General features: G+C 34.8%; 4 protein-coding genes, 1 long non-coding RNA gene and 2 other non-coding genes across 8 annotated transcripts; all 7 read left to right on the top strand.

Annotated features, from left to right (window-relative positions):
• Positions 1-24,104: 24,104 nt before the first annotated feature.
• On the top strand, positions 24,105-28,382 carry LOC145087210 (subtilisin-like serine-protease S). The gene is made up of 11 exons (XM_079025120.1): positions 24,105-24,314; positions 24,387-24,481; positions 24,564-24,661; positions 24,756-24,914; positions 25,016-25,127; positions 25,853-26,438; positions 26,521-26,615; positions 26,757-26,999; positions 27,108-27,222; positions 27,312-27,498; positions 27,576-28,382. The coding sequence occupies exons 1-11, from the start codon at positions 24,219-24,221 to the stop codon at positions 28,157-28,159; spliced, it is 2,370 nt and encodes a 789-aa protein (XP_078881246.1). The 5' UTR covers positions 24,105-24,218; the 3' UTR covers positions 28,160-28,382.
• Positions 28,383-29,050: 668 nt separating this feature from the next.
• On the top strand, positions 29,051-31,124 carry LOC145087209 (uncharacterized). Its single transcript, XR_013700747.1, has 2 exons — positions 29,051-29,176; positions 29,904-31,124. It is a non-coding gene; the product is annotated as an uncharacterized LOC145087209 (long non-coding RNA).
• LOC145090983 (small nucleolar RNA snoR109) lies at positions 29,282-29,369 on the top strand. Its single transcript, XR_013701901.1, has one exon. It is a non-coding gene; the product is annotated as a small nucleolar RNA snoR109 (small nucleolar RNA).
• Positions 31,125-45,710: 14,586 nt separating the features above from the next.
• Positions 45,711-45,798, top strand: LOC145090984 (small nucleolar RNA snoR109). Its single transcript, XR_013701902.1, has one exon. It is a non-coding gene; the product is annotated as a small nucleolar RNA snoR109 (small nucleolar RNA).
• A 1,615-nt stretch (positions 45,799-47,413) lies between these two features.
• On the top strand, positions 47,414-49,203 carry PTAC13 (plastid transcriptionally active 13). Its single transcript, XM_079025119.1, has 4 exons — positions 47,414-47,914; positions 48,065-48,246; positions 48,357-48,639; positions 48,748-49,203. Exons 1-4 carry the CDS (start codon positions 47,510-47,512, stop codon positions 48,826-48,828), a joined length of 951 nt encoding a protein of 316 aa, XP_078881245.1. The 5' UTR covers positions 47,414-47,509; the 3' UTR covers positions 48,829-49,203.
• Positions 49,204-54,281: 5,078 nt separating this feature from the next.
• LOC145087207 (2-oxoglutarate-dependent dioxygenase DAO-like) lies at positions 54,282-62,531 on the top strand. Of its 2 annotated transcripts, none has more exons than XM_079025117.1 (3): positions 54,282-54,726; positions 61,612-61,933; positions 62,039-62,531. In XM_079025117.1, the coding sequence occupies exons 1-3, from the start codon at positions 54,386-54,388 to the stop codon at positions 62,243-62,245; spliced, it is 870 nt and encodes a 289-aa protein (XP_078881243.1). In that variant the 5' UTR covers positions 54,282-54,385; the 3' UTR covers positions 62,246-62,531. The 2 variants fall into 2 exon arrangements, with proteins under 2 accessions (XP_078881243.1, XP_078881244.1); XM_079025118.1 differs by having other exon boundaries at positions 54,285-54,726; positions 61,738-61,933.
• Positions 62,532-64,888: 2,357 nt separating this feature from the next.
• On the top strand, positions 64,889-66,356 carry LOC145087206 (2-oxoglutarate-dependent dioxygenase DAO-like). The gene is made up of 3 exons (XM_079025115.1): positions 64,889-65,325; positions 65,552-65,873; positions 65,969-66,356. Exons 1-3 carry the CDS (start codon positions 64,979-64,981, stop codon positions 66,221-66,223), a joined length of 924 nt encoding a protein of 307 aa, XP_078881241.1. The 5' UTR covers positions 64,889-64,978; the 3' UTR covers positions 66,224-66,356.
• The last annotated feature ends 5,733 nt before the right edge of the window (positions 66,357-72,089 follow it).

Here is a 72,089-nt window from a genome sequence, read left to right as displayed (position 1 = left end):
TATACCCTCGCACCTTCAAGTCATCACTTCCTCCGAGGACTAAGAACCATTCCTTCGTCCTCCGAAGGTACTTAAGGATATTCTTCACCGCGATCCAATGGGCTTTGCCAGGATTCCCTTGATATCTGCTAACCATGCTCAAAGCGAAGGCTACATCAGGGCGAGTACAAGTCATAGCGTACATGATTGAGCCAACTGCGGAAGCATATGGTACTCGGCTCATTTCTGCTATCTCAGCTTCGGTACTCGAACTTTGAGTCTTACTCAACTTGGCATTACTTTGTATCGGTAGTTCTCCCTTCTTTGAGTTTTCCATACTAAAACGTTTTAGTACCTTCTCTAAGTAAGTATTCTGACTAAGTCCAATTAGTCTCTTACTTCTTTCTCTTACTATCCTTATTCCCAAAATGTAAGAAGCCTCTCCGAGGTCCTTCATAACGAAGCAATTCCCGAGCCAGGACTTTACCTCCTGCAGAGTCGGGATGTCGTTTCCTATGAGTAATATGTCATCGACATATAGAACGAGGAAGCTTACTATACTCCCACTGGCTTTGACATATACACAAGATTCGTCTTCGCTTCGTACAAATCCAAACTCTTTGACTTTCTCATCGAAACAAAGATTCCATCTGCGAGATGCTTGCTTAAGTCCATAAATGGACTTCTCAAGCTTACACACTCTATCCGGATGCTTCGGATCCACAAACCCCTCTGGCTGAGCCATGTAAACATCCTCAGCCAACTTTCCGTTAAGGAAAGCGGTCTTGACATCCATTTGCCAAATCTCATAATCATGAAATGCGGAAATTGCTAACATCACTCTAATAGATTTAATCTTCGCAACTGGTGAGAAGGTCTCATCATAGTCAACTCCGGGAGTTTGAGTAAAGCCCTTCGCGACCAATCGCGCTTTATATGTGTGTACGTTCCCATCCACGTCGGTCTTCTTCTTGAAGATCCATTTGCACCCAACGGTCTTACGTCCGGGCACGTAATCAACCAAATTCCAAACTTGGTTATCATACATGGATTGGATCTCGCTATCCATTGCCTCTTTCCATTTTACAGACTCCGGGCCTGCCATGGCTTCCTTATAGCTATTAGGTTCATCAAGATTTACTAGTGTACCATCACTAATATACGTGTCCCCTTCGGTAGTAATATGAAAGCCATAAAACTGGGGATGAACTCTAATTCTATCGGAACGTCTAAGAGGTAAGGATTCGTCAATTGGTTCAACCGGAGTTTCCTCCTCGGGTTGAGTGCCAGCAGTAGAGGTTCCTTCATCTATCGATTCTTGAATCTCTTCAAGTTCGATTTGCCTCCCACTGTCTCCTTGGCTTATGAGTTCTCGCTCTCGGAAAACTCCTCTCCTCGCAACGAAGACAACATTGTCCTTCGGTCTATAGAAGAGATATCCAAAGGATGTCTGCGGGTAGCCGATGAAAATACATCGCTCACTTCGAGGTTCAAGCTTGTCGTGAGTATCTCGTCTTACGAAAGCCTCGCAACCCCAAACCTTGATATGTGCCAACGAGGGAGCTTTCCCTGTCCACATCTCGTGAGGTGTTTTGGCAACCTTCTTAGTAGGGACTCGGTTAAGGATATGGGCGGCAGTCTCTAAGGCATACCCCCAAAAAGAGATAGGTAGTGAAGCACGACTCATCATTGAGCGAACCATATCCAATAAGGTTCGATTACGCCTTTCTGCCACACCATTCAACTGCGGTGTCCTAGGAGGCGTCAATTGCGAAACTATTCCACACTCCTTGAGATAATCGTGGAATTCAAGACTTAGGTACTCTCCTCCTCGATCAGATCGAAGCATCTTGATTTTCCTGCCCAATTGATTCTCCACTTCATTCTTGAACTCTTTGAACTTTTTCAAAGGTGTCTGACTTTTGCTTGATTAAGTAGATATACCCATATCTACTATAGTCATCGGTAAAAGTCACATAGAAGCGGTTTCCATCCTTCGTGGTTGATCTAAACGGTCCACATACATCGGTATGTATTAGGTCCAATAGACCCTCGCCCCTTTCACAAGTACTCGTGAAGGGCGACTTAGTCATCTTTCCAAGCAAACAAGACTCGCATGTGTCATCTTCCCTAAGGTCGAATGACTCCAACACTCCATCCTTTTGGAGTTGGGCTATGCGTTTCTTGTTGACATGTCCAAGACGACAATGCCACAAGGATGCTTTATCCATACTAGTGGAAGAATCAATATTCAAAACATCATTTCCTAAGTTATCAACAATCATAACGGTTTCATATATTCCATTACATGGTATAGCTTCAAAGTAAAAGACACCATTTAGATAAGCCAAAATAGAACCATTCTCATTATTAAAAGAAAATCTAAATCCTTGTCTATATAAACCATGAAATGAAATGATGTTTCTTGCCATTTCTGGCGAATAGCAACAATTGTTCAAATCTAAAACTAAACTATTCCTAAGCACTAAGGAATACACTCCAATCTTGGTCACAGGCGACGATCTTCTGTTCCCCATGATTAGATTGATCCTTCCTTGCTCCACATCCTTACTTCTTCTTAGTCCCTGCACATTAGAAAAAATGTGATAACCACAACCGGTATCAAGAACCCAAGAAATAGCATGATTAGAATCGTTAGATTTGATTGTATATATACCTGCGAAAGATGGCTTGATCTTTCCTTCTTTGATTGCTTGCAGGTAATCCGGGCAGCTTCTCTTCCAATGTCCTATCTTGTGGCAGTGGTGGCACTCTGCCTCCTTCGGGTTAGAGCAGGGCTTGGCGGGATCAACTTTGGTCCCACTAGAAGAGGCACCATCTCGGGCTTTCACCTTGCGATAGTTCTTCGATGAAGCTTTCCTCTTCTTTCCCTTCCCTTGTCCAATAGCCAAGACAGGAGCAGCGGGCGGATTGGGAGTAGGTGCAACAGACTTGTCTTTGAAGTTGCTCTCAGCAACCCTCAAGAGACCTTGGAGCTTGCTTAGGGTGACCTCTTCTTTGTTCATGTGGTAGGTCATCCTAAATTGATTGTACATCGGAGGCAAAGAGTGAAGCACCATGTCGATCGCCAAATCCTCACCGAAGTCAACATTTAACTTGCGAAGGCGGTCGACATACCTTTGCATCTTTTGCAAGTGCACGGTAAGAGATTCTCCATGACCCATCTTCGCGGAAATCATGTTAGTGAAAATCCCGTACCTCTCTTGTCTCGCGTTTTGGTGGTACCTCTCCAATAAGTCTTGGTGCATCTCGTACGGGTACATGTCCTCGTAGGACTTTTGGAATTCGGAGTTCATGGTGGCGATCATGATGCAATGTACCTTCGTTGCATCTCGCTCATGAGTTTCAAAGGCGGTGATTTCGGCTGGAGTAGCGATTTCGGTGTTGATTTTCTCGAGCTTCTCATCAAGGACATACTCTTTGTCCTCATAGCGAGCAATGGTGCGAATGTATCTTATCCATTCGCTAAAGTTCGTTCCATCGAAGGTGACCTTTTGGCAAAGGCTCATCAATGTGAAAGAACTAGCAGCAGCGTTGTTTGCGTTCGACATCTACAATTAGAAAAGGACAAAGATAGATTAGAATAAGAATCCCTAATTATCACCCAATAAGAAAATTAGGGCTAGGATCCAACAATAACATTTACATACTAGAAAAGGGATGCCGTAATCTAACATGCAAATAAATTGAAGGTAAGTGAATGACGATTCACTAATTCTCCATCACAAAACTTAAACTATTAGTCCTAAGTGTTTTTGAGAATTCCTAGGTTCGGATGAGATTCATTGAAACTATTCAATGGCATGTTTAAATCTCGATATGCCCCTCTTGTTTGTGACTGGGATGCCGAGGATCACAAAGCGGGTGTGAATTACCATGCAAATTCACATGGCGCCTTCATTGTAACAATCACCTATTCGATGTGCCGGTAAACCACACACGCTCCATCGAACTATGATAAACAACGAATCACCCTTTGCCACCTTCGCTTAGAACCAATTAGTGTGCCGGTAAACCACACACGCTCCACTAACATCTTAGCAAGGTGCAAAGTGTAATTTCATGGGATTGCATCAATTCACTTTTCCTAAAGTAACTAGGATTGGGAAATTTTAAAATATGTGTAGTTACTTTGTATTTCTTATTATACTTTTAATGAGAGGATGAGGTTGCCCTATCCTACCCGTTCGGCTAACGACCCTCCACCAATCAAGCAAGCGGTGGGTGCGAGTGTACACCCATTAAGCGCCATTTTATAGGCCGCAACCTTATACCCACCTTATAGATCGGCTTCGTGAATGAGGCCTACTAACGGTAAGACTAGCATTTAGTTATACATATATACATTATTCTAGTAATATCATATTAGTATAGGGTTGTATTTTAAAACTTTTAAAATCTAGGGCTTGAAATTTAAGTTGTCTAAATTAAAGCTTTTAATCACAAAAGTAAATTTCAAAACATGAGGGTAGGTTTTAAACATTTAAAACATGGAGGATCAAATAACAAATAATTCCAATTAACAATTAATATCCTAATTATCTATATTTGATTTATTCAAGATTTCCTTTTAAGATAATTACCAAAATAATCAAAATAATTAATTAATTATCATATAAGGAAATTAAATATTTAATTAGTTGATAATTACCTTTAACTAGATCAAGATAATAGTTATATTTATCAGAAAAACGAATTAATATTGATCTAATTAGTTTATGGTAAGTTAAGATAAGATAAACACAAAGAAATCCCGAATCTGGCCATTCCTGACGCCTGGACTCGCCGAGTGCACAAAGGGACTCGCCGAGTCAGGCCTACTCGCCGAGTCCACTTTGAGACTCGCCGAGTCCATGACTCAGAAACCAAAAATCGAATTTTGCAGGTTTGTTTCAGTTAATCAAGCAACAATTTACAGAAAACCAAGCTAGGCTCTGATACCACTGATGGGTTTTAGCCATAAGAACTTTCCTATGTGCGCATGCAAAACCCTAATGCTTGGATCTAGGCTTTCTAATAAACATGCTTTGAATCCAAGACTTCTAATTACTAATTAGGTTAAATAACAACATTGAAACAGATCTAGAATCATACCTTTGATTTCCTTGTTGATCTTGAGGTCTTGGAGCTTCTAGAGTCACAAATGTCACTCCTCTAATGGCTTACAAACACCAAAGCAAGGAGGATGATTTGGGAGAGAGGAGAGGGGAGGAATTTCGACCAGAGGTTCCTTACTTTAGGTCAAGTGTCGAATTCCATCAGCCATAGGGTCTATTTATACTTGTAGACTCCTTAAGGGTTACAACCTAAACCCTAATTGGATAATCTTCTCTTAAGGCTATCCAAATCCATTCCTAGATAAGCATATGGACGATTTTAGCTTTCCTAAAGCTCTTAGAATCCGTCCAAACCATATCCTAATGGATTTACAGTCTAAAGCTTAACTATCAAACAATTGACAGTTTATACCCCTTTATTTAAATTAATCTCTTTAAGTCACCAAATTAATTCTAATTAATTCTATGACTTATATTAATCAAATAACAAATATATTATTCATTATATTATTCTCATAATATATTAATAATATTTACTCTCTCTTATTAAATCATCCTATCAAGTTGCTATGGTGAAGGCAACCCAAAAGGACCATGCACAACCGGATATAGTTACAGCCTTAGACACTATTCCAACACAAACTACATAAACCAGGAAAACATAAAGAATGGTATTAGAATGAAATGTTATCCCAGTGAAATTTGACCTAGACCAGTGCTGAGGTGGTATCATCTTAAGCCACTCATAACAATCATTGTTCAGTTTCTTTAGCTCTTCCATGCCTTTGTTAAACTGGTGTACATGTGTTTTCGTTGCACATGTCCATAAGAGGTCTTCGAAAGGTTTATCTAACACCCCAAATTTTTCAAAACCTTTTTCATGCTATGGTTTTAAAAACATTCAGGTATTAACCCACATTTAACAAAAACCGATCCCACAAAACCTCTATAAATTAAAATATGGTGTGTTACCATTAAGCATCAATAAATCCATAGCAAGAAAATAAGAATTACATCAATACAAAATAATAAGGAACTTATCAAGTTCCACTCCATTGTAACGACGTAAATTTTCAAACAATTTTTCTCATTTTTAAAACAAAAAATATCTCATTTCATAATTCCCAAAATCACATATGTCTCAAATGTCAACAAAAGAAAACACAATCCCAGAATCATAAAAACAATCTATCGCCAGTGTGTACAATCATGTCGGCGCCTTGCCGCGATCCTCGGAACTACCTGAAACACATAACACATAACACGGTAAGCATAAAGCTTAGTGAGTTCCCCAAAATACCACATACAACACATTTTCCACTCGAGGCTAAAACTCTATAGGACCCTCCGGTCGATGTGTCTCAGTGGGACCCTCTAGTCCCACAACTCAGGTGGACCCTCTGGTCCCTCAACTCAACAAATCAATATAATACACAGTAAGCATATCACAGAACAAATAACAGGATACCTCAATACATAGCACATACACATAAGACCCACTGGTCACACATAAATTACCACTCAAAGTAAGTATAGTGAGAAGACTCACCTCATAAGCAAGCAATGAAAACCTCGCACTCAGAAATCTCAAACTCTACCCACCAGTCTAGCCTCCGCCCATCACATAATAATTATCCCTAATTAATATTGGTCCTCAAGAAGCTAGACTCACCCTTCTACACTCACAAAAGGGTAAAAGACCATTTTATCCCTCCATAGGCTCAATAGTTCACAACTTGACCAAACCCTAAAAATCAACGAAAGTCAAAGGCAGGGAGTACGTTGTGTGTACTCGATCTCTACGCTGCGCGTACTCGGATGCCATGCCGGCATCGGGGATGCGCAACCCGTACGCCGTGTGTACTGGATTTACGCCCAGCGTACTCTCTAGTTTCCTCATTCTCACTCATTTGGTCTTAAACAGTTAAGACCTTGACTCATCTCATAGATCCACACTCTCTAATAGATCCTAACCCATAAAGTCAATGACTGAAAAGGTCACCAACCTCAAAATATACACTCTTATGCCTCAAGGAAGCTCATAACTCATGCATGGAGTGATTTCAACATCCAATATTGGATTTTTATGACATTACACTACTCATATGCTCAAAAGGGGTTGGTCCTAGTCTCTAGAGTTCAAGATCCCATCAAGTCTCCACCTTTCTGGGACAAAACCCTAAAATACTCAAATAAGATGCTCATAACAAAATAGAGGCAAAGTCTAAAGCTTTATACCTCAACAAGAAGCTCCCTACTCATATTTGCTCGGATCTAGAAGCTTGGACTCCAACTCCTTCTTTTTCAAGGCCTCCTCTTCTCTTCAAAACCACACAAAAACTCTCAACGCTTAAACACACACATACACACACAAGCTCTAGAACGAGGTTAGGGCTCTCTTAGAGTTTTCTCTCTGGGAGTGGTGGCTAGGAATGAGGCCATCATATCCATTATATAGGGGACTCACCCTAAATTAGGCTTTGCACTCTGGGCCTAGTACGCCCAGCGTACTAGGTGGTCTCTGCGCCACATGCACGATGACGAGTACGCTAAGCGTACACCTCAGGCACGCCTCGCGTACTCGTTTTTCACTCTTTTTATAATAAGGGCCAAAATAGACAATAACTCAAAAGATCAAGGTTCACAAGATATACCTGGACTCGGGATGTTACATCCATTCTCTATAACTTGACTTTTAACTTCCATATGTCATCCTCTCTCCTTAATGGTAAACTGAGATACATGACATTAAAAAGAGATACGTAAGACAATAATGTCTCGTGAGCTACGTGGGTTTGTGACCCAAAACATTTAACACATTTTTACTAAAAACATTTCATCTTTGTGTACATAGTTTTAGACCACAAAACATTTTCAAGAATTTTCAAGGAAAAATCATTTCATACATGTCATGTCATAATCATCATTTCTTATCTTATCATTTCATTAGCTTCTTTTCCATTTCCATTTTTCCATTAAGGGTAATTTCGGTATTAAACCGTTACCATTTTTATACTTAGGGCCTAGCAATATCCCCAAGTCTATATCAAGGTGGGAAGAACAAAATCAGTCCACCAAGGCATCATTTCCGTTAGGACATCTATCTTGCGAAGGGGAGGCACCACCCCGATAGATTCCTTTATATCCCGTTACGGGAACATCATGGCTCGAGAAATATATTCTTTTTATTACTTTCCATTTCTTCCATTCTAATCATTACTTTACATTTTTTTCTATTTTTTTCATTACTTTCCATTTCTTTTCGTTCTATTCATTACGTTGCGTTTCTTTCCATTCTTTCCGTTCTTTTCATTACTTTCCATGATTTACATATTTCATACATTAGTATCAAAATACTCGTTTAAAAAGCAAAGCATCTATATTTCAAAACATTTAAAACACGTTAACAAAACATTTGTTTTTCTAAGACTTTCTTTCCTTTAAAAACATTCTTGCCTTCAAGGCGTTCTTTCAAAATAATTATTTCCAAAAACATTTAACACTTTGTTTTCAAAATTATTCATATATCAAATATTGCATTTCGTTATCATAAAATCATTTTGCCATGTACCCCAAAGTGGGAAAAATGCCAACACATACTCACCTCAATCACACGTAGATTAGCTAATGCTCTTCTAGTTCCTTTCCCTAGATCAATCCTCTTCAAACACTACCTACACCATATATGGACATAACTCACTAAAATGAACAAAATACCCCTCATAGCTTCCATTACTAAATTTTATTGTTTCAAATTATTCCTCATGCAAAAATAAGAATGTTGGCGAAAACCATGCGTAAATCCGAGTCTGTATACAAAAGTTATGAAGAAAACAAGAAAACCTCTATCATGGATTTACGCGGGTCGTGTCAATTAAAGCATGCATTTACACGGACCGTGTTCTCATGTCTACACACACAAAACTCGATTTTTCTCAAAATAACATTATACTTTGCATAGTTGTTGAAGACCCTTTTCCAAATCACTTTGTACCATTTGTTTAGTTCCTCACACATGGTTAGGAGGTGTTTTATCATTCAAAAACACTTCACTTAATCCATAAGTGCTCATTGAACTCCTTTTTAAAAACACACAGGTTCTCAAATTCGATAGGAAGGGTTAAGTAGCCAATTGTTCGGTTGAACATTCAAAACTCATAAGGATTTTTTCCCTAATTTATTGAACACTCATATTAAAGTTGTCATGCATATAAAACCACCATTAATCTCAATGAAAATGCCCAATCTAAACATGGAATCCTAAATTCCATTCCATGTTCCAAAATTGCCCTTGGGTCATAACAATAATTGGAGCTATATATTTTCTAACATTCCTTCATGTTTATATTTTAATTCCATATCTAAAGTATCAATTCATATCCATGAATTTCATTCACCTCTTAGATGTCAATTAACATGTAGTTATCCCTAGATTTCCTAAAATGCCCTTATGGCTAATTATTCCATAAATTCAACTATAGATCACTCAAGCCTTCATCTTCTTGGATTCAAATCAAATTATTAGTATCAACTCATGTTTATGAGTATCATATACTCATCAAATGCTCACATTCCAATAATCTCATTGTTTTCATCTCAATTTCTCACATAACATCTAAAACCCATGTTTATACTTGATCCTACCATCATTGATGAATTTGAGCATTCTAATTGGATTTGTTACTATCAAATATCATCCAGGACATAGAATCTAATCCCATTTCATTATCAATTGCCATATTCTAAATTTGGGTTTTCTAGGGTTCATGAGGGTTTTGACCCAAATCCTCAAATTCATCAATGGAATGATTAGATTGAGGTTGGGATCATCAAAACAACTCAAAAGAGGTTCAAAAACCAAATCCTAATCAAGGAATCATACTAATTTAAACATTGAGGGTTAGACCTACTTCACAAATTTGAATTCTAAGCTAAAGGATGAGAAGATTTTTACCTTTCAAGCCTTGATTCATTCTCTCATTTGTTTGGTTGTTTCATTCTTCACTTGGATCGAACCCTAGATAAGAAGGAGAAGAAAATCTCCATTTGAAGCTCTCTAGCATGCTTAATACGTAATTGGAAGAGAAAGAAGGGAGTGTTCATCTTATTTCCCACTTGTTCACATTTGGCCCCTCAAGTTTACTTGTTTTGGCCAATACCCACCAAACTTCATTATTTATGATTTTAACTTAAATTTGGCATGCTAAGCTCTTCCCCATCCATTATATAACTTTTTTAGTCCTTTCCAATAACTAAGTCAACCCTTTTGGTCTACTCACATTGCTAATTTGACACTTTTGCCCCTTTAACTTCTAAAATGTTATTATTTTCCTTTCTAAACTTCCAAACTTCATATTAACTAATAATATGATTATCACTTGATTATTTAACTATATAAATCATTTTTCATTTCTTTACTTTATTAATTTACGAACCCGGTCTTAAATTTTAGGATGTTACAATTATCTACCCCTTAAAAGGATTTCGTCCCTAGAATCTCATCATGAACCTTCTCATTGGAATTTCATCCCATCACTTTTCAATTTCTTTGATGGTCGTATCTCCTTGATCATTTGATCACAATTTTAATTTGTTTTAATAATTAATAATACATCATTAAGGTTTATTAACCCTCTTGGACACTTTTACCATTTTGTCCCTTTTTAAACTTTTGACAACATCATGCAATAAGGTTATCAACCTTACATCAACATTTGTCTATTTCCTTATTTAGGTATTCCATATTGCCAAGGCATACCCTTTCATACCCAAGAACACCACTATTATTTCTTTATTTTCTATACTTATCATTCTCAACACATTACACTTAATTATGCCCTTAAGCATAAAACCATCCTTTAAACTCTCATGCAATTATGATATATCACTTTAGCTCCTACTAATACCTCTACCTTTCTTCCCAAAGTCCTTACTTTAAAGTCATAAGAATGACACTTTACACTCAACCTGTAACACCCAAAGTTTTGAAGGCCAAGAAAGGAAAGAAAAACCCTAATTTTAAGGGGAGACTCGGCAAGTCCAATGAGGAACTCGGCGAGTCCGAGCGGGATCCAGGTCGAGGTGTAAGTGACCAACTCGGCGAGTCTGTTCTGTGCGTGGAAAACCCTAAATCCGGGACTTTGGGCGCTATTTAAGCTCCTTATTCTCTCCATTAGGGTTCCTTAGAGCCTCCCTCATTCAAAAAGCAAACCCTAAGCCTCCATTGTGCTCATTCAAGCTTTTAGCCATTTTGAGTGATTTAAAGGAAGAAGAAGAAGTGGGAATCATTGAAGCATCAAGGAGTGGCCTTGGATCCAAAGATTGGGGAACCCTTCTGAGATATTGAAGATATTAAGTCGTTTCTCTCCTTTAGATCTTCTTTGGTTATGAGTTTTGGGGCTTTTAAGCCATGTTTAAGATCAATCTCGAGCTTGAAGTCCAGATCTGTGGTTGCGACCTCAGATCCATGCTTGTTTTGGTTTAGAATCCCATAAAGCATCAGCCCTTGAGTCGATTATGGAGCTTTCTTGCCTTAAACCCTAGTTTATGGTGTATTTTGCCTAGATCTCCTTCTCTACACGTAAAGTTTGCAACTTTACGTGAGGAATAGGCTTGGGAAGGGTGGATATACAGATTTGAGTCCCTGCATGACTCAAAAATCCTCTGCATGTATGAAGGACCGGATGGACTCGGCGAGTCCTTTGAGTGGACTCGGCGAGTAGCTGGAAGATGAGGAGGAACTCGACGAGTGGGATGAACAGCTCGTCGAGTCGGATGAAGTTGGGCATGAACTCGGCGAGTTGGAAGAAGATTGCCTTGTACTCGGCGAGTCTGTTCTCGGACTCAGCGAGTCAGTTCATGAAACCCCAAACCCTTCGAGTTTAGACTCGAATCAGTGAGTCGATTAGAGACTCGGTGAGTTGGACAGGTCAGGACACAGAAATCGGTAGACTCGGCGAGTCATGGACTGACTCGGCGAGTAGAGTCGCGAGTGGAAGGACTCTGAACTTATGAACTCGGCGAGTCAGTAGGGTGACTCGACGGGTAGGGTTGACCTGGAAGGTTGACTTTGACCAGGACTTTGAATTTGACCAGAGTTGACTTGGTTGTCTTTCGGGGGTCAATTAGACTCAGTGTTACATTGTTATTGGTAGCTCGGGGAGCCGGTGGAGCAAGAGTTCAAAGAGTTGCCGGGCAGCGGCTAGTGGGATCATCAGCAAGTTCAGCCAGTGTAGGTGAGTTTCCCTTTGTATGAATGGGTCTACGACCACAATGTCGGCCCATGTAGTTATGAGTAGAAGACCCGGGGGTTAGCCCTAGGCACAGTATGCTAGTATGATATTCGGGACGAGGTCCAATGATAGAGGGCGAGTGCCAAAGGAATGGTTTATGTGATAGTTAATACTTGTTGTCTGTGTGATACTTGTATGTGCCTGGTAGGGAGATGAGTGTGGGCGAGGTCCCGTATCTCACCAATAGCAGAGTGTGGATGGTGTTCCACATCTCAGTAGCAGCAGATCAGGGGCGAGGCCCAAGTTAGGGAAGGAGTGAGGGTGGGCTGGGCCCATACCTCACTATCAGCAGGAGTATGGACGGGGTTCCATGACTCATCAGTAGCAGGACAAGGGCGGGGCCCAGAGATAGGCGAGGCCTTAGGACAAGATCCGTTAGTATGTGTTTAAATTATGTGTTGTGATGTGATATGTTTACGTGCTATTATATGTTAGTGGGCGAGGCCCTGTGACAGGTGAGGCCTAAGTGAAACAGATCTGTATCCGAGCGGGGCTCGAAGCCAGGCGGGGCCTGGAACGGCGGGGCCGTTGTAGCGGGCGAGGCCCGAGGTAGGGGGAGAGGCCCAGGTTAGCGGGCGTGGCCCAGTATGTGCAGTATGTGGTTATGCATGGTATGTGGTAGGGTGGGGAACTCACTAAGCTTCGTGCTTACGGTTTTCAGTTTTGGTTTCAGGTACTTCTGGTAGCGGAGGGAAGAGCTCGGGGTGATCGCATGGCACACACCATAGTTTAGACAGCCTGGGAATGTTTACTCTGATAACGAACATGTATTTTGGAAACTAATACTTTGTTTATGTTTTTGAAATGATTAATTTGCTTAAAGTAATGTCTTATTAAAAGAAATTTTTAGTCTTGAATTTTGGGACGTTACACAACCATGAATGCAAGTCAATTTATACAGTCCATAAAAATAATTCAATCATGTATATTATTCATTGTGTACTACCTTTATACCAACATGTACTATACTATCCAAGTCTATATATATTTCCCATAAAATGTCCCTATCCTTCTTCATTCACTTTAACTTACATTTCAAACAAATATCTCATCATAAGTTAGCACATTTATTAGGTCCACAAGTCTAATCATATCATGCAAGAAGTTCTAAATCACTTGGTGTTGCTTCAACTCAACTCTCAAAAATTTTCTTGGTTCCAAATTGTCTCGTCGCTTGTAACTTGGTTCTTCCCAGCTATCTACCCCTTAAAAGAAATGAGAGCATTTATTTTAAGGTTAAAACACAAGATGATCCTCATCATGTTGCAAGATATTCTGTATATTTCTTCATGGAAACTAGTTGCCTCACATATACTCCTTATGGACCTCGGATCCCACTTCTACCTTTCCCATTGATTGCATATAGCTTTCATCATGGTTTCATCATTCGTGTATCCTTCAACATTGTTGCTCAAGTACTCAACTCTTCCATTCAATACTTTTTCTGTTTAACTTCTCAAGTATCATCATGCTTTACTTTTTTTCTATTTCTTGTCCCTTTTTATGAATATACAATGCCAACTTTTATATCAATTGATTTTCGCGTCCTTTGGTTATAGTTCGAGTGGCCCATAGTGCTCTAAGGCAAAGTCCCATCTTGTATATTTACTCATAATAAAAGCTCCCATTATCAAAAGTCTATCTACTCCTTGCCTGGTTGTTGATCCCAATTAATAGCAATACTCAAACCTAGTACTAAACCTTACTTAAGTGTGCTTGGTCCGCATCATTAGGTTGCAACACTTGGTAGCTCTAAATATTTTATCCTTGGTTTGTTTGTGTCACTTATAGTTTCAAGCATCACACATTGTTCTTACTCAACTTCCAGTGGGTTATGATCTCTTGAACATCGCATCATCACACTTTTGTATCCTTCTTACCATCTACCCCTTAAAAGAAATGAGTGAATTTATTTTAAGGTCCAAATTACCCTATGATTCTTATGCGACAGTAGTTCTTCTTTCTGACTCATTCATGGAAATTTCAAAAATGTCCTTTGCTCATTATTTTCTTCTTTATAGCCCTTTTCAACAAAATTCAAGTGTTTATTCTTGTCTGCACATTGTTAGTACTATAAAATTCTTGATGTTCTATTTTCCTTCTTATATATTCCATCATGTGAAATCGCCTTCCTACTTTATCGATCATATAACACCTTCCAGATACTTCTCCTTCATCGTCAAGCTATCACACCTTAGAGCCTTATTTCTTCTGACGCCCTCATCCCATTCTCCACGTAATCTTGACTTTCTATTACTAATCTCAGAACTTGTAAGTAGAGCTTACAAAGTTCCTCCTATTATGTTGTTCATCATGGTAGTCTAGTACCATAGGGTAAGGTACTCTCATCGTCTTAACATTGTTACTTCTTAGTTTCCGTTATTTGCATAATTCTAGACAGTCTTCATATTGTTTGTCTTCCTTCAGGCTCGAGAAATACCTTCATATATTTCAAACTATCCTTTTTTGTTTCCTTGTGGCAACTTCACTTACCAATCTAGTGCATTAGTTTAATGCACCATTGATCACCTTTACTAGTGTCTAATTTCACAAGGACACCACCTCCATGACCACCATCACACTCGACATCTAATATTGTTGTCATCTAGTCGCCAACTCCTTAGGATCCCAAAAGATCATATTGAGTCAATATTATCATGCTCATTCCCAAAGCTCTCTCGGTCGCGCTTCCGTGTACCATCTCACTTTCATCATCATATCACCCTTTCGCTAACTTAGCCATTGGCTCGCCTTCCCGTGTCAACAATCACATCAAATAATTATCTTTCATCAAGGATGGAATTTATGATTCCATTCCATTCCTTTCTCAATCAACTTACTTGTAACTTGAATTTATCACTCTTAAGTTGTAACATAAGCTCGTCCCTAATTACCATCTCCAACTAATTTTCTTAATCATAAATTTGGAGTTCCAGTTTTTTCTCCCATTTTAGACTTTTTCTAAAAGTCAACTATGTCCCTTTTGAGTTAAATGTTTGTTAACAATTTAAATAGCTCAATTCAATTCATTCCTTGGCGTTTCTTACTCATTAAAATGATACTAAAAGGGCATAAAGTCAATTTTAGCCATATATCCAATGTATCCCAAACAATTTCTCATTTTCACAGTAGCTGTTTGACTTTGACAGAAACGTTAAAGCTGTCAAAATTTTCCATTATACATTAACAAGCATTAAATTCCTCCATGACTCTTATTTAATACAAGGCACGCGTTCATTAAGACCCTAACTCACCCGAATCATTACCATATTTCACAAAACCCTTTCATGTTTCCACCAAGTTCATGTATGTATCATGTGTGTATAATAGTACAGGACCTATATTATTATACCCACATCATACATAACCAACCTTGACTTCCACTAAAAGGTTCTGATCCATTGGTTTAGATTTTCCATACACTACTTTTACTTCTATTATTCACTATAACAACACTCATTGTAGCATTCTTTGACTTCATCTACTCATATTAAAAATGTCACAAGCATCTAACTATGGCAATTCTCATCATCATTCATTCTATGACTTTACTCTCTACACCCAACGTACTTGGTGAGTATGCATACTTGGTGAGTACGCTCCGCATACTCGACCAAACTCCAATTCTTATGATCTTCAATTAGCCATAGCTCCTTCATCTTAAGTCCATTTTCAATGAACTTTATATCCACGAAAATGTGACGAGAAGCCCTACACTTCTATGCACTCACCTTCGCCTAAGAACTTCCCGAACAAAAACTTAAAATTCATAAAGGACCGAGTTATCAAATTACAATTAAACCCTTGGGCTCCGAAACACAAACATTCAGATTACTTAATTTATAACTCCCCATCCAAAAAGGGCCAACACCCTCCTTCCCCAAGGCCCTAAGCCTTATGATAATTGGGCCACGACACCGAATAATGAAACGATTCGAAACTAAGTGTTACATGGGCTTTTGATTAATTTAATCAAAATCATGGCTTGTCTTAAAGGTATGGGAGACAAACTAGATTTAGGGACATAAGTGCTTAACTAGTTAAGGACTTGTGTGTAATAGATGTGCTTTTAAGAAAGGCTTTCATCCCTTTTTTTCTCTAGCTAGAAAAAACGTAACATGCATTGCAGTATGCATTCTCTCTCAGTTTTGGTCATTTCTTAAAGATATTACTTGCTTTCATACTCCCTTGAAGTTCATACTTTGGTTGTAATTTCTCCATCTTCTTCTTTGGTGCTTGTTTTCTTTCCAAACTTTGCAAGAAGATTCTTGGTGGGTTATAAACTTGTTGTATGTTATTCAAATTATCAAGTCTTCCGTTGCTAAATCTCTTGTTTTTTAAACTAATTTTTGAATAAAAAACCAATAGTGAATGTTTTGCTGGAAATACTTTTTAAAGTTTTTGAAACTCTTGTTTTTGGTAGCATTTATGTAAACTCTTATATTATTCCCAATATTTTAAATATTAAATGTTTATAAAAAGTGTGGGTTGTTACATTATTTATGTGATTGACCTCTCATATAAGCTCTGGAGTGGGTGATGTGGTTCGCTTAAATGGTGCAGTGTACCATATTTTTCACAATTACTCGTGCTTATTCAAGCCCTTCCTTTATATTTCATGTTCTATTACAATACTTAGTTATAATTCCATTTGAACATCCAACATAACATTACCACCCAATTAGAATATAACAATATCATGCATCAAGTCACCATGAGACATAATCTTTATTTAATCATAACTTATTAATGTAACGGATTTCCTCGCATTAGTTCTATAGTACATAAAAGGTGTTTCTTCTCCAATTAAGTATATCGATAAAAGAGAATATAAAAGTATATAGTTATACATATATGTTGGTTTTCACAACCTTTGTCGTTGTGATTTTGGATATATGGTTGCATGTTTTTTAAGCTCAAGCTATATAAGGTAGAAATATGTAAAACTTGCCACATCCATATATTTAAGGATAAATTAAGAGTGTACTTTATGATTATCTGTATGATGTTTCAAAGAAGAATTAGAGGTTGGAAGGTTAATTACAAAGTGAAGAATATTCATAAGGTTTTTTTCATAGTCGTAGAAGTTAGGAAGTACATAGAATAGTGAAAATCTTGAGCATCTAATTCAATTGATATTGATAAATAATCATCCAAACATGAAAGTTGTTGGTGATTTTGTATCACTAATATTATTTAAGTGTAATGTCGTTAATTTGTTAATCAATGTCACCTTCATAAAGATTAAACAGGTTAGGTGTAACGACCCAATTTTTACAAAGAACATTTTCAATTTTGAATAATTAAACACATTTTCCAATATCAAGAGATCCAGGAATAACTGTTTTCAAAACATAAGTCAAATACAAATTTTATTCCAAACATCAGAGTGTCCCATAAAATGCCCGAGAGAGTGCACGCCGCGCCATTAAGCCTTGCCCTTGCCTTTGGGCTCAGATGTACCTGAAACAAATCCACAGACTGTAAGCTAATGCTTAGTGAGTTCCCCAGAGCATACTCACAAACAACCCACATACAACATATCATACTAGCTAAAACAGCTATACATATCACATAAGTCATGCATACAACAGATAAGGATGTCGTGGGCTCGTCCCCAGGGTCTTACTCCAGGATGCCATGGGATCCCCACATGGTCTTACACCTAAGTGCCATGAGCTCTCCCATGGTCTTTGATAGGAAAGCCATAGGCTCTCCTCATGGTCTTACAATCCAAGTGTCATGGGCTCTCCCATGGTCTTCCATACAAACATACCACACATACTGCTAACATACTTCCTAGCTCATACCAACTATCATGCCAAATAATATAATTTCATCTAGGACACTAAATATCAAGAAATGGGCCGACCTTGGTGCCTTAGACCCATTAGTATGGTGAGGAGACTCACCTCAGACTGAAGAATCCGAAACTGCTCTCCTAACTGTCTGTAACCTCCCGTGATAAATAATAATATTAAACCATGTTAGGACATCACATAATCAAAGGGGAAAACCCAAACCCCAAATCCTTCCATGAAAAAAAATATCCTTTCTTTGCTAATGGGCCCAAAGTCTATGTCTAAAAATCATTAATGGGCCTCTTGGCCCAATAAGACCCAATCATAACACCAATGGCCCAAACAGATAAAATGACCTATTATTCTCAAAATGTAACCAAGTCCAAAAACCAAATGAGGCCCAATAGTCCAAAAGCCCAAAACAGATCCAAGCCCATCTGTGATGTGTACGCTTAGCGTACCACCCTGGTACGTGCAGCGTACGAGGGCTCGGGGACTTATGCACAACGTACACTGGTTTACGCCCAACGTACTAACAAATTAAGCACTTTTTCCATTAAGTGCTTAATACTTGATTCTTTTACGTCCAAAAGTCAGATCTAAGCCTATTAAGACGACCTAAGGCATAAAGTTGGCAACTTTATGCCTTTGCATGTCCCATATGCTCCCAACACCCGCATTAAGACCTTTTTAAAGCTCTTAACCCGTGCATGAGGTTAAAACACCCCCTAAGACTCTATTTTTATGTTGAAAAAGGACTAAGGGACCTCAGATCTGCCATTTCCATCATCTGGAGCTGCTTAACTCACAAGAGGAGGTCCAAAATCAACCAAAGGGACAAAACTAGAAAGCCCTAGCTAGATCTAGTGATTAAGATGGAAAGGTGCAAGCTTTATACCTCCAGAAGCTCCTCAAGGTTGACAATATGCAGATTCTTGAAGCCAAATGCCACTCCAATCTTCCTTGACAGCTTCTTTTTTCTTGGATGAACACTAAAAGGACCAAAAATGCACTCTTAAAGCTCAAAACGAACTCACAAAAATTATTAGGGTTTTCAAAGGCGTTTGAAGGTGAATGAGGATGTTAAGGGTGAGGCTCAAAGGAGTTAAGGGTGTTTATATAGGTCTCAAGTCTGGATTTTAGGGTTTGAACATCCTGGCACGTACGCCTAACGTACGTGCTGCCCCTCCGTGATCCTCCTCGCTAAGTACGCTAAGCGTACTCATAAGTACGCCCATCGTACTTAAGAGTCTCTTATGATATATTAAAAATACTTAAAGGGCTACAAGGTCATAGCTGATTTGGAGTGTTACATTAGGGGACGGTACGAAGTGCACATTTGTTTAAGTTTGTCTTGGTGAAAAGCACACTACTATTTAAGGACGAAACCTCTAAACTTATGGGGGTCCTGGGGCAGCGCCCCTAGGAGCGGGTCCAAAGGGCAAAGCCCTTGGTTGGGTTCGAGCTGTCATATTAAAAATGCATCAGAAATATGATTTTTGGGAAATGAACCCGGTTTTGTGATCCATATTCTAGATCCGTTTTAAGTTAGTTTATGATTGTTTATGGTAGTTTATGTGACAGTTTTGGACAGGAAGTTACATTCTTGTAACTGTCATATTCTAGTTTTAAGATATGAAGTTGGTTTCCTATTATATGATCATTTTTGAAATCAGTTTGGTACACAAATTATCATATCATATTATGTATTCTCTCTTTTAAGAACAATGAGTTTTATCATATTAAATATTTTCGGATGTACCTCGAAATGTTTTAATTTGAAAGTATTTCACAACTCTCATTGATCCAAACATTTTATTACCCCTAAAGCTCTAACAAAGTGAAACAAAAGATCTTAAATGATATATATTTAGGATTTTTAAACTTGTGTTACTTGATTGTCAGCAAAAGATCTACTACTACTTGGTGATGTTCCTCTCTTATACCTCTTTAAAATGTCGTTTATATTGGTAGGGTTGCATACTTGTCATGTGTTTTGAAATTTGAATTTTTTTGGAAGAAAATTATAGGAGATAAACAATTAATTTTTTCATCTCCAATTTGTTGTTGAAAACGTGCAAAAGCTCAAAACTAGTTGTAAATATGTGACTACACATGCAAATCACATTTCATCTAAATACTTTTCATGCTTGATTATATTTCATTGTCCTTCATTTTATTTTTAGATTCAATTAACTAAGCAAACTAAGCAGTGATTCTTATTCAACCCAAGATACCTTTAATAGCAACCATGAGTCTGTTAAATCGTGACCTGTGTTCACAGTTCACACACTACAAGAATAAAGGTGGATGTCGTCGCTAAAAATGTCGCCACTAATGCCTATCGACCCTGATCCGCGTCAAAATATGAGGTGAAACCTTATCCGTTGATTTTGTCTCTAATCCAAGGACTGTAAATCGATAACGTATATACCAATAGTGGCGACGGGTCGCCGCTAATACTCGAAAATTTTGACTGCCAAAGTTTCCCCTCCAAAGGTGTCGCCGATAATACTCAAAAATTTGACCATCAAAATTTCCCTCCAAAGGTGTCGCTGCTAATACTCTATCTGTCGCTGCTAAAAGTCGTCGTCGCTGATTCTCTTCGTAGATATAATCCCCTTCAGCTCATTCATTCCTCTTTTGTGAACTCGTTTCTCTTCACCACTCCGGCAACAGCTCCTTATTTTTTGTTTTTCTTCTCACTATGGGACATACTTGTTGGTATTTGTGTGTTTGTGTTTGTGTTTGTGTTTGTATGTGTATTATGTATGTATTTGTGTATTAGTATGTGTATCATGTATGTATATGTGTTTTTGTATATATATGTATATGTGTTTTGTATGTGTATTATTTATGTATTTGTGTACGTATGTATGTGTTTTTGGTTATATGTTTTTATAACGTCTTTATATTTTTATAGCAGTTTTTTATAATTTTATAACATTTGTTTTGTATATGGAAGGAATGTTTTCAAAAACTAAAAAAAGAGAAAACTACAATTAGCGGCGACACTTTTAGTGACGACAGATAGTATTAACCTTGACAGGGCATTAGTGGCGACGGTAAACATTAGCGGCGACAATTGGAACATTAGAGTCGAGCCAACAACGACGATCTATTAGCAGCGACAAGTTACCGCTAAAAGTATTAACGGTGACATTTGGGACCTTTAGCAGCAATGCAAGTCGCTACTACCTTTTTGTACGTTTGTCAACTTGTTTTATTTATTTTGGTAATATCTGTAGACATTCGATTATTAAAAAGTATTTATTATTAATTTTAATACAATCGATGGTTTATCAGTAAAAAGATATAGTAAAGTTTTGTTTTTGTTGAGATTAATCTTTTGGGGTTTAGTGAGAAACATGTGATAAAGATTCTTATTACCAAAAAGGGACTCCATTTTTTGGGATGTTAAGAATGTCTGCCACTGAAAATGTGTTTTACCCGTTGTTGCATGCTTTCTTATCATTCCCTCCCAACGGTCAAATCCCAACTTTATAAAACACACACTCTCTTTTAAAGCTATATATATATTTTTTATACTTATATAAGCATTTGATGAAATGGTTGAAAGTATTCAAAAATATAAACTACAAACATAAGAATTAAAAGGTTTAAAAACTCTAAAAAAACTCAAATTTAGATTTTAAATTATGAAGTTTTAAAAATTTTAAAAAAATTGTTGCCAAAAACGCCCAATGTATCAAAATAATTTAATATTTTTTTCACACAATATTTTTAATTTGTAAGATTGTGCCATATGTTTCATATAATATGTCTTCTGTAATTATATACATTAATAAGTATTAGGTAACAAATGATCTAGAAATTATTTACCAAATAAAAACTATAAAATAAAAGTAAATATCAACAATGTATTAAGTATTGCTTGATTTTCTTTTTCAATGTGAACATGTAAAGTTCAATATAACTCCATGGAAACTTGAAATAAAGAAAAGCATAAAGGAATGGACACGATTTTTAAATAATTACTTCAAAACAGTTCAAATAAAAAAAAATTGCTGCGAAGTCATAAAAAGATGAAATTAACTTAAATTAATGTACCGAGGTTATGAAAAAGTAGCAATAATTTAAAAAAAGGAATTATGGGTGAGGTGAGGCCGAGCCCACGAAATTGATTAAATAATATTATCACATCTAAAAATTTTAATCGTAAAAAACAAAAGCTCGGTGAATTAGATATTAACATTAACATCTTTATAAACACATAAATTATATTATTATTATTTTATTTTTCATTTCAACTGAATTATAAAGACCGAGATGCTTAATATTATTCGTTGTAAATTGTTCACATCCTCGTATCGTTTCAATATTGACAATTCATGTTAAATGGTTTTATTAAAATTAAATGAAGATGATCCGATTAATGTGGTTATAAAACTAAGGAATAATAGTAATATTATCGGTTAGCGTTAGAAATTTTGCAATATTTTAAAATAACTTACGGTAAAGTTATATCTTTTTTTATAGAAAATAACAAGATACCGGGTTAAACTTTGAAAAAAACTTTTTTTTTTGCCGGCTTCACATATTTATTCGATATCTTCCATTAATTTGTTCAAAACATTAGAACTATTAATTCAAGAAATTAATAAGTTGTAGCTTATTTGTTAATGATAGGGTAGTGTTAAAAAAATATAATATTTTGATTTGATTTCCTGTTATTTTTATTTTTACTTTTTTTAAAATATGAATTTTCTCTTTAATTAAACCAAAATATTGGAATTTTCTAACAATAGTTCTTATATTATTGATAACTTTTGTTAAGGACGCGTTTAGCACGAAACTTTTAAAAGCTTTTTGGGAGATTTTAAGTTAGCTTTTAGTTTAAACAAAAAGCCTTGAATCCATAAGCCACTTCAAGTAGCATTTAGTTTTTCAAAGTTTTTTTGCTTTTAGTTTTTAACAAATTTTACATATATAAAAGCTAACATCTATTTTTACCAAACAATCCTATATAAATAAAAGTTGTAGCTTCCAACTATTTTTTCTAAACAAGCCCAACATAGTTATGCCTTCTATAGTTTGGTTATACCATTTAGTAATTATCATAAAAAACTATTTTTATAAATGTAAATTTGAAAATTCACATCAAAATGATGCAACTCATATTGTTGACGGATTGTTGTTTTTTCATAACTTTTATTACATAAAACACATGTTTGCTAGCTTTCAGGTTGATTCCAACGTAGATGTAATGTATAGAACTATCATTATCAATATATATGTAGTAGCCTTGACCACATACAATAATATTATAGTCAAAGTTTCTTATCCCCACATGATCCGGTTGAAATGACATTTCACAACAAAAATAAGGCAACCGATAGAAAACGAAACCCCAATTAGGCTATTATTCGTGAAGTCTCAAGTAAAATCATAACTTTTAATAGACAACTAACATACTTTTAATTAATCTTAGAAGTTTCAAGACTCCTTTAATCGAGCAAAAATATAGAACAACGTAACAAACACACTTTAAATTAAAATGAAGCATGTGAATAATTGGATTTAAACACATGAAACTTCATTGAATGTGGATGTAATATTCTGATTTCTGACATTTGTGATCACATCTCCTTAGTTGCCGGGTCAAGTAAAGTAAGAAGAACTAACCACACCCACGGGTTTGCTTAATTTTAGGATCCCTGAGTTGTGCTTGCATTAATTGTTTTTAGTTTTTATCCATTTATAATTTCCGTTTCAATAGCTTATATTTTACATAATAAAATAAAGTTTAATTTAAATTTAAAATATATAATATAATAATATAAAATAAATTCTTGCGAGATTTCTGTTTTATAAAAAAAGTTAAATAACACCCCAAACACATTAAACATTAAAGCTGTTATAAGCTTCATCCCCACCGTTCCCATTACTTATACTGTGCCTATGTCCCACGGTATATATGTGACTAATCTCCCCCTCCCCCCCCTCTCTCTCTCTCTCTCTCTCATAAATTCTTCCTGAAACTTCCCCTGTTTTAGTTTCACAAACAAAGAGAATTTCAGAAGACCTACTTTTTGACCTGAAACAAAATGGCATCTTCTTCTTCTTCTTGTAACACCATTTTTTTGGGTTTTTTCGTATATCTGTCTCTCGCACACCTTACAATCTTCATTTCTGCTAATAAGGTTATTTATTCACTTATATCACTTGTATTTTGTTTCCTACTTTTCTTCTTCTTTAATTTCATTTTGGTTCAGGTGTATGTCGTCTACATGGGTAGCTCCGACAACCAAGACCCGGATCATATTTTGACCCGAAACCATCAAATCCTCACTTCTGTTCATAGCGAAAGGTATTTCTTTTTCTCTGTCTTTTTTCCCGAATAGGGTTTTTGAAATAATTTCTGAGTTTTTGCTTTTTTTGATTTTTTTTAGTGTTGAAGAAGCAAAAGCTGCTCATTTGTATAGTTATAAACATGGGTTTAAAGGGTTTGCGGCTAAGTTAAATGACGATCAAGCCCTTCAAATTTCGAGTAAGTTCAAGAAATGGCATTACACATTTACACTTATCACATCTATTTATTTGTTTATTTATAATATTTATAGCTACTTACTATGATTTTGTAGAGATGGAAGGAGTGGTATCGGTGTTTGAGAATAAAAAGAGGAAGCTACACACAACACATTCATGGGATTTCATTGGTCTTGGAGAAGAAGAAACCATGGAAATCCCGGGATTTTCCACAAAGGAGCAAGTTGATGTCATCATTGGTTTCATTGATACAGGTGGGATTTCCGATTTCGAATCTGTGGACTGTGGGTTTAAAATTAAATCATCCCTTTTATTTATTTTGTAATTACGATTAAGATGTTGGATTTTATGATAGGAATTTGGCCGGAATCCCCAAGTTTTAGCGATTCCGACATGCCTCCGGTGCCACCGGAATGGAAAGGAATATGCCAATCTGGGGAAGCATTCAACGCTACAAATTGCAACAGGTTTTCTTCAATCAATTCCATATGGGGTTGCTTTAACTTTTAAGCGGATATAATCCCTAAATCAATGTTTTTGTCGAAATTCATTTGATTTGATTAAATTATTTTTGCAGAAATATTTCATTTACTATTTATTTTTCAAAATAGTAGTGTTATTCTCGAAAAGTAAATAATTATTTCACAAAACACGAATTACTATTTTGGAAAAATATAAATAATTTTGCAAAACATGGATTCTTTTGAAAAAAATATAGTTTTTTCTTTTCCCAAAATATGAATTGATAATTTCAACAAAATATAAATAAATATTTTCCAACATATAAATAACTTCACAAAATATGAATTGTTTTGCAAAATAATAATTTCCTTTTTCCCAAAATTTGAATACAAACAAATAATTTCGCATATAAAAAGCTTTTCCAAAAATAAGTTTATTTATTTATTTTATTTTTTTGCAAAATATGCATATAACTATTTCACAAAACAGATCCAATTTTTTCGCACGTTTTCGCAAGATATGAATGATGATATCAGAAAATGCGAATAATTACATCTAAAAAATATGAACTATTTTGTAAAAATGGTCTAAAAAGTTATTTACAAAAGGATCATTTTACAATAGATATGTTATATTTCATAAATTTTTCAAAAAAAACGATCATTTTCTGAGTAAACTATTAATCCCAATATCCCATTCATTATTTATTTATTTATTTTACTTGAAATAGGAAATTAATAGGAGCAAGATACTACCACATGGGCTACGAAGCCGAACAACAACAACAGCAACAACAAAAACACGCCAAATTAAACCAAAAACATCTCGAAAACACAGACGACCCAAAAAAGAAACTATCATTCAGGTCACCAAGAGACAGCAACGGTCACGGGACCCACACCGCCTCCACCGCCGCCGGCCGCTACGTGGCCATGTCCTACAACGGCCTAGCCGGCGGCGGAGCCAGAGGCGGTGCGCCCATGGCCAGGATTGCTGTCTACAAAACATGTTGGGATTCCGGTTGTTACGATGCCGACATTTTAGCAGCTTTTGATGATGCAGTTAGAGATGGGGTCCACATCGTGTCATTGTCATTAGGTCCCGATGCACCTCAAGGGGATTATTTCAGTGATGCGATTTCCATCGGATCTTACCATGCGGTTAGCCGTGGGATTACGGTTGTTTCTTCGGTTGGAAATGAAGGGGGAAAAGGCTCGGCTACTAATTTAGCTCCTTGGTTAATTACTGTTGCTGCTAGCTCCACCGATAGAGAGTTCACTTCTAAATTACAAATGGGAAATGGTGTTAATTTAAAGGTATATAATTATTTTAATTTTTGATATAAAAAAATATTGGAATTTTAAATTTTTAATTAAATTTTTTTTTTGGATTAAATAGGGGGAGAGTCTTGGTGTGTATGAAATGAAGGCGCCTGCGAGAATCATATCTGCTTCGATAGCAAATAGGGGTTTCTTCACCCCTTACCAATCCAGGTGAAAAACAGGTACTTTTGTTTTGTGATTTACAAAAGGGTTAAATGCAAGAAATAGCATTGATATTTCTTGCATTTAGCCCTTTACAAACTAGACATTATTCTAGTGTCAAAGTGTTGAATATTGTCTATTTTGTTTTAGCTATTGCTTAGAAAGCTCATTAAACCACACAAAGACTAAAGGAAAGGTGTTGTTATGTCGACACACGGAAAGGTCAACAGAGTCAAAGCTGGCGAAGGGCGAAGTGGTAAAAGCAGCGGGTGGGGTAGGAATGATCCTAATAGATGAAACTGACAAAGATGTTGCAATTCCATTTAACTTCCCAGCTGCTATTGTTGGAAAAAGAATGGGAAACAGAATTCTATCCTACATTAATAGCACACGGTTTATTACTTTTACTTTACTTAATTACTTATTACTTATTATTAATGTTTTAACTTTTAATTATTATGTTCCAAATATAATTTTAACATTTTTCATCTACAAAAATAGCAAGGCCACAACAAGGATTTTCGCATCAAAGGCTAAAATAGGATCACAACCTGCCCCTCGTGTCGCATCTTTCTCTTCTAAAGGTCCTAACGCTCTAACCCCAGAAATTTTGAAGGTAACGTTTTATTATTATTATTATTATTTTTAATAAAAGTGGAACTCATTTATCATTTATCATTTATTATTATCTGTTTTGTATTGTAGCCTGATATTACAGCTCCAGGGTTAAATATCCTTGCAGCATGGTCACCTGCAATTGGAAAAATGAAATTTAATATTTTATCAGGAACTTCCATGGCGTGTCCACATGTAACCGGAATTGTAGCTTTAATCAAAGCCGTTCATCCTTCATGGTCTCCATCCGCCATTAAATCTGCAATCATGACTACAGGTAAAATTAAAGAATTAAAAAACTTTTATCTTGAAATTGGAATCAAAGAATCTGATATAAAGAACAAAAAAATGCAGCGACAGTATTTGACAAGAAAGGAAACCCGATAAGAGTTGACCCGGATTCAAGAAGAGGGAACGCCTTTGACTATGGATCGGGTTTTATTGACCCGACAGCTGTCCTTGATCCCGGCCTTGTATACGATTCAAATCCCACAGATTACAAATCGTTTCTTTGCTCAATTGGTTACAATCAAAAAATGCTTCACACAATAACGAGAGACAACGCCACGTGTAAAACTAAACCGTTTTCAAATCACCCCTCGAGCCTCAATTACCCTGCAATTTTAGTACCCAATTTAAAGTCAACGTTTTCAGTGACAAGAACGTTGACCAATGTTAGAAACCTAAAACAGGAAATGAGTTACAGTTATAGAGCAGTGGTGTCGACACTACTTGGGATTGAAGTCGATGTGCATCCGAGAAGATTGGTCTTCAATAGATATGGTCAGAAAATGAACTTCACTGTAACTTTCAGGAAAAATTCTGCACCTTCTCAAGGTTATGTGTTTGGTTATTTACAATGGAAGAATAGAAAGACACGTGTTACTACACCTTTGGTTGTTCGAGTTGTGCCTTCTAATTTGGGGGTAGTTGTGTAATTAGGACTGAAAAAAGATTTAGGTTACAAGAGTTTTATGGTAGTGGGTAATGGGTATACGAATATGTTTTCTTTATTCTGTTTGTTTTGTTTTGTGCAGTTTTTTTTAGAACATATGGTTGGTTTTGGTTATGTATCTATTGACACTAAAAACATTGTAAATGCTGCATTATTTGGGGTTATATCGATTATCAAATACAAAAACAATACGAGAATACCCATTATGCCATTTTTCACACTAAAATGATAAAAATGGTGTAATATTTGTCGCAAAAAGTACACCATTTTTAACATCAGAAAGAACCTTTGTAATTATTAGTTTTTTACAACTTTGACTTGTTACAATAACTTTATATACATAATAGATTTATGTCAATTTAATTTATAATATAACATTACATATAAAACATTATTAGTATAAATAATAAATTAAAAATACATAAATTCACAGTTAAATGTTCAAACTATAAATATTACATCCTATTTGGTGTAATAATGTTCACAAACACCATTTTTGGTGTAACAGCTGATATAATAAGCGGGTTTGGGTAAAAAATTTCGACATGTTTAATAAAAGGGTTGACATGACACGACATAAAAATTAAACAGATAAAATTAAGGTTAAGATTTTCAACTCGAGAATGATTAGAATATAACCCGCTTACTTATATATAAGATTATAAGTTTGTATAAAACTTTAATACTTCATAAATATATATCACATATATATTATTTTATAGTGGATGGAGATAAAAAAAAAATTGGGCTGACCTTGTTTGTATTAAAGTGGTAGATAAAAAAAAAATTGCAGTCCATCGATGCACATGACAAAGCCCAAACTGAAATAACTAAAAAGCCTGTAAGCCCAAAATATGTAGGGTTGTAACTTAATCAAACGACGAGACTCATACGCTCAAAACGCCTCTATAAACCAAGGTTTCTAATCTCACAAGACAAGACGCATTGATTTCTACAAATCCTGTTGTTATTCGAAATCCAGCATCATATAGATCTAAGAGTAAGTATGTTCATCTGTTTGATCTAACATTCAACAATAAACAAATATATAGCTGCATTGTACCAAGAATGAGGTCGATTGATACCTTTGTCTTGATTGCCAAATCGGCTGTAGCTAAATTGATTCTGAAGTTTTACTGGCCGGTTGTCGTTAATCTCAGTCGATAAATCTGCTTACCGAATTTCATATATTCTCTCAATCACTTGTTCATACTTGATTTATGAAACTTATTTCGTTTTCTTCATTGATTTTTAATTTTCATTTTGTGGTTTGTTTATTTTAAACAATTCTAACATATTTTGGAATTTTCATAGATAGTTTATAAAGATAACAATGCATCGATTCATGTTAATGTAAAATACAAAATAGTTTTAGATTATAATGTAGTATCTTCTTAAAGCAATAATTATTGATATACGCACAATAGGTTGGGTTTTAAAGTCTTTTCTAAAATGATAACTCATTATTAGGAGTTGATTGATATTCAAATATTGTTATTGACGAAAAATATGATTAGTGGCAAATTTTTTAACAGTTTACATGATAATGATCTTGAATGTTGGTGTTAAACTACCAACATTTAATCTAAACAAAAAAGTTGATGTTCTAGATTAAATAAAAAAGTTTATAGTCTAATTTTAAGATTTGATATTTGATACTTTGAGATTGTGTTATGAAACCGACTGAAATGATTGTTGTTTATAAACCACAATGGTGTTACATGTAGGGGTGAGATTTAGAACCGGAAAACCGGACCGGAACCGGAATCGGACCGGAACCGGAACCGGTATAACTGGATATTTCTTAAACGGGCCGGGTATTGGGTTCCAAAATTACTCTTATCCGGGTTCTGGGTATTTCGGGTACGGTTCCAATGGGTCCGGGTAATCCGGGTTTTTGAACCGGATATGTTTAAAAAACCGGAACCGGGTTTAATGGACCGGAACCGGTTTAGTGGGCAACGAACCGGTTTAGTGTCTAAAGACCCGATATAGGGAAAAGAACCGAAACTGAAGGGTTATTGTGGTGATCGACAACTCTCGCTTACTCTCGTTTTTCTCTTGCTCGACGTCGAAAAAGGATCCTCAATGGTTGTGATCGGCAATCATCAAATACATTCAATCTCGTTTTTTTGGCCCTTCTCTGTGATTGTCGACAACAACAGGAGTCAGGAACAATAAGAGTGACTTAAAACATAATTTTTATTCTCCTCTGTGATCGACAACATTCATCTCATTTTGATTTTTCTTCCATTCAATCTCAATTGAACTTCAAATCAATCTCCTACATTTAATTAATCAGTGCCGATCTTCAAAGTAATCACATGGATCCAACAACTTGAATCCAATTCTTAATTACTTTTTGTTCTATTTTTTAATATTCCCAATTGAAATCATCAGAGTTTGAGTTATGTATCTCCATACATGCATAAATATACATATTTGCATATATCTATATAGTTATGATCAATGTGATTTACACTTGTGAGCTGTGACTATGCATACTGAAAGTTAATAAAGCAATCTTGGTATTCGGTATTCCAGTTTGTGATTCCATTCCTATTAGGAAACAAGTGATCAGTCACAAAATCCCAGAAAGGTTGGGTATATACAAACATTCAAACAGTACAGATTATGTCCTAGGGGTATTTTTGGAAAAGCTGATATATTTTTGTTTTGGATGTTTAGGATTTTGTTTTGCAGGAGAGGTTAAGCTAAAAACATATAAATCATCAAAGGGACTTAAAAACATGTTAATGTATCTGTAGAAATTGCAAATAAGAGCAGGGGTATTTTTGGAAGTTTTCTTATTTAATAGTTTTTATTCCACTTTTTGTGTTTTACTATGATTATTTTGTGTTTAGTTTAATGGACCCTTCGTGTGGTATGTTTATGTAGCCCAGAAAACCTTTTCAATCAATAATACTTAAGCTAGTATTTTTTGTTAATTGAAATTCTTCCTACTAGTACATTCTTTTGTTCTTCCTGTTGTTACCTTTGTACAGAGGGTGCTGGTGGAGATAATCCCCTGTGATTATATTTAATTCTTTTTGCAGCCCCTTCATTACACATGATACGAGTGAAGCAACCAGGCTTTGCCATTTTGGCCCAACCATAAAGACTTTTGCAATTTATTTGGTCTATTTTTAAAATAAATAAATAAAATTAGAACATAATAAAATTGTGATTTTTGGCCAAAATTGCTAAAAATAACATTATTTATAAATGAAGTATGTGTGAAAACATAAAGTTTGACATCCATTTATTTTTTGTGTGCTTGAAGTGATTCCACCAAATGCCTAGACAAATAAATTTGTCATTTACTTTTTTTGTACGCGTCTTAGAAACTTTATAAGCTTAACATTATAAAAGTGTTCCCCACAACTCCATAAGAGTTCACTCATTTCACGTTAAATTCCTAAAAATTTGGCATACATGGTGATACATGGAAACAAAAGGCAAACACATGCAGTATTCCAGGGGATTTGTTTGTGGGATTGTTTTGGAGTGACATGTTATAGTATCATGCAGTAAAACACATGAAATACAACTATAACGCCTCATTATGAAAACCATCACTAAATGAACATTTTAAACAAAAAATTTGCCAAATTTAAAGGTTTCCGGTTCCAAAATTCGAGGCTTCTGGTTCCATTTTTGGGTTTCCGGTTCCAATGTTCAATTTCCGGTTCCAACCGGTTACATACCCACTTTACCCGGTTCGATACCCGGAACCGGTTCCCATATACCGGTCCGGTTATCGGGTCCTATAATCCGTCAATTACGGGTTCCGGGTTTTCCGGGTCCGGGTCCAATGGTTCGGGTTTGGACCCACTTTCATTCCTAGTTACATGTGTTGTGTCTTGAAGTTAAACGGGATGGAATTGCTTAACACTGGCATAGTACCATGATATGTTTAACAAACAGGTAATGAGAAGTTTAAACTCGGGTAACTTGTTTATTTTCAAATATTATTCTTTTAACTTGTTTAATCCATATAACGCGTGTAATCTGGATATTTAAGCATAAACCAAAAACCTAAATTTGCATCTCCAAATAAATAACCAAAACCTAAAAAACATTAGAATTTCAAAGCTCAAAGTACTTATCCAAAACAACCATTAAGTCATATACTCACATCGAACATAACTACTCGGATTATAATCAGATTGAACCTATACATTCTAAAATAAGAAAATAGCCATGTAACATATAATAGCTTAGATTTTTACCCGTAATAATGATATGGATAAAAGGTCTTTAAGTGTATTTAATATATCTTAGTTATCATTGTACAATAATTGAGAAGACAGTGTCGTTAAGCCTTTTTGTATGGTAAAGCTAATTCTTTTGAAAACTACATCGATAGATCTAAGGATATAACATTGCTATGCAGATCTGTTGTAGTCTAGTAAGAAATTTCATCGCATCCGCGTGCAAATAAACCAAACGTATTAAATGCAAAAGGTAAGAACATGTGTTGATTTTCCACGCACGATTTTTCATGTATGGTACTTGCAAGTAGCAGTTTTTAATGCAGCATGTCCCGTTGTGAAACCTCCGACCCTCTGAACATAAAATTTCTGAAATTAGGAAGCAACTATGAAATTATTAACATAGTTGAGGCTGAGAGGGATGTAGTGGTAGTAAGTGTGATGCTCAACGAACAAAAAACTAAAACGAGAGAAAAAAGAGATGACTTTGGGATGAATGCTTGGAGGGCGGCAACACTTGCTATATGCTTTGTAGTGGAACAATGAGTGAAGAAGGAGGCGGAGTGTGTTTGTGGCTTTGTGTTTTTGGGGAAATTAGAAGTGAACGAAATTAGGTCAAAACGTGGTTTAATATATTTCTTTTTTAATAGCGCTTCAATACAAACAAAGACAACCCAATATTTTTTTAGTCAATCCAATATAAAATTATATACAATATAGTCATTACATAAATTTTCACATGAGAAAGAGCTTTTATATTTTTTAGCATTTTACAACTTTGACTTTTTATAGTAACTTACAAAACAACATGAAAATTAAATGGATAAAATGAGGGTTAAGATTTTTAACTTGAGAATAACTCGAATATAACTCGTTTATTTGTATATAAATTTTTTTAAAATTGTAATATTTTAAAAATATATTATATATAATTTTATATCGGGTTGGGTTGGTCTTGTTTGTATTCAAGCGATGTAGGAAAAAAAATGTATTTGATCATGTTTGACCTAATTTCCTACACTTTCTAGTTTCCCCAAAGCCACAATCACACTCTGTCTCCTTTTCCACACATTTCGTTTTTCATTCCACTAATCATAGTAAGATCTGCTGCTCGACATTGTCGGTTTACTCCTGTCTTGTCTCCGTCACTCCATTCAGTTTTTGGTTTCTTGAGCATCATAGCTGATACCCCGCATCCCTCTTAACTTTAGGTATGTTAATAACTTTATGGTTGTTTCCTTATTTAAAAAATTATATGTTGAATCTTAGCTATTATATGTTCAATATGTGTGTAGTTTCATGACTATTTTCTTATTTTAAAATATACAAGTACAATCTAGTATAATCTAAGTAGTTATGTTTAATTTTAGTATATAATTTCATGGTTGTTTTGAATGATTACATTGAACTTTCAATTTCTAATGTTTTTCGGCTTTTGGTTATTTGGGTATTTGGCTTATGTTAAATTATATGGGTTACAAACATACACAAATTAAAAGGATAATGTTTCAAAATAAATGGTTTATCTGAGTTGTGTTGGGTTACACGAGTTTAAACGTGTCGTGTTCATGTCAAGTCTTTCGGGCCCATTTATTAAACATATCGTGTTTGTGTCAAGCAATTCCAACCCGTTTAACTTTCAACCTGACAGGACATGACCCATTTGCAACCTCTATTTGGTGCCCCAATATTTCTACAATAAAAAAATGCCTTGTGTTTCTTTCTTTATGGACCGATGAATAAGGGAACAAAGGTCAAAAAGAGGAAAGCAATAACCAAAGGAATAAAAGCCTAAATATTTCATTTTTTCCAAACTGGTTTCATGCAATCCGGTTTTGATCCGGTCCGAATAGGTTTGTATATGATTGAGTATTTCCTGGTTTTAGCCTAAACCAGATTTGACTTTATCGACTTGATTTGATCCATTTGGGGTAAGGATCTAAGGTCTATAAATAAGGTGTTAGGAATTATAACCTCTTTGCTCATTGGCTTGACTTTTCACCTCCTCTCTTCCTTCCTATCCTTGGACGATTCTATTTTGGATCCTCTATATCTAAGCAAGGTGACAAGTACAAGATAGCAAGCCAGAAAGTCTCTAGCTACAAAATAAGTATGTCATTCTGTCTTTCTTAGTAGTTGCAGTAATAAGTTGAAACTTATATTATTATAGGTTGCATGTGCACATATGAATTTTGTTTTAGTCTTCCACAACCATATTTATGTGTATTGTAAGCCTTATAACATAACATTGGTATTAGAGTCATTGGTTCATGATTACTTGCACTGTTATTTTAAATAGATTTGAACATTGTTTGTTGAGATTAGGTTTTTGTTTTTATTTTTTTATTTTTTTATTTTTTTAATTTTAGGTTTTAGGATGTGAAGTTATTATTTTCTTTTTTGATGGCTATTTCCGATTTTTCTTATACCCTAAGCTATGCTTAAATAACCATAAACCCTAAAAACGAAATTGGAAAAAGAAACCTGGAGATGGAGATCGTAAGGACACGACGTGCCTTCTCTAGGGCACGCCGCACTCTATATAGATCGAGTCCTATGGAACCCTAACTTGCTCCTCGAGTTCGCTAACTTTTCGAGCAAGAAACAAATTTGATATAGTTAGAATTTTGGATATATTTTATTTAAGTATTATTTAGATAAAGATTATTATTTGAATATTTAATTGATTTAATTGTAACGTCTGTTTTCGTTTAATGACTTCGAAATATGGTTGATTTATAATAACGAGTAATTATATAATTAAAAACTAAATTTTGTAAGTTCGGCAAATGATAAATTTAATAAAAGACATTATATAGATGTAAACGGTTAAAGTAATAATAATATAATAATAAATAAAAATATTAGTGATAACAATATTAATATGAAATAAATCAATTTATTTAATTAGTTTTGAAGAGGAATTCAAATTTGGGGTCCAAATCTTTAATATGCCAGACTTTAGGGACGAATTATGCCAAATCGTAAATTGTTGTCTTGTCTTCTTTCTGATGTATAACGACGCAGCTACTTTAGGGACGAATTATGCCAAATCGTAAATTGTTGTCTTGTCTTCTTCTTGATGTATAACGACACAGCTACTGATTGAGTTTCTTTTACCATTTTAAGCATTCACAAACTCGAATCTTTGAAACCTAATTGACACTAACCTCAAATAGCTTACCTCTTGACTTTTTAAACCAATCTTCACCCTCCTTGAGCTTCGAATCCGAGAGAGGAAATAGAGTGAGTAAGATGTTAATGAGTGGTGATTTTCATTATATATATATATATATATATATATATATATATATATATATATATATATATATATATATGTGTGTGTGTGTGTGTGTGTCTTTCATCCAGTTTCCTTGGATGCTCACGCTACATTTGATCGTATTTTATTCCCCTGAAACCAAGCCCAAGTGTGAGTGTGTGATTTTGTGTGAGTCCGTTTGTGCTTCACGTGAAGCTGAAGAGTAAAGCAGGAGAGAACAAAAGAGTTGTAGATGAGGATTCCGTATTGAAGGTTTGATGAATATTGTGCTGTCATTTTGATGCATCCAAAACCAGAGGGCCCGAGAGGGGTTCATCGAAAACTCCCCTCATTTTATGTGGGCCACATCATTATTTCCCTCGTTTTTCTTTCTCTCATCTGAACGCAAGGAATAGGCGGGAAGCTTCCCTCGCTATTTTTTTAAATAAAATTAATTGATTTTTATGATTTATAATTTTTAAATTAATAACAACCAAAAAAATTAATTAAAAAGAAATGCATTTCATTAATTAAAATAAAAATTATAATAAACCTAAGATTAAAAAAGTACAAAACTTTAAAAAAAAAAACACAAACAAAAAATCAAACAAACCAACAACAACCTATGGAAAATATTTTTTCATAATTTTTTCTCTCTTCTTTATCACGAGCTCGAGAGCCAGTCCCGAGAGATGGTCAGTGTTTTCCATCAAGAACTTCATATCCTCCATTTATTGTCTTTCCGCGCGCTCCTTCTTTGTTGTTTCTTCTTTTTCTTTGTCAAACACCAAACGTTCAGAGAAATTAGGATTATATCGATCAAACAACGTTGTTATTTTCCGCATTTCGTCAACGTCTAGCTCGAGTTCGTCCTCCTGATTTAAATCTAGACCGACCCGAGCATCGGAGGAAGTTGTGTAACCACTAGAACCCGTTTTTGTTTGCTTTGATTGTTGTACTCCAAAAATAAAATCTTGCTCGTATTTTTTCCACCTAGGACATCTAACCAATAATTTCCAACAACCATGCCACTTGAATGGTTTTCCGACTCCCTCAAGGTAAAATTGCAAAGTTTCTTGAAGTATTTCTTCGTTGCCTTTGCTGCTTTTTTGTTGGGTTTTTAGGTTGTTGTACAACCCGTTTATTTTTGAAACCCCTTTGCTATTTCTCGAAACTTCGAATTCAGTTGGTGTTTCGTACGGTAGTCGTCATCTTTTTCTAGCTCATCCCAAAACCGTTCTAAAATGCGAAACCAAAAATGATATCCCGGTTGTGCATTTCTCATCTTCAAATCCTCATAAATGTTAACCCAAGATTTTACCAAAACTAGCTCTTCTTGTGGAAGCCATGATGTCGGCTTTTGTCTTCCCGGTTGTGCGACACCCTTGCGCGCTTGTTGTTTTCTTTTGCGTCGTTGTGGGGGTGGTGTGGGTTGAGTTTCGGGAACCATCTCTTCTTCTTCTTCCGTGTCGTCCAACTCATCGACAAATTGGAATTGTTGTTGGGTTTGGGTTTGGGGCTGGGTTTGGGGCTGAAGTTGATTTGGTGAATGTTGATCGGGAAAAACAACAAAGTTTGAAAACATTTGCGGAGTAACATTTGGAACTTGGACCGAGTAATATTGTCTAACATTTTGGTATATAAATTGTAGTGGAGATTGAATGAGAGCATCTAGTTGGGGATGATAACTCCTTGTGATGATGAATTGATAGCAAAAATGTTTCGAGTAGAGGTGCTTAAACTCGAAACATGAGTTTTTTTTCCTTCTATCGGAAGTTGGGCTTTGATTGTGGGGATTCATTTTTTTTTTGAAGAAAATAAAGGTTGTAGCGGATTTGTTTGAAGGTTTGATTGAATGTAAATGAGTATGAGTATTTATAGATGTTTTAAAGGGTAAAAAAAACAAAAAAATTACATTTAAGTGCATATAGTTGGTGTGTGTGTGTGTGTGTATATATATATATATATATATATATATATATATATATATATATATATATATATATATATATATATATATATATTACCGTTTTTTAACGGTTACTTCAAAAAAAATTGCACCAATTATCGAAGGAGGGAGAACGCGACAACCCAACCCCCCACCCTTCCCCACACCGACGGTGCGGTGTTCCACCGTGCGGGAAGAGTCCCGCAGCCTTCCCCGCGTATCATTTCGTCTGGCCTAATAGAGGTATACAATAATCTGAGTTGGACAAGAAATTAGTTGGTAATGTGAGCATGGTAACCCACAACATACTATGTTGTCGGCGAGTGTTTGGAGCTCTCCAGTCGCGTCTTTGTGGCTGTTCCTCGGCTCCAAGAAGAAGACGAAGAACGTTCGTGTGAGTGTACATTTTTGGACCACCGGAAACTAGCATCGTCGGAGACGGAGGCTCGGCTGGAGATGGGAGCTCCGCCGAAGAGGGAGCATTGTCAGTGACATAGAACTGTATGTTGATTTACGTATGCGATGCTTGGATCGGAGGTATACTCTTTGAACTAATGGACCCTAGCACTTGTTAGAATGGGCTTAAAATTTGTTCTTCAACTTTAATATAAAATGGACTGAAGTGTCTTTTTTTAAGCACGTTGGGCTTATTATATATGGATGAGGTAGATATCGGGTTTAATGTATATTAATATAGATGATTAACTAAATATGATGGAAAATATTTATAAAAATTTGTTTTGGGTTTATTTATTTATAAGATGAGTTTATGGACTAATTACTTATATGGATTAAAATTATAAATATCTGGTAACTATTGGATAGTATTATATAATGAATCATAAATTTTGTTATTTAAGAAGTTGGTTAATTATAACTAATGTGCTTTATCTAGCAACTAGATTATTTTGATGGTTAAGAGTGAGATATGATTAACTTGATAATTGAAATACATGATTAAGTGCGATCCGAATATTATAAAAATAATATCAGCGAATCAGAAAAAATATTTTGAAGTATTATTAAGTGAAACTTGTGATACGAGCTGAGTATATTTATTGCTATGAGATGTAGGTGTCTGGAGAGGGAGAAGTTCCTCTAGCTCACGACAATAATGTTGTCAGGAGTTTGCTTGCAAGAACCAGGTGAGTCTTCTCACTATACTATGTAGAATGCTAGATTGTCTTTGTGACTCTTGCATAATAGACCATGTGAAGACCATGACACATATATGAAAGACCATGGGAGGATCATGTGTAACACTCGTTCCAGGTATGAATCCAAGTGAAAATGTTTAATGTTTTCTGGGTGGCCACGGCGTGACAATTCTTTTTGGGCCGCGAGTTTTTGATAGACCACCACGGCATGGTAATGGGTGCCACAGCATGGTAGCCGCTGTTGGAGAAAAGCCTTAATTTTTAGGGTTTTCACCCTATTTAAACATCATTAACCCCTAAGACCTTTTAACCTCATCAGCCTCCACTGTCCAATTCGTTCCTTTCAAACCCTAATCTCCATTGTTGGTGTTTTGAGCTCATTTTGGTGATTGGTGTCCATTGTAGAGAGAAGGAAGCCATTAGAAAGCAAGAAGAGAGCTCCAAGCCTTGTATATCTGAGTTGTACACTTCTTGAGCAACCCCATATGAGTATGTACTACTCAAGACCAAATGATTTGCCTTTTTGGACGCTTTGGGGTGTTTAGAGTTATAAAAATAAAATCTTGACCCTTTCCTTTCCTCCATGCATGCATTTGGTGACTTGTAGCATTGTGAAATGTTAGGATTTATGGTTTTGTCACTTTAATGTTTTGTCACTTAGAATGTTATTTGGGATCAAAACTGAGTTTTAGACGAAAGGACTTTAGGGATTAGGGGCTTAATGTTTAAGCTATGTTGAGTTTTTGCTCTAGTATAATCTAAGTAGTTATGTTCAATTTGAGTATATAATTTTATGGTTGTTTTGGATTATAACCTCGAACTTTGAATTTATATTGTTTTTTGGCTTTTGGTTATTTGGGTTTTTGGCTAGTGTTAAATTATATGGGTTACAAACTTACACGGGTTAAAAGGATAATGTTTCAAAATAAATGGGTTATCTGGGTTGTGTTGGGTTACACGAGTTTAAACGTGTCGTGTTCATGTCCAGGCTTTCTGACACATTTATTAAACATGTCGTGTTCGTGTCAAGCAATTCCAACCCGTTTAACTTTAGACCTTACACAAGACGACCCATTTGCAATCTCTATTCGGCGCCCCGATATTTATTCAAAAAAAAAACATGCCTTGTGTTTCTTTCGTTATGGTTTGATGAATAAGGGAACAAAGGCCAAAAGGAGGAAAACAAGAACCAAAGTGTAACATCCGGGTCATGAAGCTAACTATTTATTGATTTATAGATTTTGGATGAGGCTCACGACATGAGACATGGTGGTCACGTCATGAGTGACCGTTGAATAATTGACCCGTGTTTTTGAGTCTCATGACGTAAGTCTATGGGTCCTCACGACGTGAGGACGATCTGATGACCAAAACCCTAATATTTCGGGTATTTAATGGAATGAGAGGGCTAGGGTTGCCCATCCTTAGCCTCTCTCACTCTCTTGCCTCCTGAAAACCCTAATCTCAACCTACTTAGAGTCCTTAGCCATTTTTGTTTCATTGAAGCTCTCTTTGGTGGTTTTTGTCTCACTAAAGTGGAAGAAGACCTTGGTGGAGCAACATCTCGGCTATCCAGCTTCTACCTCACCTTCTTGCAGAGCTTTTGGAACATTGTAAGCCATAAATCTCTGACCTTTTTATCTCTTGCATGCTAGATCTAAGTGTTAAGCTCCTTTTTGCATGGTTGTGAAGGATTGCATGCATGGGATCCATAAAGTTGGCAACTTTATGGATCATTGAGGCATTCTCTATAGTGTAATCTTTGGATTTGAGATTTTGAGTAGTTTTAGACTCCAAACATGAGTCTTGATCTCATTTTCCCTCTTTTGGCCTAGTAAGTGTTTGAGTCATGCATTAGACATGCATAACTAAAAGTTATGATTTTTATCATCCTATGGGCGAGGGAGGACCCCCTGGAATGCCCCAAGTAATGGTTGGATGGAATAAGAGCTTAATGCTCAAAGCTAGCCATGTAGCGCTCACAACGTGAGGAATAAGCTTGTCACGTTGTGAGAACGTTTGCCTTTCTGACTGTTTTGTCCAGATTAGGTCACGACGTCACTCTGGAGGTGGTCATGACGCGACGATGATTGGAATCGAGATTGGGTGAGTTGATTGACTAAGTTGATCCGCTGAGTTGGAACCGGGTCAAGTTGATGCTCACGACGTGACGATGAGCTAGTCATGACGTGAGGGTCAGCCGTTCGAGTTTGGACCGTTGACTTGAGACCATTTTGGAACATTTGGGCCTTAGGGTTCTCTAGATGGGTTGGGCCATTAGTTGGCCTAGTTTGGACTTGGGCCATTATTGGGCCTCATGATTATGGGCTTAACCTTAGAAAGTAACTAGAGTTGGTATTGATTGTGTTCGGCGTGAGGAGCCGTTGTGCAACAGACTTGGGTGTGAGATTTGCTATCTTCTGATTGAGGTGAATTTTTCTCACTGTACCTGTGCGTCGAAGGCACCAATGCCGGCCCACTAGGTTATGTATCCCGGTATAAAAGATGTTGTTATGTTGTAGTGATCTGTTATATCCGCATGTTTGTATGTTGCCTATTTATATGATTATATGTTTGTTGGATATATGTTATCTATTTTGTATATGTCGACATAGTATGGTTATGTTGAGGTAGTACTGCTTTTTGAAGTAGCCAACAAACCCGAGAGCAAGCCATACATAAGTTGAGGGCCGGAAGGGTAATCCAGACTTATGTTGTGGGCTCGGGAGCAAGCCAGATATGAGCCGTGGGCCCGTTAGGCAAGCCAGACTCATATTAAGGGGTCAAAGGTAATCCAGTATGTTAGATGTGGACCCAATATATGTTGTTATATGTTATGTGTGTTGGTACTTTGGGGGAACTCACTAAACTTTGGCTTACAATGTTAGTTTATTGTTTCATGTACTTCAGAGGATCGTGGGAAAGCGAAGGCCTGATCGTGTACATCTCCTTATTTTTATGTTATTGGTTTTTGGGACACTCTGATATGATGTTACATTTTGAAACAACGGTTCTTTTTCTAAACAATGATGGTTAATGGTTGTTTTTGAAAACTTCTAAATTTTTATGAATTTTGGAATGTTATACAAAGGAATAAAAGCCTAAATATTTCATTTTTTTCCAAATTGCTTTCATGCAATCCGGGTTTGATCCAGTCCGAACAGGTTTGTATAGGATCGAGTATTTCCTGGTCTTAGCCTAAACCAGATATGACTTTGTTGACCTATTTCGATCCATTTGGGGTAAGGATATTAAGGTATATAAATAGGGTGCTAGGGATCATAACCTCTTTGCTCATTGGCTTGAATTTTCGCCTCCTATCTTCCTTCCTCTCCTTGGACGATTCTATTTTGGATCCTCCACATCCAAGCAAGGTGACAAGTATAATATTGCAAGCCAGAAAGTCTTTAGCTGCAAAAGAGGTATGTCATTCTGTCTTTCTTAGGAGTTGCAGTAATAAGTTGAAACCTCGATTATTAAAGGTTGCATACGCACATATGAATAAGGATATGCTCAGGATTGCATGCTAGAACGCCTTCTTAGGGAGATGCCTTTTCGTGCCTAATATGTGAATTGTTGGAGATGCATGATAATGTGTAGGCTAAGGACCTTCAAGAATTGTGTGATAGGATTGACTGACCTTTATGATGCCTTATTGTATGTTGGTTTTGATGTTCGAATGTTGCTTGTTTTGTGCTATGTGAAACATATATTATTGTTAAACAACTATTAAGCAAATACGTTAGTTGCATTCCACAAAGATTAATTAGTTTTAGAATGCTTGATTTTGCTCTATTGTGCATCTCCTGTTTGAGTTCAGCCGTTGTAGTGCAAGATCTTTCAGTCAAAAGATTGTTTAGTTTTTGTTGTGCATGGTTATGCCTTATTGTATGTTGGTTTTGATGTTTGAATGTTGCTTGCTTTGTACTGTGTGAAACATATGTTGATGTTAATTAATTATTAAGCAAATACGTTAGGTTGCATTCCACAAAGATTAAATAGTTTTAGAATTCTTGATTTTGCTATATTGTGCATCTCTTGTTTGAGTTCAGCCGTTGTAGTGCAAGATCTTTCAGTCAAAATATTGTTTAGTTTTTGTTGTATGTGGTTGTATTTGTAAGATAGTTAGTTAACAATGGTAGAAGTTTCTTCCACAGCTAATAACATGGTGGGGTGGAAATTCCTAGTGAATTAGGAAGAGTGTTAGAATGTGCTAGTGTGTATACTTGTGTAAGAGGAATCCTAGAAAGAGAATATGAGAAGATTAGCAGTGTGTACTCATTTAAGAGTGTGTATATGTGATTAGATTGGTCAGAAGTGGTCACGAGTAGTGACTTAGGAATCTTGAGACAATTCTTGGGACGAATACGGATAGGTGTGGAAGGTAGTATGAGTCCGTACTATTGAAAGCACATCATCCGTACGAGGATCAAGAAGAGTCGAAAAGGCTTCTAGGCAGCCGGTTAAGAGTAGATAGCATGGTTCAACACCATGATTCGTTGCAGTGTGTTTCCGCCTTTATCGGTTTTCTGGTTATGGTTGTTTAGGATGAAGACGAGGTTGGTAATTGTTCAGAGCTTATTTGCCATGGCAGATTGGGTTTGATTAGTGTAGACCTGGTCGAGTTGTTCGATTTTAAGGTCTCAAGGGCCTTGTTAGAGGTAGTACCAGTTTGAGTCATATGACTCATGAAAGAAGCAATTGTGATGATCGACATATGTACGGTTAGTCGATGGTTCATGTTGACGTTTGTTATGGCATGGTTATACTTTATTTCCTATCTCGTGTGTTCAAAGGAGAGAATATCAGATTCTTACCATATGATAAATGGAAAGAAAGATGATCTCTGCATCAGTGGTTGCCCGGAGGAGGCAAGGTTCGACTTGATGTTAATCGTCTTCATCTTCTAGTGAAGGGATGGCAGCGAGTCGTTTATCTAATAGATTCAATGGTCATGGTGGGGACTATGATGTGAGCTGAACCTTCAACCTAGTTTTGAGAAGAGCGGGTGTTCCTGATACATGTTGAGTTTATGATTCCAGTGTATGAACTAGAGGGTCCACATGAGAAGAGGGAGTTGATGCATGGTTAGGTTACTATATAACATCTATGAGATTCAAGGTCGTCAATGTTAACTAGTAGATCAGGAAAGCCATGGTTATTACATTAGGTTTGGAATACGCACATATAGATTGTAATTGTGGGTAAACCCTGATTATTAATTAGGATTGTAATTAGGTTATGTTTAGTGTGAGGAGTCGTATTAACAACAACTCGAGTGTGCAATTCTGTTATATTCAGTTAGGGGTGAGTCTTCTCATTATATTCGTGGGTCGAAGGCACTAATGTCGGCCAATTATTCTGTTATGTAGAATGCTAGCTGTTATGTGACTTTCATATGTTTGCATGACCGAGTTGAAATAAACCTCAAGGTTGGGCCCATATTTGTTGATCAGATTGAAATAAAAACTAGAGTTGGGTCCATTATTGTATGATCGGATTGAAATAAACCCCATGGCAGTGCATTGGGCCCATATTTTTTTGATTGGGTTGAAATAAGCCTCAGCGTTGGGCCTATATTTGTATATTGGGTTGGGATACACCCTAGGGTTAGGCCCAGTTGTATGTTTGGTATTTGGTACTTTGGTGAACTCACTAAGTCTTGTGCTTACAGTTTTTGTTTATGGTTTCAGGTATTTCCGGTACAAAAAAGGAAGGGTCCGACATGATGACACAACATCCTCCCCTCATGATTTCCGCACCTTTTGGATACTCTTACTCTGATATTTTGGATATTATACCTTTTGATTGTCTTTGAACTATTTGATGATTGAATCTATTGATTTTAAACGAAAAACTTTATCACTACTTTTGGGGATGTTACAAAATAATAAAGAAAAAAATACATAAATTCAAAGTTAAATGACAAACCTTTAAATAGTGTAACACCCTATTTGGTGTTGTACTATTCACAAACACCATTTTTGGTGTAACAAAGGATGTAAGGAATGCAAGAGGTATGCAACATTCAAGAAAAAAATGTTAGTTTACATATAAAGAACATCTAACCACAACGAAGAACAAATAGTGGTGCATGAAAAAAAAGCAATCAATAAAGCTAAAAGTAAAGATAAGCAAGGGTAAGCGTGTATATTAGACGTGGAAAAAATTGACACGACCCAAAATAAATAGGGTTGGGTAAAGAGATTTCGACAGGTTTAAGTAAACAAGTTGACACGAATCGACACGAAAATTAAATGGGTAAGGTTAATATTAAAATTTTCATCTCAAGAATGAATTGTATATAACCCATTTATTTATATATAAGTTTTTATAAAATTTTAATATTTTATAAATATATCATATATAATTTTATATTGAATTGGGCTAAAAAATAGATTGGATAAGGAATGTATTTAACCATGTTTGACCTAATTTCATTCACTTTCCAGCTTCCCAAAGTAGAAAGCCACAAGCACACTTTGTCTTTTTCTTCGGTCATTCCACTATGAATCATAGTAAGTGTCGTTGCTCGATGTTGCCTCCACTCCCGTCTTGTCTCCTTTTAACGTATTTTAGTTTTTTGGTTCATTGAGCATCATGCATCCCTCTCAGCCTCTCACGTATGTTAACAATTTTATGGTTGTTTCCTGATTTCAAAAATATATATTCAATATGAGCTATTATATGGTCAACATATGTATAGTTTTATAGTTATTTCCTGATTTCAGAGTATAATTTCATGGTTGTTTTGGATGATTACCTTGAACTTTGAATTTCTAATGTTTTTCAGCTTTTTGTTATTTCTTTGAAGATGGAATTTCGGGTTGAAATGATTATTCATTAAACGTGTTAAATAATTTATATGTTTGATTCAACACTAAACAGCAAATAAATATATAACTACATTGTACCAAGAATGAGGTCGATTGATATCTTTGTCTTGATTGCCAAATTAGTTGTAGCTAAATTGATTATGAAGTTTTACTGGCCGGTTGTCGTTGACCTCAGTTGATAAATCTGCTTACTGAACTTCATATATTCTCTCAAGTCTCAATCACTAATTTGTATTTGATTTATGAAACTTATTTTGTTTTTTTAATTGATTTTATAAAAATCAAAGAAATGATTTTATTGTTTTTTTAATAATATTTTATTCTATATAAGAGAGACCACATCACTTTCCAGGAATATATGTTTTGAATTAAATAATTAACTAGCAGTTTGCGTCTAACGGTGACTACACTGTTAACGAATTAAGCCCTAGAAAGTATAAGTTTTTGTTATGATTAAAGTAGTATATAATGTTCATGTAGTGGTTTATTTATGGAATAATAACTTAAACGAGTAATATATTTTTTGATTTATACACATTTGGTCATTAAATTTTTTCGTCCACATTTACACCTTCAACTTGTTTAATAAAGTAATATACATTTCATTCCGTATACATGTAGTCTTTAATAATTTTTGCACATTTAGTTCTTAATTTTCTTTTTGTTGCAAAATTTGTCATTGTTGTTTTTATACACATTCAATGCTTATGGTCGGTTTCTTTAGGTTTTTTTCATAGCATCTTACGCAGGACAATCATTAATAAGGTGTTAGGAGTTGTTGATGCTTATGACCACCGCGACCTCGACTGTTTAGGTCTGTTGTTTGACCTAGGTCTTGTGTTCTGAGCGTCTTAACTTTTTCATACGATCTCAGAGTTTAACGATATTTATATCCACATGTTTGTATTTAAGTCTACTATAATTTTTGTTTAGATACTCTCGTTAAAAAGTAATATATTTTTACTTGCGATTTTATAAAAAATGTTTATACATACATTCATAAAGTACGCATGGATATATAGATCGTAAGTAAAAATATATTAGTTTTTAACGGCAATAATCTAAACGAAAATTGTAGTAGACTCAAATACGAACGCATAAAGAAGTTACGATGTTCAGAACACAATACCTTAGTCAAAGCACAAGACCTAAGCAGTCAAAGCTATAGTGGTCATAAGCACCAACATCTCAAACACCTTATTAATGATTGTTCCATATAAGATTTCGTGAGAAAAACCCAGAGAAATCGGTCATAAATACTAAATGTGTACAAAAACAACATTGATTTATTTTGCAACAAAACAAATATTAAGGACTAAATGTACAAAAAAATATTAACGGCTAAATGTACACAAATTGAAAAATATATTATTTTATTAAGTCATTTTTTCTGGTTTATTTGGAGTAACCGGTCATAAGAATTAAATATATACACTTTAACAAGTTGAGAGATAAATATTGATAGAAAAAAAACTCAATAACAAAATATGAACAAATATCTTCTGTTTTAACAAATCCTTTTGTTTATTGAGATTTTTTAAACATGTGCCATAAAATATACATAATAAAAAACCTTAATTAAACTATTAGTTATTAGGAATATTACCATAATTAAATATGAAATTATTTTAATTACAAAAAAATATTTTTTTATAATTAACAAACTTTCATATTTATTTATCTTAATATTATCAATAACTAATAATTAAATTAATGTTTTTATTTTTATTTTTTATAAAGATAATATTATGATAAAATACAAAGTAGTTCTAAATTATAATATTTTCATCCCTAACCTAATCGATTTTTTTTACTTCGTCGCTAGAAACTTTGAAAGATGAACAAATACCCTCGGTTTTAACAAATCCCCTTTGTCGTTTGTGGAAAGCTTGAAGAGTGAAGCGATAACGTTCGTCAGGATGAACCAAGAGCTTCTTCTCTCATGGCGTCGTCCATGTCTCCCCTTTCCCACAACCATCACAAAACCCACCAACGTCGGCGTTGTTTTTCAACCAATCCGGGCAACTCTTCAAACCTCGGTCGACGAAAAAGCGGAAATTCTAACTGCGAAAGAGAAGAGAGAGTTGAGGAACGTGAAAAGAGAGGAAAACAAATCGTATAATTGGAGGGAAGACGTGGAAGAAAGGCTATTGAAGAAACCAAAGAAGCAGTTTAACTCTTGGAAGGAAGAGCTTAACCTCGACAAACTCGCGGTAATGGGTCCCCAATGGTGGATCGTCAAGGTCTCCAGAGCTAAAGGTAAGGATACTGTTGAACGGATGATGCAGGCACTCGCAAAGAACTTTCCTGATGCTGAATTTCAGGTAATTAATTAACTCCTGTGTTTGATTTATCTTCCATTTGATGTTCTATAATCACCATAGATTTTGCTTCAACAGTTCTCGGGTTACATCGGATTTTACCCCAATTTGAATCTAACCCGATTGAATACTACATTTACGATTTGATGGCAGGTATTTACTGCAGCTGTTTCTGAGAAAACTAAGTTGAAGAACGGGAAGATTTCAATCAAACCAAAGCCTTTGTATCCCGGATGTGTGTTTTTGAATTGCATATTGAACAGGGAACTCCACAATTTTATAAGAGAAGAATGTGAAGGAGTTGGAGGATTCGTTGGAAGAATGGTTGGAAATACGTAAGCAACAACTTCTCCTGTTAGATCCGAATGACCCAAATTGACCCATTTTAGGTAAACGGGTCGAAATTGCTTCCTCTAAACATTTAACATAAAACTTCTATTTGCAGAAAAAAGCAAATTAACAAACCCAGGCCAGTATCCGCAGCTGACATGGAAGCAATATTTCAAGAAGTGAAAGAAAAGCAAGAAGCAACAGATAAAACATTTGAAGAACAACAACAGTTAGAGATTTTAGAGAAAAAATCACTTCCACTTTCAGATAAAAAAGTATCCAAGAGTCGATCAAGAAAACCTTCAGGGCCTGTTCTTGGGTCAACTGTTCGGATTGTGTCAGGGCCATTTTTGGACTTTTCAGGCACCATAAAAAAGCTAGATAGAAAAAGAGGATCGGTATGCATTATTTCCTTTTTTTGACTTAATCTTACACTTAATGCGACTTAATATAGAAAGTCATGGGAAGGAGACTTGTTACAAATTTTTCTCATTTGTTTTTTTCAGGTAACTGTTGGTTTTACATTGTTTGGGAAGGATACTTTAGCTGATTTAGATGTAAGTGAAATTGTAGAAGAGAAGAAATGATGCCATATCATAATCCCAAGTGGCGAGTGAGTTCTTAAGTCATATTTTTACCCAGTTTGGACGATTTTACCCTTACCACTTCCCTCATGTAACATCTTGGCGTGTGTGCCATGAGGATGCATAAAGGTTAAAAATGTAATTCAATGTTCGATTCATGTGCTGTAAGTTATGAACCAAGCATCTATTATGGTCAAACATCGGTCAAACTCCTAGGCCAAATCAAGAACTTGAAATCAACCCATGAGCTGTATCCATCCAGTCAAAGGTCAACTTTCATCTATAGGGGAGCTGTTGTAGTTTAGATTAGATGTTGGTTATGAAGTTTATTGGACTAAATTTAATGAAGTTGTTAATATCTTCTTTTTTTTTTTTTAATCTGAAGTGCTTTTGATATTTGTGGCATTAGTTTGTTCTTGAATGAAGTTAGCTTGATGAAAATGGAATATGTTTCATTTGAGACTTAATGATTAAACACTTGGAGCAATAGCATTGTGGACTTGATTTATTAATTAGGAAGTGACAAATAATTGAGGAATTGTGGTTGTGGACTTAGTTTATTAATTAGAAAGTGAAGGTGTATATTAGCAAAACAAGCTAAAAAGGTTAAAAGCAGCAAGAGTAGAATAAATATTCAAAGTTTTTGAAGTACAGAATTCTGGTGTTAACTAAATTAGAAAGAAGTTATGGTGAACGTTGACCATTGGCATTGAGATCTGAAGGGTCAACTAAGCCTTCCAACACAACAAGTTCATCTAAAAGTGAGAGTTTTTCCTCTTCAAGAGATTTAACAGCATCTTGAATCTCTTTTGTTTCTCTTCCAACATTAAAGCTTTCTTCTTCTAAAAGTAAATATTTGCGTCTCAGGGATCGATAATCATTACCAGTAGAAGAAGAGTCAGGTAAAGAATCAGAAGTTGTTGACTTTTCCTGTTGTTGGAAGATTTGCGCTTCATTTTTAGAGCTTCTTTTGGAACCCCCTTTTGTGTTGTTTTCTTGTGTTAGCTTCTTCGTAGTGGATGGTTTTCTTTTTGTTGACTTTGGTGGTGGTGTTTCATCAATTGGAACCATTCCATGGTCTTGCATTTCTTCAACTTGTCTGGTATCTGTATCTCAATCTGAGCACAAAGATAAAATGAGTTTCAATCGTTGATCTGTAAATTGCATTAAGCCATTAATCAGATTGCAATGTAGCAGGTGTTCTTTGGACAGTGATTTTCCTCAATACTTGCTAAATCATCTGGATCGGTATGAAAGATCAGAGGTAGAAGCAGAAATTCTGTAAAACCCTCAGTTACCTAGGTATGAAAGAAATTTTAACCTAAATTTTTTTTTTTTTGAAATTGTGCGTTTTTTTTAGAACTTCAGAAAACCTCAATGTCGTGCACTTTTGTAGCCGATCGAAAATACCAGTTGGACAATTTTGTGGATCAAGTTCATGGTCCAAGTTATAACTTGGTGAAACTAATTCTTCTACGATTAACTATTTAACAGTGAATTTAATTTAAAAAGAAAAGAAAAAGGCTCCGATAAACCCTAAGTAAGTGAATCTGACAATGAATTGTGATTACAGTAACTAAATCGTAAAGATAAAGCTCCTCACCAGCAATTAAGCAGACAAAGGAAGCGGTGAGGGAGTAATTAATTGGATTCGGCAGCGATCATCGATCATCAGAGGGAAGAAACGGCGTGAGCGTAGTACGTGTATATAGATTTGGATGAGATTTGAGACGATGAGTTTGAAGGCTGCTCGATCTTCCCGGAGTATTTTCCCTCGTTCTCTAACTAACAAAAAGAAAATGGTGAATTGGGCTTCATCGTCGCTATAATACTATTCACTATTCACTAAAATATATTAGGGCTTCAACATTTTGTTTTTAAAAAAAGATTGGATTTTATACACCACTTGCAACTTAAGGTAGCCCTAGAGTGATTAACATTAACATAAGACGAAATTGCAAAATTGGTCCATGTAGTATGTATTTTTTTAGGGTTTTAGTCTAAACCTCGATTTTTTTGTGTTGGTGGTCCTTTTGAGCTACTTTTGCTTGCAGTTTTGGTCCCTGTCCAAACTAAAAAGACTATTATACCCTTAATGAATTTATTTTTCATTTTTCTTTCACTTTTTAATATTATTATTATTATTAAATATAAAAGTGGGCTCTCTCTCTCTCTCTCATGTGACCCCACCTCTTTCCCCCATTTTCCTCAATTCTCACCCAGTTCTTGAATTCTTGTTTATGCTATTTCCCCTCCCTTACCCGATGAACGTTGATAATCATTCCATTGTCGGGAAATTGACCATCTCCTCCATTAAAACCCTTAGACCAAACAACCGCAATGAAACCCACCTAAAATATCAAGATTTAGGGTTTGGTTATCGACAGGGAGGAAGAAAAAAGGGACGACAACGATGTTGTTAGGTTTACTGGCAGGTGATGGTGATGTTTGTCGTTGACGGATGTCAGCGATGATCTATTTTTCATTTTTGGAAATCAACTCACATGGAAATCAATTCACAGGTTTCCACTTTAACACACACCGACACACACACACACACACACGAACATTCAATGTTCTGGGTTTGCTCTTCAAGAACAACATATGAAATTAATTGAGAAGTTGAAGACATATCAGAGGAAAAAACAATTTCGAATCTGTCAAGATTCAACCACGTCAATCTCTCAAGATCCAATCTCGGTAAGCCCTAATGCAATATGAAATCAATTTCGAATCTGAAATTGATTTTACGTGTGAAATCGAACCATGGATATCCTTTTTTTTATCTTAGTAGGATCGATTAATAGGTGTGTGTATATGTGTTTTCGATCACAGCTCTCAATAATCCTCTATTTCTTATTTGATTTTAAACAAGAAGATGGGACAGAGATGGAGATTCGATGTCTCTTTCTTCTTTCTTTGTGAAATTGATAAGCAGGTCTCAAGTTGTGGTGGTTACACAGTCACGAGGAGGGGTGTTGGCAGAAGGCTATCCCCAGAGCCTTCATTCCCTTTCTGTTGTGATCAACAGAAAAACGTAAAAAAGGATGGAGGTCTTCGATCCTCTGTTGATCCGAGAAAAAGGAAGCATTAACGGAGGCGACAGTTGGTGGCGACGAAGGTGTTGGTGGTGGCGATGGCAGCCCCTTGCTCGCCGGTTGAGTTGTTGTTCTTGATGGTCACCGGAAATGCATCCACCTCTGATGGTGTTTTTACCATAAAAATGAAGAAGAAAATGAAGAAATAAAACTTGGAGAGAGAGAGAGAGAGAGAGAGTGGGTCCCATAATTTTTATTAATAAAAATTTAAATTAAATAGCAAAAACCATCAAAAAAAATATGAGAAGGGCATTTTAGTCTTTTCAGTTTTCTGGGGGACCAAAAACGCAACGAAACCATCTTAAAAGCACCACCAATCCCAAAAAGTCGTGGTTTTGACTAAAACCCAAAAAAAACGCATACCATAAGGACCATTTTTGCAATTTTGTCTTAACATAATAAATAAATTGAAAATAGAAGTTATCTTATGAATACATTAACTAGTTTCTCAATTTTCGAATCACCTTAATATAATTATTTATTATATTCATCATTAACCATTATAATATGGATGTCACATTATAACCATAATACCTATCACTAATCACATCACTCTAATTTATTTTTTTAATTAAATTTAATTCAATTATACAATAAAAGCATATATTTTTTACACTAGTTTTTATTCAATAAAATAACATTGCTTTATTTTATTTTTTTTAGAAAACAACTTAAAATAAAATAGAAAAAATATAAAAATGCAAGCACAAACAACTACCATTGACCCTATTTTTTTAAACAACGTTTATTCATTTTGGGGAATTCTTAAATTATAGTGAAGCCTTGAGGTGCGTAAACGGTTGGTGGTTTATGTCTACATATTGATGTATGGCCATAACAACCAGATTGATATTGCCTTCGTGTGCGTTGTTTATAACAGAGTTATAAATTTCGTCGGACTCGCGACATTTTGCCATCATATTGCGAAACTTGAAACATATTTCATCAATATTACGACTTGGACAACTCGTTAAATCGTGGAAAACGTTTCGAACTCTTCCCAAAAAATCTCTAGACACACCAATACTTACGTCTTCCGAAACTGAAACCCATGTTACGCCCAACTTCTCTTCTTCCTCTTCCGACCAATTCCACATTTTGGGAGCCATGATTTTTGAAAGATCAACCAACACAAATTTGTGAAAGTGAATAAAGGTAAAGAAGAATTGTGTGAAATATAAGATGTATGGTTGTATTTATAGGTAAAAGTTTTGCAAAAAAAAATAAACTAGCCGTTACACGGTGGTCAAAGATGTCAAAGGAGTAAAACCATTTCATTGGCTGTTGCACTCCGTCGACAGCAACACGAAGGACCACGAGCATGACCGACCACGATCAGTTGGAGTGGTGTGCACGGACCACTATCGTTTCCTTGTCAACCACGAGTCGGGTATGACTGATATAACAGATGACCTAATGATAACATATTCAAAGTCATATTGTTTATTTTGGCATCAACTCACCCACCACTTTTTCACTTTAATGATTGAAGAAGCACATGGGAAAATAATAAATTGAGAGAGGGCATTGGACGTTTTGGTAAATTAGCTCCTTAGAATATGAAAGATGTGGTTTTTACTTGTATATAAATGTTCGACAAACTAATTGTAAGAATTTAAAATTGTAAAATTACATAGAATCCAAAAGTTAAAACAATTGATTAGTTTGAGAAGATTCAAAAAACCACATTTTTTTCATAATCGAATTCTCTGTCTCTTTCTAGTTTTATTACTAACCTTAGGAGTAATATTATTTTATTTTGTTATTTGATTATGTAGATCAGGTGATGAAACATGTGAAACAAGCCTTGTTGGCGCTAATTTGACACACAGATCTTGCAATCGAAGGTACAACTCTCAAATCAAAATATGTGAGACATATTTTAAGCGCTATAATCTTTGAATGCATTTGTATGTGGCTGTTTATTAATATTGTTTACATCTGATCTTGGCTTTTTTTACAGATCTTAGGTGTTATTATCTTTACTGTTCTATCACTACTACATTCATGCTTAACCCGACTTACCTAACTAACCTGATTCTAACCACCCGTAGTCCTTAATACTTAACAAAAAAAAACAAACAAACAAAAACAAAAACAACTAACCCGACATGTGTAACCAAAAACCCGATTGGGTTGACCCAATTTACAGCTTTAGTTTCAGTGTGATATGAATGTTAACAAAAGGAAGACCGAATGTGTTATCAAAACGTGCAATAGGGACTTTTTTTGACAAAGTGGAAAAACTGCACTAAACCTTTAAAATCATGCTAATCACATGGACCATTTCTTTAATTTAATTTAGTCAATATATTATTAAATTACATCACTAGTTAGACACTAGAAGACAAAATGCGACAGTATTTTTGGCAATTTGTCAACTTGAAGCAAAATAGAAATCCTCTCTGCAACTACCCGTTATAAATCTCCAATTTTTTCGAGGCAAATTTCAGCTACACAAAATGGCCACCAAATGCAGCATCCCGGCGATCGATCTACAAGATTTCCCCAACCAATTATCCAAATTGATCTCAGCATGCGAAGAATGGGGATGTTTCCGGCTATTCAACCACCACGAGGTCCTCCCATTGACGCTGATGTCGGAGATGAAGGCGGTGGTCAGATCACTCTACGATTTACCGGCGGAGATCAAGCGCCAGAACACCGACGTCATCACCGGAAGCGGATATATGGGTCCGAAGGTGAATAATCCGGTCTGCGAAGCACTCGGATTTCATGACATGTCATCTCTTCATGATGTCGATTCCTTTTGCTCTCAGTTGGATGCTTCACCGGATCAAAGGTAGTCATCCCTCTTTTGTAACTGTAAATTGATATTTCACGATCACCATAATCATCGATAATCGGTCAACGGCCTTCATTTTCAGTATGATATGTAGATAAAGAAAAATGGAATCTGGATTGATTTCGATGATCTGAGATGCATGAGATTGATAGGAACTTGGTCGCTTTCATGGTGTTAGAAAGAGATGAATTTTCTTATAAGTAATTGATCCGGAAAATAAAAATAAAATAAAAAACTGAATGATGGTTATTTTTATTATTAAATTAAGGGAAAACTGCAATAAAGTCCCTATATATTGGCCTCATAATCGATTTAGTTCTTATGTATTTTTTTTATTCAATTAAGTCCCAAATACCAGTAATCTTATTCAATTTAACTCTTTGACCCGGTCAACAGGTCATCCAACTTTCAAAAATTACATTTTTGGCCTAGATTTCAAAATTTATTACAAATTTGGTCCAAAATTCACACATTTTGCCCAGATTTTAATTTTTTTTTTTGCAAATTTGGTCCAAAATTTAGCCTTTTTACCCAAATTTTAGAATTTAATTATGAATTCATCCTAACTTTAGTTTTTTTTACAACTTTTTTTCTCAAAAATTTGTTTCTAATATGTTTCTTCTTTATAAACTCATATTTATACAAAAAAAGATATTTTCACATAAAAATCTTATTTTTTCTACATAAAAACTTTTTTTAAAAGTTTTTTTGTATATAAAATATCTAGTTATAAAAATAGATTTGGACTATTTGTGTGATATCTCTTAAAAAATCAATTAAGAAACTAAAAGTAACCCTAAATTATAAAAACAGGTTTGGATTATTTGTTCTTTAATCACATTTATATGAAAGTTAAAACTAGTTACATTATATATGAAAGTTTAAAATGTATATAATATAACAATATTATATTTTATTCGTAAGATTTTTTTTTAAGAAAAAAGTTAAAATCATAACTTTGATATATTTTTTTATAACTTTTTAATAAATATATTATCTAAATAAAACATATTCATTCATGGCACGTGTCCGATCTAGGTTTTGATTTTTTATTGCCAATCAACCTTTTCTTATTTGGATTATTTATAATCTTGTATTTCCTTTATTATTTAATGTATGTTATATGAAATATCGGTTGCAATTTATTATCGATAAACATGTTTTTAGGGGAGTGAGAAATGACCAAAAATACAATAACAACATAAATATATAAAATATTATAACTATCAATAACACAATATAATACTTTAACTAAAGTTCTAAAGAATTTACACATGAGTTTGGTTTAAAAAAATTACTCAAAGACCTGAAAAATGCTTGAGTTGAGCTTCACAAGGAATTTTTTTTAACTAAACTCATGTGTAAATTCTCAAGAACTTTAGTTAAAGTATTTTATTGTGTTATTGATAGTTATAATATTTTATATATTTATGTTGCTATTTTATTTTTGGTCATTTCTCACTCCCCTAAAAACATATTTATCGATAATAAATTGCAGCCGATATTCCATATAACAGACATTAAAAAAGAAAGGAAATACAAGATTATAAATAATCCAAGTAAAAAGAGGTTGATTGGCAATAAAAAATCACAACCTAGATCGGACACGTGTCATGAATGGATATGTTTTATTTAGATAATATATTTATTAAAAAGTTATAAAAAATATATCAAAGTTATGATTTTAACTTTTTTCCTAAAAAAATTCTTACGAATAAAATATAATATTATTATATTATATATATTAAACTTTCATATATAATGTAACTAGTTTAAACTTTCATATAAATGTGATTAAAGAACAAATAATCCAAACTTGTTTTTATAATTTAGGGTTACTTTTAATTTCTTAATTGATTTTTTAAGAGATATCACACAAATAATCCAAACTTATTTTTATAACTAGATATTTTATATACAAAAAACATTTAAAAAAAGTTTTTATACAGAAAAAATAAGATTTTTATGTGAAAATATGTTTTTTCTTGTATAAATATGATTTTATAAAGAAAAAACATATTAGAAACAATTTTTTGAGAAAAAAAGTTGTAAAAAGAAACTAAAGTTGGGATGAATTCATAATAAAATTTTAAAATTTGGTCAAAAAGGGTATATTTTGGACCAAATTTGTAAGAAAATTTAAAATCTGGGCCAAAAGTGTAAATTTTGGACCAACTTTGTAATAAAATTTGAAATTTGGGCCAAAAATGTAATTTTTGAAAGTTGGATGACTTGTTGACCGGGTTAAAGGGTTAAATTGAATACGATTACCGGTATTTGGGACTTAATTGAATAAAAAAAATATATAGGGATTAAATCAATTATAAGGCCAATATGTAGGGACTTTATTGCAGTTTTCCCTTAAATTAACATAAAAATATGTCACAAGTCAGAACTATTAGTGATAAACATGTTATTTAGCAATATAAAGAAAAACAATTCAAAAACTCGCTTAAAGAAATCTTTAGAAAAAGTCATTATTAAAAGTTAATATATCATTTTGATTCATTTGCTAATTGATTTAAGGTTTTATATATATATATATATATATATATATATATATATATATATATATATATAAACATACGTTAAAGTTACATATAAAAATGTATATAAAGTATTTATGTATTTAGAATACATAAACATATTTTAAAATACTTTAAAAAATACATAAGTATTTAAAACAATATATAAAAATACGTTAAAATACTCAATATATATATATATATATATATATATATATATATATATATATAATATGATTATATATTTAATATATTTATTTACAAATTATTATATATATTTATGTTTTTAATAATAATAATAATAATAATAGTTGTATTAGAAGCTTAGCATTTAAAACATTATATCAAACTTTGAAGTATAAAATCAACAAGAAGTTTTTAGTAATAAAAAATGAGTGGCTTTATAAGTAAGACGAGTCGGTATAGGCCTCGACGAGAAGCGACGAGACCCACGTGGCACTCCGCGACGCCGTCATAACGCGGTAAACACCGCCCCCCCTAGCCGTTGCTTCTCGTCGCCCGGAACTCGTTGCCTTGGAAACGAGTTGTAACGCCAAAAAAAATATACGTTGCACATTTTTTTACCGTTTAATAACGGTCCATTTCAAAAAAAAAATACCTTTTTACCATTTATATATATACATACAGTTTATTTCAATTTTTATATACCTTTCTCTCATTCTCTCTATATCTTTATACACATTTTCTCTCATTCTCTCTATATCTATATCTTTAATTCAAAAAATGGAGCAAAACCCAAATACCCCCCCTGCATCATCAAACCCAAACACAACCTCGCCTCTCGGATTTGCGGGGTACGAAAATTATTTTAACCTTTTGTCGTCTCAAAGTTCACCACAAATACCATACCAAGGTGCCGCTTTCAATCCCGCTTCACCGCCACTGCAATTTCCCAACTCACCTTACGTTCAACAAAATCAATTTGGTCAAAACCCAAATTTACAACAAAATCTTTTCTCTACTTTTGGTTCGATGCAACAAACAACCAATCAACCGTCACCTACAACACAACCAACAGTTCAAGTGGAAGCAGGAAGTAGTAGGAAAGGGAAAGGGAAAGGAAAATCAAAAAGGGAAATTAATAGCGGTGGAATCTGAAAATGCAGACGTTCCACAATGGTGGACACCGGAGGAGGAATACGCTTTGACAGCGGCTTGGTGTGCTACTTCAAAGGACGAACTTCGTGGAAATGGAATGAAAAAAGGAGCTTATTGGGGGGCGGTGCTCGACAAGTTTCACGCTATTTTAAGGAAAAATCCGTATCGCAACAACGACATGTTGAGCAGCAAATGAGGTATGATAACTAAGCGGTGCAGCAAATTCAACGGTATTTACAACCGGATTGCAGCGCAACAACAAAGTGGAACCAACGACTTTGATTTGTTCAAAGCTACTAAGGAACAATATCGGGTCGAAATGGGTCATGTTTTCGACTTTGAAAATCATGGGAATTGTTGCGAGCGGATCCAAAGTGGAATAAAACGCCTACATCGTCGGAGGTTCAATCCAAAAGGTCTCGCAATTCTAGTTCGGTCGACGTGTCGGACGCACGGACTAACATCGACCTAAACGCCGATGACGATGAGATCCTGGATGATATCCAAGAGATATCCCCACCATGACGACCGCCCGGACGCGACAAAGCGAGGCGCGCTGCAAGACATGCGGAGGAGGTGGAGACGAGAGCAAAAGATGCGGCGGAAATGAGAGCGAAATTCGACGAACATAATTTGTTAATAAAAGAAAAAAATGAGTTGAAACGTCGTCATTTGAAATTTCTGGAAATTCAGGCACGAGAGAAGCGGAAGCAAAAAGAGAGGGAACTAATGACACAACAGTTGTCAATTCTTCGGACAAGCGAGGATGGTTTAGCACCTGCTGATCTAGCGGTGCTACATGCAATGAAGGAACAAATTAGGAAAAAATATTTGGGTTCATTAGGATTTGTGTGTGGTATTTAATAGTGATTTCAATGTTATTTTAGTTATTAATTTAGGTTTAAAATTATGTTTTTTTAATTGTAATTGGATTTTAGATTTTAAATATTATGTCTTTTTTTTTTGTTTTTAAAATTATATGTTTTATAAAAAAAATATTAGTTATTATTAAAAAAACGCAAAAAGAAAAAAAAACGAAAACAAAAAAAAGTAAAAAAAAAACGAAATAGTAAAAAAAATACAAAAATAAAAATATTTATTTTCAAAATGTTGGTGTTACATCTTGTTGTATCTTGTTGTCCATTTCCTCACTTGGTGTTATAACACCATTTGCTTATGTGGCATGTGAGGTGGCACAACTTGGTGTTGCACCTTGTTGCCCACACCCAATGCTCTAAGAGCTGGTGGGTTTGAACCCCCACTCCCCTCCTTTTATATTAAAAATCCTAATTTTACATATTCTAATACTAGACAATGCCACATCAGTCATTGTCTAGTTGGCATGTCATGTGTCATAAGTGATCTAATGAAAATATCAAAATGAATTAAAGTGCAAGGTTTATGTTTGTGTTTTAGAAATATTAATGTATCATATTTTTTCATAAAAATAAATATATTTGTATAATAACTTATATAGATATATTTATATTTAATATGTTTAAAAGGTTTATGATTGTATTTCATAAATGATAACTTATAAAAAATATTTATTTTTATAAAAAAAAATATGAGACGCTATTGTTTATGAAATACAAGCCTTTTAAACATATAAAATAATTTTATTTTATTTTAAATAAAATAAATTAAACGAAACTAATGTCATATGATAAATATGGTTAAGTATTTTAGCATATGTTGCATCGGTAAATAATTATTAGCTAAGTGACGTTTTCTTAAGTTTGCTTTGAAAAGTCAATCTCTTATTAAGAAACATATTTTAAATTTGATAAAACTAAATAATTTTTATAAATTAAATATCAAAAGTTTATATCAAACAAATATAAAATTTACCATACTTATATTACAAAACCAAAACAGAAACATATTTTTATATTTAATTTAAAACCGCATACTTATATTTTAAAATAAAATAACAACATACTATTACTCTTATAATAACGTATTTTTCGAAATAACACATCGTTTTTTCATAATAATAAATATATTTGTATGAGAAAAATAAAGATAAATCTTAAAAATTACATCACATAAAAAATAAGAAGTAACAAAATGATGTTTTTATACTTTAAACTTTTTAAATAAAAAATATAAAACGAAAATATTTAATTATGTATTATAGTTTGAATATATTAGATTAATTCTCGACTACAAAAAATATTTATGTATTAAAGAAAAATATATTTGCATGATGATTAAAATTTGAAAGTTTTAAGTTTTTTATTTATATAAATATTATATGTTTCTTTTTGCCTTTTTATTTGATTTGTAGTAATCAATACAAAATTTAATAGACTTATTTAAAATTTCACAAATGGCCCTTTAACGAAATTTCATAAATGGTCATTACCTAAGTTTCACAAAAGACTAAATATGGTCCTTATAATTCTTTCAATTTAACGGATCTATTTAACGAACATTCACACAATAATGACTTTTTGTATGTGATGTTTGCTTCAAAGGAATCATTCATGCAAAAAAAATGGTTTCCTAAAAAAATATAATATGTTTTCTAGAAGTATAAATACATATTTTTATGTTTTTAGAAGTATAAATACATATTTTTATGTTTTTAGAAGTATAAATATATTTTCTTTATATAATGACGTTTTAATTTGATATACTTCTAATACATATTTATGGTTCTAAAATGTATTTTTCACATTTTAAACCGTACCAATAGTAAAAAAAAAAAAAAAAAAAAAAAAAAAAAAAAAAAAAAAAAAAAAAAAACTGGTATTTAAAGATATATCATTTAAAAAAATACAAATAGGATTTTAATTAAACATTTTTCCATATATAAATAATTTTTTTTGGTATGAATACGTACTATGAGAAAAAATATTTAGGTAGAAATGTAAAAAAAAAAATATATAAAAGTTTTATTTTATTTTAAATTTTATTTCACAGTTACTTGTAAACTTATCATAAAAGGTAACAATAGCAAAAAAAAAAAAAATACTGCAGTGTTTTGTTTTTAACACGTCAAAAACTGATGTTAATAAAAAACCAAAATTTTTTTGAAGACTCAAAGGTTTTATGAGAATGAAAATTGATTTATATACAATACTATTTATCTATAGACAACAATTTACGATTTTTAAGGTTATACAGTATAAAATATATAAAATATGAATTGTTGCATATGATTCAAAAAGAACCAAAAGTTTAGGCTTTGTGTATATGACCTTGGGTTTGTATAAATGTATATTTTTAATAGAGATACAATCATGAGATACTGTGGTGCAGTCCATGAATTATTTATTGGGCTCGGAGTGAAAATAGCCGAAGGCTTAGGGGTAAAAAGTGAAAATATTGGATTCAAGAACTGGCCATCTCGATGCAGGATGAACAAATACCACTTCACCCCTGAAACTGTTGGTTCCCCTGGAGTCCGAACACACACAGACTCCGGTTTCCTCACCATCATCCAAGACGATGACGTCGCCGGCGGTTTAGAAGTCATGAACAACTCCGGCGAGTTCATCGCCGTCGATCCATCGCCAGGCACCCTTTTCGTTAACCTCGGTGACATGGCAACGGTGGGTCTCCAAATTCCAAGCAACCTTTAATTTTATGGCTTTTTTCGTTCCAAATTTCATTCGATTAAATTTGACGGGATGCTGATTGATCGATGTTACATGAAGGTTTGGAGCAATGGAAGATTTTGCAACGTGAAGCATAGGGTGCAGTGTAAAGAGGCGAAGATACGTTTTTCGATTGCATCGTTTCTTTCAGGGCCGAGAGAGGTGGTGGAACCGCCGCCGGAGCTGGTGGACGATGAGCATCCACGTGTGTATGTGGCCACCACTTACGAAGAGTACAGGAAGTTGAGGTTTTCGATGAAGCTGTAGACAGGCGAAACTCTTGCACTCTTGTGCACATCAAGCTCCGACAAGTGATTAACATGGTTTTAATCGGTCTCAATATGTTGAGAAAAAATGTGGCAATATGTTTGGAGTTTATGTTAGAAAAATAGAAAACATGAGAATTACATATTTAAGATTAGTAGAGGCATATTGCCTAAATAATTATTTACGACATTCCAATAGAAGTTTTTTCGTAAACAATGTCTTTGTCAAACTGCTGTCTCTCATATTCATTTGCATTTAGAATTATCAAGAACTAATTTTCTTGTTATTCGCTTTGGTAGATATATACCAATAGTAACTAGTGATTATCCAATACTTTTGTGGATAGCAAATCAAATGGTCTTATATTTAATCATTCAAAGCCATTATGATTAAGGAAGAGTTTTTAGCACTCTAGTACAACAAAGCTTGACGAATTTACATATTTTGTCATTCAAGTATTTTTTGTATTCAATTGGTCATTGTCATTAGAAAATACCATCTAATTAAGGGTTTTGGAGAAATTGTATCCGGTTTATGGATAATATGCTGACATAGCACAACAAAGTTTGAGGGAAATTGAGCAAAATTCATATGCAGTTTTTGACACTGTAGCACAACAAAGTTTAGCGAATTTATACATTTAGTCACTCGAGTAATCGGCTATTCTTGTATCATGTCATATAATGATGTAATTGATAGGTAAAATTCAACTTTAATTGTCTATTAGACATAAAAATACTTGATTGACTAAATATGTAAATTTGTCAAACTTTATTGTGCAACAGTTCCAAAAACCCTTTAAAAATATTAACTTTGTTCTAATCACATGTTTTAGACATTACTTATCCTTCATACTTTTTTATGTGCAACCTTGTATCGATGTGTGGTCCAATCACGATATGTGGTCGAATCACCCGTGGCTTGATCAAAGATGCATGTTAGCTTAGTGCATCTATTTTAAGTCGAGTAGGTGGTTAACAACACAATTTTAAGTTCAAGTATATGATTAGAAATGAGCACATATTTCATATTTCAAAAAAGAAAGCTAAAATGAAGCGGAAAATAGAGGGAGTTTTTTCAAAGTAATGTGCATAAACATTGTATTCCGAATATTAAAAAAATCTGAAAACTTTCGTATTTCTTGAGAAGCCAAGGAAGACGATTTCTGGAGGAGTCGAGTAGCCAACAGTGATGAGTTTAATCATCTCTAGAACGATTATCTTATTCTCCACAAACCGTGACACAATCTCTCTAAGGACTTACATATGGATAGTTATTGATTGTTGTTTGTTACGGATTTGAAAATTCCATTCTTCCTGACAATTTATCTATTCAAAATTAAGTTGCAGAGCACATAAATTCTTTTAATTGGTTACAATCTCATTTTGTATCTTCAATCTTGTTAATTGCTTATTGTGTTGAAACCTTGTTTCAAGATGATAAATAGGATATTTCTGATTGGACATACTTGATTAAGTGTAGAGTTTTGGTTAGTTTAATTAATTGTTATGTGGAAGTTAGAAACTATAGTTTTTACACATATAAAAGTGTTCATCAAATTCGCTGGATACTTTTAAAAATGAAAATTTACCTAAAATAAAAAATTAAAAGATTGAGAAACAGGTCCTAAAAACTACAAAGCTAACACTGATTTGTAACTAAATGTCAAATATATTTTTATGAGAAAATGACAAAAATAGCCAATTACACTAATTGCATTACAAAAATAGCCAAAAAAAATCGAGATTACATATTTAGCCACCCATTTCGCAGATGAGAAGGTCCCATCTGCGAAATGGGCTTCTCATCTGCGAAAGTACAAGTGCCTGAAGCACAGTTGTGCTTCAGGCACTTGTACTTTCGCAGATGATAATTTTATTTTTTTTTTAAAATTTTTTCGGTATAAATAGGGGTAATTTCGCAGATGGAGAAGGTCCCATCTGCGAAATCCTCTGATCCTATCTGCGAAATGATGCAATTTTTTTTTTTTTTTTTTTTTTTTAAGTTTGACTATGGAATGAATTGGTTTGACTACGAAATGAGCTTTGCTATATAAAAACTTTTGTAGAAAAAATATCATTTTGGTTGTTATTTGTTTGTGAAATACTCTCTATCTCTACAATTTGCTCAAAAAATGATTGAATACTTGGTTTGTCTTGTAACCAAAATGATATTTTTTCTACAAAAGTTTTTATATAGCAAAGCCCATTTCGTAGTCAAACCAATTCATTCCATAGTCAAACCTAAAAAAAAAAAAAAAAAAAATTGCATCATTTCGCAGATAGGATCAGAGGATTTCGCAGATGGGACCTTCTCCATCTGCGAAATTACCCTTATTTATACCGAAAAAATTTTTAAAAAAAAAAAATTATCATCTGCGAAAGTACAAGTGCCTGAAGCACAACTGTGCTTCAGGCACTTGTACTTTCGCAGATGAGAAGCCCATTTCGCAGATGGGACCTTCTCATCTGCGAAATGGGTGGCTAAATATGTAATCTCGATTTTTTTTGGCTATTTTTGTAATGCAATTAGTGTAATTGGCTATTTTTATCATTTTCTCTATTTTTATTAAATTACATCTCACCATTAATCTATCTTTTTCTAGTTAGACAGTAAAGACAAAATTCGGCGGTATTTTTGGCAATTTGTCTCCTTGAAGCAAAAAACAAATCCCTCTCTGCAACTTCCCTTTATAAATCCCCCAATTTACTACGCAAATTTCAGCTTCACGACATGGCCACCAAATGCAGTATCCCGGTGATCGATCTACAAGATTTAGATTCCCCCAACCAATTATCCAAATTGATCTCAGCATGCGAAGAATGGGGCTGTTTCCGGCTACTCAACCACCACGAAGTCCTCCCATCGACGCTGATGTCGGAGATGAAGGCGGTGGTCAGATCACTCTTCGATTTACCGGTGGAGATCAAGCGCCAGAACACCGATGTCATCACCGGAAGCGGATATATGGCTCCATCGGCAAAAAATCCGCTCTACGAAGCACTCGGATTGTATGACATGTCATCTCCTCAAGACGTCGATTCCTTTTGCTCTCAATTGGATGCTTCACCGCATCAAAGGTACTTCATCCCTCTTTCTGTAACTGTACATACATATTTCATGATCATCACTGAGAATCAGTCAACGGCCTCCATTTTCAGTATGATATATAAGATAACGAGAAATAACAGGAACTTAGTCGCTTTCATGGTGTTTGAAAGAGATGGATTTTCTTACAAGTAACTGATCCTGAAATAATTGATGAACACATGTGATTTAACTGTATAGAAGTTTCAATTTTGACAGAGAGACAATCATGAGATATGCTGGAGCAGTACATGACCTATTTATGGGGATCGTAGGGAAATTAGCCGAAGGTCTAGGGGCCAAAAGTGAAAATATCGGATTCGAGAATTGGCCATGTCAATTCAGGATAAACAAATACCACTTCACCCCTGAAAGTGTTGGTTCCCCTGGCGTCCAAATACACACAGACTCCGGTTTCCTCACCATCCTCCAAGACGATGAAGGCGTCGGCGGTTTAGAAGTCATGAACAGCTCCGGCGAGTTCATCGCCGTCGATCCCTGGCCAGGCACCCTTCTCGTTAACCTCGGCGACATGGCAACGGTGCGTCCCTACTCCCTAAACCACCAAATTAGGGCTTTTTTCATTCGATTTAGATTTGACGCAATGGTGACTGAATTGATCGATGTTACTTGAAGGTTTGGAGCAATGGAAGATTTTGTAACGTGAAGCATAGGGTGCAGTGTAAAGAAGCGAAGATACGTGTTTCGATTGCGTCGTTCCTTTTAGGGCCGAGAGAGGCGGTGGAACCGCTGCCGGAGCTTGTGGATGATAAGCACCCCCGTGTGTATGTGGCCACCACCTACGAAGAGTACAGGAAGCTAAGGTTCTCGACGAAGCTGCAGGCAGGCGAAGCTCTTGCACTCTTGTACACATCAAGCTCCGATAAGTGATGAACCGTGGTTCAAAACTTCAAATCAGTCGCATTTTATTGAGAAAATGTTGCAATATATGTTAGAAAACATGAATATTACATATTTAATATTTAATATTAATATGGCATAGTGCCTAAATAATTTTTTAAAATATTCCAACGAAAATTTGCTTTGGTGGATATATACCAGACATAAGTAGTCATTGTCATTTAGTTGATTGAAATTGCAAACCAAATAGTTAGAGGTAGTTGCAAAATGTGTAGTTTAAATGGTAATTTTAATCACTCGGAAACATTACGATTCAAGGAATATTGTCTTTATCCCATCAGTCTTTAATCTATTAAGTTAATCTATCAAAAGAAAAATATAAAAAAAATGGTGCAAATTAAAAGATTTATATAAGAAGAAGCGAAGTCATTTGCTCATTTAGAATGTTAAATTTTGATTGGTTTATAAAATTCATGAGGTGAAATCAGAAATGAGTTTTGTCTTTGTTCAAAATGGAATGTGACATTCCAATATGAAGGCAGACAAAGTTTGTCGTAGGTATTTGTTTGTGTTGGGTTGTCGTGATTTTTTTCATTTTGAAATATATTTATTTATTTATGATTGTATTAAAATATATATAATTCTTTTAGAATGATGTTCTTTGAATGTATCGAGTTGCCCGTCGGCCGTCGGTGGTCATTAGAAAATATTTGTAAGTTTGGAATTAATATTATGCAAACTACATATTAGGTTTTCAACTTATAACTCATTTTGCTTACAATTTAAAAAGGAATTATAAACAAACAAGTAATTATATATATATATATATATATATATATATATATATATATATATATATATATATATATATATATATATATATAAAGAATAGGATCTCATTAAACTTCTACAACCGACCAAGCTTTTAGTTTGGAATTTAAAGTTTCATTTATTATGCAAAATCAAAATGTAACCTTTAATAGATATTTCAGAAAGAGATTTTATAAATTATAATTAATTATGTATATTAGGTTTCAAAAATGAAGTCTATAAGTTTAGATGTATTTATTTGAGTTACTTTATAAAACTATAACAACTAGTATATTATTTGTTATGTAAGTTGTTCATATTTTAGGTGTAGTTTGTTTTTGGAAAAAAAAACCTTTTCAGACCTCTTATTGTTGCGTGACGCAGCACATGCGCAACACTTTTCATCTCGCAGCTGTTTGTTTTTTATAAGTCTTCGGATTAAAAAACTTGTGTGCGTGTTCTTCTTGGCGCAGCACTTGTTTTGTCTCTTCCAACATTTTCTTCTTCTTTTTTTCTTGCTAAAATATTTGATTATATATTCCTGAAATCTTACTTCACATTTTTTTTCGTTTTTTTTTTGTTAACTTTGTTGAATTTTTTTTCTTTTTTTTGTTATATTGAATAATAATAATTTGTTGATGAGATATATTTTAAGCTGAAATATCTTTATTTTTTGTTAAAATAGCATTATTTTTTTGCTGAAATATCATAAATAGGGATGAGCATATGGACCGGGGAACCGGCCGGAACCGGTACCGGAACTGGAACCGGCACCGGAACCGGAACCCGATAGAACCGGTCGGGCCGGGACCGGGACGTTATTTTTGTAGATTTTTAGAACCGGGAACCGGTAGGAACCGGAACCGATAGAACCGGCAAAAACCGGTAGAACCGGCAAAAACCGGAACCGTATGATGCTATTTTTCAAGGACCGGTTCCGACATTTGAAGACACGACAATAACCGATAGGAACCAGGAACCGGTGGAACCGGAACCGGTAGAATCGCCGGGCCGGTTCAGTTCTTGATTTTGGCCGAAGCCGGTTCCCGGTTCCGGTCCGATTCGGGCCGGTTCCGGCCGGTTCGGTCCTTTTGCTCATCCCTAATCATAAATTCTTGCTGAAATGTCATACATTATTAAATTTTCGGTATTAAAAAATTATTTCCGGATTATAAAATCAGTTTATTTTAATTTTTTAATATCTACAGCAGCATACAGATGTTAAAAAAACAAACACGTTTCTTATTACAGTCTGCAGTCGTTTGGTCCACCTCTTCTACTGCAGAGAGTTGCAAAGGTGGTCCATAGACTTTATGGATTTTTGTTTTAAAAAAACAAACAACACCTTAATTGTATTTTATATATATATATATATATATATATATATATATATATATATATATATATATATATATATAGAGAGAGAGAGAGAGGGGGGGGAGAGAGAGAGAGAGAGAGAGAGAGAGAGAAGTAGGTTCATGCGAAAACATAAATATCTTGTAAAAACGCGAAAATAGATTTATCTTATAAAAATCAAACACATATACTATAAAAAATAAATTTATTAGCAATAAATTAAAGATAATAAGCTTACATTGGATCGTGTTATGATAATTTAGATTTAAAAACGTTTTTAACAATTACTTTTTTTTCACGTCCTTAACCATTTTTGAATTCACGTTTTCATAATAAAAAGGTCAAAAATCATACTTTGCTAATATGAAACAATTTCTTATCTATTATCGCTTATCATAACGTATTTCAAAGTTTGGATGAATTATTGTCTAAAATATAATATTGAGGTGGCACAATCTCATAGGTTTTTCTTGTTATTACGTTTTCGCAGATTATTTGCATTTTCGCATGAACCATCCCATATATATATATATATATATATATATATATATATATATATATATATATATATATATATATATATATATATATATAGGGTTATGATGGAACCTTGTCCCGGATGAGACCTTGCTTCTGACTCTGGGATGAGATCTTCTTGGTTGCCTGATTATAACTGCAAGATCACAAAGAACAAGGGTCGTCAGCCGCTTCCCAGGAGGGGTTCCCGGGAGAACGCTCCGACGGTCAAGTTAGGATGACTTTAGGGTTTGTGTTTGTTCTCTCAGGATTGGTTAGAGAGCTTACCTTGCTGGTCTTGTGTGCACATCCTTTTATACCTAGCGCTCCTGCCTGGTCCGTACCAGACAGGATCACTTTTTGTAACGTCCCAAAATTCAAGACTAAAAATTTCTTTTAATAAAACATTTCTTTAATCAAATTCATCATTCCAAAACATAAAAAGAGTATTAATTTCCAAAATACATGTTCGTTATCAGAGTAAACATTCCCAGGCTGTCTAATCTATGGTGTGTGTGCCATTCGATCACCCCGAGCTCTTCCCTCCGCTACCGGAAGTACCTGAAACCAAAACTGAAAACCGTAAGCACGAAGCTTAGTGAGTTCCCCACCCTACCACATACCATACAATCACATATCATACACACTGTCGGGCAATTCTGGGGTGCCCGACCTACCCGGTACGACCATTCTGGGGCGCCGACCAACCCGTGTCAAGCCGTTCTGGGGTGCTGACTACCCATGTCAGGCCATTTTGGGGTTCTGACTACCCATCGATCCTAACAACCGATCCTCGGGGACTATTTCACCCCTACTGCTACTATCACATATATCATAACATAACATATTATCAGACATATCTGGGGTGTCCGATCTACCCTTCGTTCCTAACGACCGAACTTGGGGACTATTCCCTTCCTACTACCACTATCACATATAACATAACTTGCCAGCATATAAACATATCATCACATACTGTCAGACGTTTATGGGGCGTCTGACTACCCTCCGGTCCTAACAACCGAACTCTACTGATGAGTCATGGAACCCCATCCATGCTCCTACTGATAGTGAGATACGGGCCCAGCCCACACTCACTCTTTCCCTAACTTGGGCCTCGCCCCTGATCTGCTGCTAATGAGATGTGGAACACTATCCACACTCTGCAATTGGTGAGACACAGGACCTCGCCCACACTCACCTCCCTACCAGGCACATACAAGTATCACACGGACAACAAGTATAAACTATCACATAAACCATTCCTTGGGCACACGCCCTCTATCATTGGACCTCGTCCCGAATATCATACTAGCATATTGTGCCTAGGGCTAACCCTCGGGTCTTATACTCATAACTACATGGGCCGGCATTGTGGCCGTAGACCCATTCATACAAAGGGAAACTCACCTGCACTGGCTGAACTCGCTGATGATCCCACTAGCTGCTGCCCGGCAACTCTCTGAACTCCTGCTCCACTCGCTCCCCAAGCTACCAATATCAATACAAAACTAAGTCAAACTGACCCCCGACAGACAACCAAGTCAACTCTGGTCAAAGTCAAAGTCCTGGTCAAAGTCAACCTTCCAGGTCAACCCTACTCGCCGAGTCACCCTATTGACTCGCCGAGCTCATATGTTCAGAGTCCTTCTATTCGCGACTTGACTCGCCGAGTTAATTTAAATAAATATGTGAAATTATATCACCTTATAATTTGTATTAATTTTATTTTAATTTTTATTGCATTGTTATTAATTTATTGTAATTAAAGTGAAAATTTTAAAATTTGAAATAAAGAATTAATAGGTTGACAAGTGGCATGCATTAATTAAGAGGTTTAATAGGGTAACACATGACAAAAAAAAAATGTGTATTAATTAGGAGGCCTAATATGATGACACATGTCATAAGGATATTAAAACTATTCTTTTATTAGAATAGGGATATATATATATATATATATATATATATATATATATATATATATATATATATATATATATATATATATATTGAGATCTCATTACCGAATAGGCTACAAGGTGTACACTCTAATATCGAATATGACATAATGATATATCAACCATTATGACATAATTACCTAGCTGAAATACATTCTAATAACGTAACGAGGAACCCGAATAAAATGTTTATTGTGACAGTGGATATACTAAAAGATCATTAACATAAAAAACAAACCGAATGCTAGTGATTGTCATATTATGGAATACATATTTCTTATTTACAAACCATTCCGGATCATATGAAACCAAACAATAAAATAAAGTATTGGTAGCAAACTAACGATGAATAAAATAAGTATGGTGTACAAAATAAAAAAGGTTAATTTTAAATGTACAGATCATAACTTAAATACACGAAACTGTAATCTTTCAATTCACTATCAATCGTGAATAAAATATCAAAATTTTAATATATATTAATTTTCAATTTACACCCTTTCATTTTTAATCAATGTTTCTAAAATATATTTTTAGTTTCTAAAATTCTTACTACATTCTTGTAACACCGGATTCCTGGTACGATTTCTATTTATGCATTTTTCTCATTTTGCCTTGGACTCGGCGAGTTGGAGGCCCGACTCGCCGAGTAGGAGCGATTTTGGCACGGGATTTAAATGAGGGACTCGACGAGTCGGGTCCCAGACTCGGCGAGTCCGTACTGGGCGAGTAAAACCCTAACTCGGGTGTTTGCACCCTATTTAAACACTCTAACTCGGGTGTTTGCACCCTATTGTTCTTGTGAGTGATTTTTGGCTTTGTGAAGGAAGTTTGGAGCTTATAAGAAGGAGGAGGTTGAAGAGTGCAAGGAGGGGAAGTAGATCCGAAATCTACACTATGAGAAGCTTCCATTCAGGTAGAAAAGTTCCTATCTTGATCACTAGTTCATTAGATCCCCTTTTTGTCCCTAATTTGTGGTTTTTAAGCCCTAAAACCTCAAACTCCATGTGTTTATGCTCTATGTTCTGAAAGGACTTAAGATCTGGACTTTTTGGACATCTTAGAAGTGTAAAGTCTCTGTGGTTGAAGTGATTGAGGTCCCTATTGAGTGTATGACCTCATAAAGAGCTTGGAATTGCCTTTTGGAGCTCATAGAGCCATGCATGCACGTAAAGTTTGCAACTTTACATGATAAGCATGCCCTAGGAGCTTAGATCTATGGTTTGAAACCGTTGCATGTCTCAAATTTGGTC

Source organism: Lactuca serriola, chromosome 2 (assembly GCF_051521515.1).
Source record: "Lactuca serriola cultivar US96UC23 chromosome 2, Lser_US96UC23_V15, whole genome shotgun sequence".
In the NCBI taxonomy this organism is placed as follows: Eukaryota; Viridiplantae; Streptophyta; class Magnoliopsida; order Asterales; family Asteraceae; genus Lactuca; species Lactuca serriola.
The sequence above is the reverse complement of the archived record's forward strand: the minus strand, read 5'-3'. Positions and strand labels throughout refer to the sequence as shown.

Excerpts from the sequence above, each read along its gene's own strand:
- LOC145087206 (XM_079025115.1), top strand. The coding sequence starts at position 64,979 with ATGGCCACCAAATGCAGTATCCCGGTGATCGATCTACAAGATTTAGAT. Across the intron at positions 65,326-65,551 it reads GATGCTTCACCGCATCAAAG|AGAGACAATCATGAGATATG; the intron begins GTACTTCATCCC and ends CAATTTTGACAG. Across the intron at positions 65,874-65,968 it reads ACCTCGGCGACATGGCAACG|GTTTGGAGCAATGGAAGATT; the intron begins GTGCGTCCCTAC and ends TGTTACTTGAAG.
- PTAC13 (XM_079025119.1), top strand. The coding sequence starts at position 47,510 with ATGAACCAAGAGCTTCTTCTCTCATGGCGTCGTCCATGTCTCCCCTTT. Across the intron at positions 47,915-48,064 it reads TTCCTGATGCTGAATTTCAG|GTATTTACTGCAGCTGTTTC; the intron begins GTAATTAATTAA and ends ATTTGATGGCAG. Across the intron at positions 48,640-48,747 it reads TAGATAGAAAAAGAGGATCG|GTAACTGTTGGTTTTACATT; the intron begins GTATGCATTATT and ends TGTTTTTTTCAG.
- LOC145087207 (XM_079025117.1), top strand. The coding sequence starts at position 54,386 with ATGGCCACCAAATGCAGCATCCCGGCGATCGATCTACAAGATTTCCCC. Across the intron at positions 54,727-61,611 it reads GATGCTTCACCGGATCAAAG|AGATACAATCATGAGATACT; the intron begins GTAGTCATCCCT and ends TATTTTTAATAG. Across the intron at positions 61,934-62,038 it reads ACCTCGGTGACATGGCAACG|GTTTGGAGCAATGGAAGATT; the intron begins GTGGGTCTCCAA and ends TGTTACATGAAG.
- LOC145087210 (XM_079025120.1), top strand. The coding sequence starts at position 24,219 with ATGGCATCTTCTTCTTCTTCTTGTAACACCATTTTTTTGGGTTTTTTC. Across the intron at positions 25,128-25,852 it reads AACGCTACAAATTGCAACAG|GAAATTAATAGGAGCAAGAT; the intron begins GTTTTCTTCAAT and ends TACTTGAAATAG. Across the intron at positions 27,499-27,575 it reads ATCTGCAATCATGACTACAG|CGACAGTATTTGACAAGAAA; the intron begins GTAAAATTAAAG and ends AAAAAAATGCAG.